General features: G+C 42.8%; 1 protein-coding gene across 2 annotated transcripts; it reads left to right on the top strand.

Moving 5' to 3' along the window:
• Positions 1-12,980: 12,980 nt before the first annotated feature.
• Positions 12,981-59,728, top strand: ssb (small RNA binding exonuclease protection factor La). Of its 2 annotated transcripts, XM_060920101.1 has the most exons (12): positions 12,981-13,069; positions 21,082-21,140; positions 21,234-21,337; positions 29,393-29,567; positions 31,891-31,998; positions 37,290-37,393; positions 37,902-37,973; positions 41,750-41,792; positions 42,033-42,170; positions 47,292-47,484; positions 47,774-47,902; positions 56,802-59,728. In XM_060920101.1, the coding sequence occupies exons 2-12, from the start codon at positions 21,084-21,086 to the stop codon at positions 56,894-56,896; spliced, it is 1,218 nt and encodes a 405-aa protein (XP_060776084.1). In that variant the 5' UTR covers positions 12,981-13,069; positions 21,082-21,083; the 3' UTR covers positions 56,897-59,728. The 2 variants fall into 2 exon arrangements, with proteins under 2 accessions (XP_060776084.1, XP_060776085.1); XM_060920102.1 differs by lacking the exon at positions 56,802-59,728 and having other exon boundaries at positions 47,730-47,801.
• The last annotated feature ends 12,361 nt before the right edge of the window (positions 59,729-72,089 follow it).

The raw sequence follows: 72,089 nt of genomic DNA, 5'->3' as shown, positions 1-72,089 counted from the left end.
GGAAGATATCGCAAAAAAAATGATTTTGATCTTTTTGGTGACCTTGACCAGATGACCCTCAAAATGTTGGAGGTTCTATTTGAGACCACTGCCCATCTATCCTGAAAGTTTCATTAAGATTGATCCAGCTGTTTCCCGTAATGTTGCTAACAAAAATACAAAGAAACAAACAAAGAAACCCCACCAAAAGAACAATACTTCGTCCCCTGGTGGACTCTGTCTCGGGTGAGGTAATCAACTTCATTTACTCTTTACTGAAATTGACTTTGACTCAGTGTGTATATATATATATATATATATATATATATATATATATACACACACACACACACACACACACACAGTGGTGCTTGAAAGTTTGTGAACTCTTTAGAATTTTCTATATTTCTGCATAAATGTGACCTAAAACATCATCAGATTTTCACACAAGTCCTAAAAGTGGATAAAGAGAACCCAGTTAAACAAAGAACAGGGATCTATCAAAGTCTGATTTTCACAACACATGTTTGTGAAAGTGTATCATGGCACGAACAAAGGAGATTTCTGAGGACCTCAGAAAAAGCGTTGTTGATGCTTATCAGGCTGGAAAAGGTTACAAAACCATCTCTAAAGAGTTTGGACTCCACCAATCCACAGTCAGACAGATTGTGTACAAATGGAGGGAAATTCAAGACCATTGTTACCCTCCCCAGGAGTTGTCGACCAACAAAGGACCCTGATGATTAAGCGACGGATGGACAGAGTTTCATTCATCCTTTTGGGCCTCAAGTAATCCACTGCAGTTTTGTTTGGAATGGGATATTGAGGTATTTCACCTGACGTCACAGGGTCACGTGACGCCCCGGTGTCCACCATTTTGGACGGCAAGCTAGCTAATGTCAACAACAGTAGCTAGTATGTTACTGTAGAAATATTTACGTTTAGTCATTTGGATGACTGTTAAAACCTTTCAGTCTCAAGTTTTTCCTTTACTGGATTTACTAGTTTACTGAGCTAGCGCGCGATGGCTCCCGGCTTGGCCGGCGAGCGCGCGATGGCTCCCGGCTTGGCCGGCGAGCGCGCGATGGCTCCCGGCTTGGCCGGCGAGCGCGCGATGGCTCCCGGCTTGGCCGGCGAGCGCGCGATGGCTCCCGGCTTGGCCGGAGAGCGCGCGATGGCTCCCGGCTTGGCCGGCGAGCGCGCGATGGCTCCCGGCTTGGCCGGCGAGCGCGCGATGGCTCCCGGCTTGGCCGGCGAGCGCGCGATGGCTCCCGGCTTGGCCGGCGAGCGCGCGATGGCTCCCGGCTTGGCCGGCGAGCGCGCGATGGCTCCCGGCTTGGCAGGAGAGCGCGCGATGGCTCCCGGCTTGGCCGGAGAGCGCGCGATGGCTCCCGGCTTGGCCGAGCGCGCTAGCTCAGTAAACTAGTAAATCCAGTAAAGGAAAAACTTGAGACTGAAAGGTTTTAACAGTCATCCAAATGACTGAACGTAAACATTGCTACAGTAACATACCAGCTATGATGTTGTTGACATTAGCTAGTGCTAACAGCTAGTTGCTAATGCACTGCTACAACTACACCGACCCTAATAATACAGTTCTTGGTCATTGCCTGGTAACAGCAAATTTATAACGGGCCATGTCTCAACAGACTAAGAAGTTATTTCAATGACATTAAATAACATTTTGTTTATCCTGAGGACCGAAAGTAAATGAAAATGTGAACAAACTTTAGCTGTAATCAGATGGCGACCACCGGCTCCAGGGACGACCCATTGATGTAGGCATGTTACCCAGCCTGACACAAAATATTTGTAGGCATCCAAACTCGTATACGCTTTCAGATCAATACCTGTGTATGGCGATGGGTTTTTAACGACATAGGTATACAGATCATGTGGGCCGAAGTCAGGTAAAGACGAGGGCTTCGTGTACTTCCGTACGTCAGTGAACAATCCTGGTGGAAGCAGGTAAACGTCGTTCTCTAAGCCTGCTAAACTCAATTTTTGCAAATACCTCTCCCTCTGCTCGCCCTGTAAATGCCCTACGTCGCTGGATAGTGAAGGTGTTTTCTGCATCTCGCTCCTTTTTCTTTTATGTTTTTCGTTTGTCGCCTTCCTCGCATTCAAACTGATTCGAGCCGTGCCGTCCAAAATGGCAGCATCACATGACTTGGTCACGTGAGTGAAATACCTCAATATACACACACACGTCTCCAAGAGCAAGGCGTGTAATAGTCGGAGAGGTCACAAAGGACCCCAGGGTAACTTCTAAGCAACTGAAGGCCTCTCTCACATTGACTAATGTTAATGTTCATGAGTCCACCATCAGGAGAACACTGAACAACAATGGTGAGCATGGCAGGGTTGCAAGGAGAAAGCCACTGCTCTCCAAAAAGAACATTGCTGCTCGTCTGCAGTTTGCTAAAGATCACATGGACAAGCCAGACGGCTATTGGAAAAATGTTTTGTGGACAGATGAGACCAAAATAGAACTTTTTGGTTTAAATGAGAAGCGTTATGTTTGGAGAAAGGAAAACACTGCATTCCAGCATAAGAACCTTATCCCATCTGTGAAACATGGTGGTGGTAGTATCATGGTTTGGGCCTGTTTTGCTGCATCTGGGCCAGGACGGCTTGCCATCATTGATGGAACAATGAATTCTGAATTATACCAGCGAATTCTAAAGGAAAATGTCAGGACATCTGTCCATGAACTGAGGCCCTGTCCACACGGCAACCGATTCAGGTGAATCCGATACAATTGTTTATCGTTTCGGCCTGGCGTCCATACGGCACCGGCATTTTGGGTGCCCCAAAATGCAATCTTTTGAGAACGGGTCCCAGAGTGGAAAGATCTGGCAACGGCGCCGTTGCGAAGTCGTCTGGATGAGTAGAACGGATTTGTTTACGATGACGTCACAACCACATGACTGTCAGTGCTTCATGCCGGGTAGAAGTGTAACAAACTCGATGCGAGTTGTCAACAAATCCTATAACTTGGTTCATGAAACACGCTTACAAAATATTTTCACTGTGAATATTTATTATGTAATGGTGCAAAGTGAGAGAGAGAGAATAGCCCTTAGGGCAGAGTCAATCCCGCCAGCAAAAATAGGGGAAAAAAAAGGAGCGATCTCACCTTTTCAGATGTTGGTTTAAGTCCTACAATACATTCCTCAAAAAGGGCGTAGAAGAACAAATTAATCCATCAACGTGTAGCATTCAATTTATTCCGGACCATTAAAGATGCCGCCTTCCGCGTAGAATCATACGTCATCCTCGCCGCCATATTGGATGGGTCAAAGCGGAGAATAAAGATGCCTCATTCATGTGCTGCGTTTAACTGTACCAACAGGTTTACCGTCTAAATGAGATCACATGGGATTACCTTTCACAGGTGAGACTGGAAAAATACTTTTCATTGTATTTGGTCATTATAATGTAATTTTACGAGCAGATTTTTCTGACTTTGTGGCTAATATGAAGTCTCGTGCATAATAGTTTATGCGCATGCGTCCTTACTTCTTCTATTGTTCTGGTGTCTCCGAAGGGACCGTCTTACAGCGCCCCTAGATGTGTGGCATGTGTATTGCATCGTTTTCAGCAAGCGTTGCGTTGCCATATGAACCTGATATTTTACTTATCGTTGCCCATGTGGACGCGATATTTTTTTAAATAACATCTCGTTGCCATTGTCGTGTGGATGTAGCCTGAGGCCAAGTTTACGTTAGACCGTATCTGTCTCGTTTTCTTCGCGGATGCACTGTCCGTTTACATTAAAACGCCTGGAAACGCCGGGAAACAGGAATCCGCCAGGGTCCACATATTCAATCCAGATCGTGTCTGGTCCGGTGCTGTGTAAACATTGAGAATACGCGGATACGCTGTGCTGAACTCTAGCTGGCGTTGTCATTGGACAACGTCACTGTGACATCCACCTTCCTGATTCGCTGGCGTTGGTCATGTGATGCGACTGCTGAAAAACGGCGCGGATTTCCGCCTTGTATCACCTTTCATTAAAGAGTATAAAAGTATGAAAATACTGCAAATACTGATGCAAATACTGCCCATTGTGTAGTTATGATTGTCTTTAGGCTTGCCATCCTTCCACTTGCAAGTGGTAAGTGACGCGCATGCCCGACATGCACTGAGATCACACACACAGCGGCTCAGTCCCAAATCACTGCTCGTGCGCTCCACTTGCGCGCTCTGTGAGCTGCGCAGGGCCGGAGTGCGCACCCTCCAGAGGGCACTCGCTGTTCAGGGCGGAGTGATTTGGAGCGCAGGATGCCTGCGGAGCCGAGCATATCCGTGTATTGGCGTTGCTGTGTGCACACTAATCGTTTTAAAAACGTTAATCTGATGATCCGCTGATACGGTCTAATGTAAACCCCACCTGAATCTCAAGAGAAGGTGGGTCATGCAGCAAGACAACGACCCTAAGCACACAAGTCGTTCAACCAAAGAATGGTTAAAGAAGAATAAAGTTAATGTTTTGGAATGGCCAAGTCAAAGTCCTGACCTTAGTCCAATGGAAATGTTGTGGAAGGACCTGAAGCGAGCAGTTCATGTGAGGAAACCCACCAACATCCCAGAGTTGAAGCTGTTCTGTACAGAGGAATGGGCTAAAATTCCTCCAAGCCGGTGTGCAGGACTGATCAACAGTTACCAGAAATGTTTAGTTGTAGTTATTGCTGCACAAGGGGGTCACACCAGATACTGAAAGCAAAGGTTCACATACTTTTGCCACTCACAGATATGGAATATTGGATCATTTTCCTCAATAAATAAATGACCAAGTATAATATTTTTGTCGCATTTGTTTAACTGGGTTCTCTTTATCTACTTTTAGGACTTGTGTGAAAATCTGATGATGTTTTAGGTCATATTTATGCAGAAATATAGAAAATTCTAAAGGGCTCACAAACTTTCAAGCACCACTCTGTGTGTGTGTGTGTGTTTACATTTACTGGATATGGACCAACCTGCGATATCGTTCCTTCTGCGATCAGTGTATGATCTCCTACCATCACCAGTTAACCTCAAGCCGTGGGGTTATTCTCATTCTGATGTTTGCCTTTGTTGTGGTGTGGAACGAGGCACACTGAGTCATGTGCTGTTGACGTGTAAACACCTTTTACGTCTCTACACTTGGTGCCACAACCAGGTGTTGGAGGTGTTAGTGGACATAGCGAAAAGACAATGCAAATACAGTGGTGCTTGAAAGTTTGTGAACCCTTTATAATTTTCTATATTTCTGCATAAATATAACCTAAAACAACATCAGATTTTCACACAAGTCCTAAAAGTAGATAAAGAGAACCCAGTTAAACAAATGAGACAAAAATATTATACTGTACTTGGTCATTTATTTATTGAGGAAAATGATCCAATATTACATATCTGTGAGTGGCAAAAGTATGTGAACCTCTAGGATTAGCAGTTAATTTGAAGGTGAAATTAGAGTCAGGTGTTTTCAATCAATGGGATGACAATCAGGTGTGAGTGGGCACCCTGTTTTATTTAAAGAACAGGGATCTATCAAAGTCTGATCTTCACAACACGTTTGTGGAAGTGTATCATGGCACGAACAAAGAAGATTTCTGAGGACCTTAGAAAAAGTGTTGTTGATGGTCATCAGGCTGGAAAAGGTTACAAAACCATCTCTAAAGAGTTTGGACTGCACCAATCCACAGTCAGACAGATTGTGTACAAATGGAGGAAATTCGAGACCATTGTTACCCTCCCCAGGAGTGGTCGACCAACAAAGATCACCTCAAGAGCAAGGTGTGTAATAGTTGGCGAGGTGACAAAGGACCCCAGGGTAACTTCTAAGCAACTGAAGGCCTCTCTCACATTGGTTAATGTTTATGAGTCCACCATCAGGAAAACACTGAACAACAATGGTGTGCATGGCAGGGTTGCAAGGAGAAAGCCACTGCTCTCCAAAAAGAACATTGCTGCTCGTCTGCAGTTTGCTAAAAATCACGTGGACAAGCCAGAAGGCTATTGGAAAAATGCTTTGTGGATGGATGAGACCAAAATAGAACTTTTTGGTTTAAATGAGAAGCGTTATGTTTGGAGAAAGGAAAACACTGCATTCCAGCATAAGAACCTTATCCCATCTGTGAAACACGGTGGTGGTATTATCATGGTTTGGGCCTGTTTTGCTGCATCTGGGCCAGGACAACTTGCCATCATTGATGGAACAATGAATTTTGAATTATACCAGCGAATTCTAAAGGAAAATGTCAGGACATCTGTCCATGAACTGAATCTCAAGAGAAGGTGGGTCATGCAGCAAGACAACGACCCTAAGCACACAAGTCGTTCTACCAAAGAATGGTTAAAGAAGAATAAAGTTAATGTTCTGGAATGGCCAAGTCAAAGTCCTGACCTTAATCCAATGGAAATGTTGTGGAAGGACCTGAAGCGAGCAGTTCATGTGAGGAACTCCACCAACATCCCAGAGTTGAAGCTGTTCTGTACGGAGGAATGGGCTAAAATTCCTCCAAGCCGGTGTGCAGGACTGATCAACAGTTACCAGAAATGTTTAGTTGTAGTTATTGCTGCACAAGGGGGTCACACCAGATACTGAAAGCAAAGGTTCACATACTTTTGCCACTCACAGATATGTAATATTGGATCATTTCCCTCAATAAATAAATGACCAAGTATAATATTTTGTCTCATTTGTTTAACTGGGTTCTCTTTATCTACTTTTAGGACTTGTGTGAAAATCTGATGATGTTTTAGGTCATATTTATGCAGAAATATAGAAAATTCTAAAGGGTTCACAAACTTTCAAGCACCACTGTATCTCATCTCATCTCATTATCTCTAGCTGCTTTATCTTGTTCTACAGGGTCGCAGGCAAGCTGGAGCCTATTCCAGCTGACTACGGGTGAAAGGCGGGGTACACCCTGGACAAGTCGCCAGGTCATCACAGGGCTGACACATAGACACAGACAACCATTCACACTCACACCTACGGTCAATTTAGAGTCACCAGTTAACCTAACCTGCATGTCTTTGGACTGTGGGGGAAACCGGAGCACCCGGAGGAAACCCACGCAGACGTGGGGAGAACATGCAAACTCCACACAGAAAGGCCCTCGCCGGCCACGGGGCTCGAACCCGGACCTTCTTGCTGTGAGGCGACAGAGCTAACCACTACACCACCGTGCCACCCAATGTGTGTGTATATATATATATATATATATAAACACATTACTGTATGTGTGATTACATATACATAAAAACACCACACTGTCTCTGAGATGATGGTGATATTCGAATGAACGTTGAACCTTTGGAAGCTGATCTGTTTGACCAGATGGAATGGTGAGAGAGCTGGACAGATTAAAGGACTAAAGCTCTGCTGCATCGCTCTCTTTCTCTCAAGGTAGAAATCAAGTCAGGGTTAAATCCCACCACACCGTTACCAGCAGGTCTTAAAACAGCATTGTATCATGTCTGCTGTACGTATACTTCTCTCAGGGCTTCACAATTAATTTTATCCTGTTTGTAATAAAATGTTCATAATTAAAGGAATGAACTCATCTTGTCCTTGTCACTGAAGGAGCTGTGCTCATGACAACATGTCTCGAACAATCTTAAATATCGTTTCAATGTGTTTTTTTTTTACTTATATCACATCAGAAGGTGTTGAGGTTGATTAATTTTCTCAAACAGCAGCTCTGACAGAAGAGCAGCTACAAATCACAGGTTTAAATGGCTTTAACACATTATTGTTTCTCTCGTAACATTTACACAGGGATGTGTATGAGTAATGCTTCACATTAAAAAGATTTAAAGTGTGTAATAGTTGATACGGTCATGTTTTCTGAAAGGAGGTGTTTAGTAATCGTTAATGGAAGGAGTCTGCAGTGTCAGCGCTTCGTCACAGTCAGATTTGAAGCTGGAACATGAAGTTTTCTGGCATGTTCAGGACAGACGAGTTTACACTCAATAAACTGATGCTAACGCTGTCAGGATGCTAACGTTACTGGATGATGCGTGTTTCGAGATTGTGTGAAATTTAATATGAGTTTTATGATCATCATTAATAAGAGAATGCATTTGATGATTAAATATCATAATCTAAGAAATAATACATCTATAACAGCATTTGTGCTTGGAATTAACAACATAAATTATGGTCTTCTATATGTACTTAAATTTGTTGCATTTTTTTTTTAAGATTGTCAATTACAGTGGTGCTTGAAAGTTTGTGAACCCTTTAAAATTTTCTATATTTCTGCATAAATATGACCTAAAACATCATCAGATTTTCACACAAGTCCTAAAAGTAGATAAAGAGAACCCAGTTAAACAAATGAGACAAAAATATTATACTTGGTCATTTATTTATTGAAGAAAATTATCCAATATTACAGATCTGTGAGTGGCAAAAGTATGTGAACCTCTAGGCTTAGCAGTTAATTTGAAGGTGAAATTAGAGTCAGGTGTTTTCAATCAGTGGGATGACAATCAGGTGTGAGTGGGCACCCTGTTTTATTTAAAGAACAGGGATCTATCAAAGTCTGATCTTCACAACACACGTTTGCGGAAGTGTATCATGGCACGAACGAAGGAGATTTCTGAGGACCTCAGAAAAAGCGTTGTTGATGCTCATCAGGCTGGAAAAGTTTACAAAACCATCTCTAAAGAGTTTGGACTCCACCAATCCACAGTCAGACAGATTGTGTACAAATGGAGGAAATTCAAGACCATTGTTACCCTCCCCAGGAGTGGTCAACCAACAAAGATCACTCCAAGAGCAAGGCGTGTAATAGTCGGTGAGGTCACAAAGGACCCCAGGGTAACTTCTAAGCAACTGAAGGCCTCTCTCACATTGGCTAATGTTAATGAGTCCACCATCAGGAGAACACTGAACAACAATGGTGTGCATGGCAGGGTTGCAAGGAGAAAGCCACTGCTCTCCAAAAAGAACATTGCTGCTCGTCTGCAGTTTGCTAAAGATCACGTGGACAAGCCAGAAGGCTATTGGAAAAATGTTTTGTGGACGGATGAGACCAAAATAGAACTTTTTGGTTTAAATGAGAAGCGTTATGTTTGGAGAAAGGAAAACACTGCATTCCAACATAAGAACCTTATCCCATCTGTGAAACATGGTGGTGGTAGTATCATGGTTTGGGCCTGTTTTGCTGCATCTGGGCCAGGACGGCTTGCCATCATTGATGGAACAATGAATTCTGAATTATACCAGCGAATTCTAAAGGAAAATGTCAGGACATCTGTCCATGAACTGAATCTCAAGAGAAGGTGGGTCATGCAGCAAGACAACGACCTTAAGCACACAAGTCGTTCTACCAAAGAATGGTTAAAGAAGAATAAAGTGAATGTTTTGGAATGGCCAAGTCAAAGTCCTGACCTTAATCCAATGGAAATGTTGTGGAAGGACCTGAAGCGAGCAGTTCATGTGAGGAAACCCACCAACATCCCAGAGTTGAAGCTGTTCTGTACGGAGGAATGGGCTAAAATTCCTCCAAGCTGGTGTGCAGGACTGATCAACAGTTACCGCAAACGTTTAGTTGCAGTTATTGCTGCACAAGGGGGTCACACCAGATACTGAAAGCAAAGGTTCACATACTTTTGCCACTCACAGATATGTAATATTGGATCATTTTCCTCAATAAATAAATGACCAAGTATAATATTTTTGTCTCATTTGTTTACCTGGACTCTCTTTATCTACTTTTAGGACTTGTGTGAAAATCTGATGATGTTTTAGGTCATATTTATGTAGAAATATAGAAAATTCTAAAAGGTTCACAAACTTTCAAGCACCACTGTATAATAAATAATTTTGAAGTGTTTGTGGTTATAAGTTGCACGTCATATTTTTCTGCAATACAATTCAACACCAACAGTAGTAGTAATAATAATAATAATAATAATAATAATAATAATAATAATAATGTGATAATGCATGCATTGCTATGTAATACATGTTAATATTAAAGGAATTATTTACTCAATATGCAGATTAAAGTTAGGATCTTTTTCATACAGTCTGGTCCATAAATATTTGGAGAGCGACACAATTTTTGTCATTCTGCCTCTGTAGCCCCAAAATCACCACAGTGGATTTAAAACAAAGCCATCAAGAGGTGATTGAGGTGTAGATTTTTAGCTTGAATTCAAGTTTTTTTAACACACAAAATAAAAAATAACCCTTTAGGAATTACAGCCATTTTTTAACATAGTCCTGCCATTTTCACAGGCTCCAAAGTAATCAGATAATTGACTGATAAACAGTTTAGTGACCAAGTTTGGCTTGTTTGATAAATGAAGGAGATAAAGGTCTGGAGTTGATTCCAAGTGTTGAATTTACATTTGGCGGATGTTCATGGTGGTGTAGTGGTTTGCACTCTCGCCTCACAGCAAGAAGGTCCGGGTTCGAGCCCAGTGGCCAACAGGGGCCTTTCTGTGAGGAGTTTGCATGTTCTCCCCGTGTCTGCATGGGTTTCTTCTGGGTGCTCCGGTTTCCCCCACAGTCTAAAGACATGCAGTTAGCTTAACTGGCTACTTTAAATTACACCATAGGTGTGAATGTGTGTGTCATCCCATGTCACCCCTCTGCTTGCCAACCTGCTCTGGCTACCTATCACAGCTTGTATCAGATTGGTGCTAAATCACCAGACTGTCAAGGGGTTAGGGCCAGAATACCTCCAGAATCTGATCCACCACTACATGCCAGCCAAATCCCTATGCTCCACTACTACTGGTTGCCTGGCCCCTCCTCCTCGCCACTCCTGCCCAGCCTGCTCAAAACTGCTGCCTGTCCTGGTTCCCCATTGGTGGAATGCCCTTCCCATTGAGATCAGAACTGCCGATTTCCTGACCACCTTCAAGCGCAGACTGAAGACTAATGTCTTCAGGCTGCACCTCTCCCCTGCTTCCCTGCCCACTGTGTAACTGTGTTTCAGTCTAGACCAACCCAGGCTGTGTACTGTCTAGCCTGGGGTTAGCTGTTTGAGTTGTCTATTTAGTTGTGCTTTTTATGGTTGGCTTGTTTTCCTGTTGGTACTTCAACAGAATATTACACTAAGTATTGTTGTTGCTTGTTCAGTTGGCGCTAGAACTTTCTTGTCTAGAAGTTCAGCACTTTGTGTACCTGACTTTGCACTTGTCGTACATCGCTCTGGATAAGAACGTCTGCTAAATGCCATGTAATGTCATGTCATGTAATATAATGTAATGTGTGAGTGCGCAGAAAGGAACTGGCCACCCTACTGCTGGTCAAGTCAAGCAAACATGATTCGCCTCAAGCCTGGATTGGGTTCAGCAGTGATGACGACGACAACATGTTCATGAGACGAGCGGTGTCGATGCAAGTGAAGCAGGCCCTCAGCCACATTAAAGTGCATATCCTGGACCAATTTCGTTTTTTTAATATGAAAGTATGTCCCTTTACACACTCATCCAGAAGGGTAATTTTGCACAAGGCCATCTGTCTACAGCAGAAAAAAATAAAATTAAAAAAACGTGTCTGGAAAAATCCCAAGGGAGTCTGGAGCCAGATTCGTGACGTTACCTGCGGAAGCGCCAGCAGGCTGCGAGAGCTTGCACAGTTTCAGTGCACAGCCTGTGTAGACCAAGTTTAGCAACTAGCGATTTTGCATATGGAATTGTCACCTTTGGATGAAGAATATAATGAGATGTCAGAATTATTTCTTACCCTGGCAACAGTCAACTTATGAATTGCCGATTTTCTTGGTCTTTTTCTCGGCTCTGCTTGGTTGGTCCTTGGCTTTTTCCGGGTGCCTTGCACGAAGTGCTCCCATTTCTCTCTCATTGTCCGGTCTTTTGGGAAACGATGAGTACTAATCCCATAGTAACTAACATCTTCTGCGTGCTTCGACAGCGCATTGATACTGAGCTCCGTATCAATGCGCTGCCAAAGCGCGCAGAAGGTGTTAGTACGCCTGTCATTATAGTGCGGACTTTCCATAGCATAGAAAATCGCTACGTTTCAATTTGTGTAACTGAACTTGTTTCATATCACTGGTCATATAAACCTATGTAAACAGGAAAAACGCGGAAGAGTTTGGTCGCATCTAACTACAGCCCCAAAAAATACCATTGGCCATACTGAGCCTAGCTACATTGCTAACAGGAGTGACAGTGCGTCTGACTGCGTCTGACTGACTGGGAGGTCACGCAAAGCTCGGAGAGGTACGGAGCAGCTTGTCTCAATTCAGATAAGAGCATATTTCATTATGGAAGTACGGTGGACTGTTCCTTTAAAGTGGTCATTGACTTCAAAGGATTTGCATCCAAGTGTTAAAAATAATTCTTATATTCATAATTATGTTCATTTATGGGCAGCACGGTGGTGTAGTGGTTAACACTGTCACCTCACAGCAAGAAGGTTCTGGGTTCGAGCCCAGTGGCTGGCGAGGGCCTTTCTGTGCGGAGTTTGCATGTTCTCCCCGTGTCTGCGTGGGTTTCCTCCGGGTGCTCCGGTTTAACTGGTTAACTGGTGACTCTAATTGACCGTAGGTGTGAATGTGAGTGTGAATAGTTGTTTGTGTCAGCCCTGCGATGGCCTGGCGACTTGTCCAGGGTGTACCCCGCCTCTTGCCCATAGTCAGCTGGGATAGGCTCCAGCCTGCCTGCAACCCTGCACAGGATAAGTGGCTACAGATAATGGATGGATGGATGGATGGATGGATGTTCATTTATCCAATTACTTATGAGCCTGTTAATTCAGGAGGACCTGTGTATTCAAAAATGGCTGTATTTCCTAAAGAGTTACTGTAAATACGATTTGTTAATCCCTTTGAATCAAATCACATATTGATGGCTTCGTTTTAAATTCACTGTGATGGTGTATTGAGGTAAAAGTGGAGGAAAATTGTGTCGTTGTCTAAATACTTATGGACCTGACTGTATTGTCGGCCATTTTTGTAGTCTTTATGAGCCTTCGAACTCAGTTTCCCATGACCGTTTGGTGAATGACGTACGTAGCGCGCATGCGCTCTTGAGAAAAGCGTGTGTCAAACGTGAGTGAAACAGAGCTGCAGTTTATCCAAACGCAGATAGACAGTCAGGCACAGAAGTAAGTATTTTAATGCTGAAATTTATTTTTAAATATATAAATACACACATATTGTTTATATTTAGTCTCACGTCCATGATTAATTTGGTGTAAATAAGGCGTGTGTACAGCATGATGATTGATTTTATACCATGTGGCGTAGATTAACCTGGCTAACATTCAGTTTAAATCAACAGATTCTAATTTCTATATCTAGGTTTTATATAATCTTCCATTAATTTGAAAAAGCTTTACTTTAAATACACAATTTCTGCTCTGCTCCATGTGTAACACGGAGCGCTAACCGAGCTAAACGTCCGCATGGCAACACAAAAACCCCGGAAGTGCGCATTTTAAGGTTTTTCCGCTGCAAAAGCGTAAACCCTGTAAGATTTTATACGGATGTGAAGTTTTAATTGTAAAGAGTTTCATGGTTTTTTCGGACTTTTCTCCACCGTTTGGAGTTGCTGAATGGCTTGGGATCCAAATCTCGTCACCGGTGTTGAGTTATCGCGAGACCTCGTGCATCTCGTCATTTTTCAAAATGGCGGACATTTAGTGTCGTGCATGCGCGCGACTTTCTTTACAACTTGTATGTATGTTGATTTGTAAAAAAAAATTGAAAGGGTATTTCTTTAATATTTATATATTTTATTATATTAAGATGACTACAAAATGCATTGTGGTATTTTTTTCTATAATTAACCCCCCCACAAGTTTATTATCTGTGGAAAGTTTTATAATTATGTCCATACATTGGGAAGAAATAAAACCAAATTCTACACAAAAAGGGGAAAAAGTATTTCCTTCTTACTCTATTCTTTTAAAACAGCTGGTGGAAATCACCTTTCACTCTCTTGGGTGTAATATATTAAATAGAAATCACTAGCTGTGACCAGTCTTTTGTGCTTCTTAATCAATTCTGTGAGGTAACCTGTCTTGAAGTGAAAATAAATTATGTAGCTGCTTAAAGCTAGACTACCTTTCAGATTTTTTCAAGTGTAAGTCATAAAAAGAATTTTCCCTGACACCTGGTTATTTTTGTTTAGTGACTGAAAGCTACCAAATTCAAATTAGACTTTCAATTTTATTCGTTTAAAAAAAAACCAGAACAATTAATTAATTTAGGGCCATGTGGCCCTAAATTCTCCGCTCCTTTTTCCTGCTTCACCACGACCCAATTCAAGATACTGTGTCATGGTGGGCTTTCCCCGTTCACGCAAGGCATTGTGGGATACAAATTTGAAACAGGAGAGAAAAATGAAGGGCGTGAGCGTGCGAATGAAACGTGAAAGACCGACTACAGTAACGGAAAGAAAGCGAGAAGAAGTGCTATTTATCAGCCGGGAGGTCCGTATCATGAAATACCGTGACCGGGGTCTTGAAAGTACTGACTGAGGCCCTCTGGGCCAAGGTCATGGTATTTCACCGTATGGACCGACCTTAAGCTGGTAAATAATATAATATATTTATTTTTTTCTTTACCAAATTCTAACAGAAAACGAGAGCACCTGAAAGGGAAAACCGAGCCGCCATTTTGAATCCTCATTCACGGCTGTAATGCAAATGGTTCCTCCTTGGTATACAAGTGCACTTCCATGGCAGGAAAAAAAAAAACTCCATTTTGCCACCTATGTAGTCTCCTATTTATACAAATAGGAGTCATTCAGGATTCAGCCATGTTTTTGCTCGGTGTTAGCAAATTACAGGTTTTTAGCTTTCTCCTGAAATGTTTTTTTTATTTCTTCTTCCTCAGGGTAGTAAAACTCGTTTTCGCTGTGAACACTGTCGTTATCACTATCCATGCTGTAAAATTAATGCAATTCTTCTGAGAAATGCTGGCAAAAATTTATAAGATTTTTGATGTAAATAAATCTTATAAAAAAAAAAGATAAATGTTGACAAAAAATGCTTCTGTGTTTGTTGTTGTGAACGAGCGAGTCACCAGAGGTCCGTAACCGGGGTCTGTATCGTGGGATACGGACCCGCTCGCCAGCCAATCAGAGCGCAAGATTTGGGCCGCGAAAAAATAAGACGTTATGTTATATACGAAGGAAAGGAAACGCAGGTCCAAGCTAATAAATATCAGTTCTCAGTGAGCACCTAGGTGTGATCAGCTGTTTGTTTAGTGACAACAATGGAACTGTTAGTGCACGGTCAAAGGTAAACCTGTAGATGGCAGTAATGTGACACTGTGGATGCCAGCTGCTGTAAAACCTGCGCATGCGCACACGGACTTCCTCTGTCTGCTTGACTGCACGAAGCGAGCAATTTCATGCACATTATTTGCTCGGGAATGCCCTCAAATTAAATAACTTCCCAGCCACAGAATGGCCTGATATTTTGAGATATTTCAGAAATAAACATGTATCACAATGACTAAATTTCAGAGGGAACTAAATTCCACTGATTTTATGAAATCGAAAGGCCGACTAGCTTTAAATGTTACCACAGTTAGCACACGGTTAATTAGTTTGTGTTGTGGAGTTGAGAATTGGATTATAAATGTAATCTCACAAAGTGTTATAATAGTAATGATAATTTGTGGTGTTTAAAAAAAAAAACCTCCAAATGTAGTCGTACTCTGTCCACCAATCTCGAGGACCTTTTGCTGCTTTGGTGAATTTTCTCCAGCAGAGGTGGTGGCAGGAAGTTTTGGATTGTTGGGGGGTGACATGCCAAAGGCGTGCCAAATCGAGGGGTTCCGGGAGCATGCTTCCTCTGGGAAATTTTGGAATTTTTAACCCTCTAAAACGCTATTTCCTGCATTTTGAGAGGCAAATTTTGGTGGCGTAAAGCCAAGTTTAATGTTTCTATTAGAGGACATTTATTTTTTTTTTCCTATATGAAACAGAACCAATTATACTATAATGTAATTACCTCTACTTCGTATCGTTGAGAGGAAAATGCCCTCTGACCATGGGTTTGGTACTTCCTACTGTGTTTACGTGTGAGTAAATACACACAGCGTTCAAATGTACCCAGTGCTCTATGTTAACTTTTGAAACCACTTGTCCTGTCGGGCAAGTTGAAAGGAAATTTACTCGTCCGAATGTGAAGTTGACTTGTCCGAAGAAATATTTGAGAAAAAAAAAAACCCAGAAATAAACTATTTGTAACCCAACAATCTTTACTGTATTTGTTTCCGAATTCACAACATATGCATAATATCTATGAATCAAAAGTAATCAATACTTGATATACTGAGGCAAAAGTTCAAAAATATAGTAAAACAGACTGATTGATACCATAATTCACCAATTATTCTGCTGAAGTTCAGAAGCAATATATTCCAATAGAGTAGAAATTATGAACATAGTTATTTTGTTCTTAAAATTTTATGAGATCCAGAAACACTAACCGTTTATATATATATATATATATATATATATATATATATATATATATATATATATATATATATATATATATATCGAAATCTGCTATCACAACTAGAGATTAATGAAATACAACAACGATGCTACGGCAAGGGGGAGCCAGGAAGACAGGTCAGCGGGGAGATGTCATCATCCCCACAACCAGAGATTGGGTACCAAGCCCCAACAGCTAACAGCCTCAACACAAGAGCTACTGACCTGAGAAGGAAGATCGTGAAGGACCTTCATACAGAACTCAATGGAAATGTGGAAGACAACCCTAGAGGCCAACTCAAAACCCACTGCCCAAGTCAACATAAAGTGCGGCATATACCAAGGAGATGCGCTATCACCACTGCTGTTCTGCATAGGCCTGAACCCCCTCAGTCAGATCATCACGAAGAGCGGCTACGGGTACCGATTCCGTAGTGGGGCAACAATCAGCCACCTGCTCTACATGGATGACATCAAGCTGTATGCCAGGAATGAGCGAGAAATAGACTCGCTGATCCACACCACCCGGATCTACAGTGATGACATAGGGATGTCATTCGGATTGGACAAGTGTGGCCGGATGGTCTCAAAGAGAGGCAAGATGATCCGGACTGAAGGGATTGACCTACCAGAGGGCAACATAGGTGATATCCAAGACAGCTACAAGTACCTTGGCATCCCACAGGCTAATGGAAACCATGAAGAGGCCACAAGGAAGTCAACCACAGCCAAATACCTCCAGAGAGTTAGGCAGGTCCTGAAAAGTCAGCTGAATGGTAAAAACAAGGTCCGAGCCATCAACATGTACGCACTACCAGTCATCAGATACCCCGCTGGTATCATAAACTGGCCAAAGGAGGAGATAGAAGCCACAGATATCAAGACTAGAAAGCTTCTCACCATGCATGGAGGGTTCCACCCCAAGTCCAGCACCCTGAGACTATACACTAAGCGGAAAGAGGGAGGCCGAGGGCTAGTGAGCGTCAAGACCACGGTCCAGGATGAAACATCGAAAATCCAAGAATACATCAGAAAGATGGCCCCAAAGGATGAACTGCTAAGTGAATGTCTCAGGCAGCAGAACCCTGATGAGAGTGCAGAGGAGGAGGAGGAACAGACAACCTGGAGAGACAAACCCCTACATGGCATGTACCACCGTCAGATAGAGGAAGTGGCTGATATCAAGAAATCCTACCAGTGGCTGGATAATGCAGGACTGACAGACAGCACAGAGGCACTAATCATGGCAGCACAAGAACAGGCCATAAGCACAAGAGCCATAGAGGCCAGGATCTACCAGAGTAGATCAGACCCAAGATGCAGACTGTGCAAAGAAGCCCCTGAAACAGTCCAGCACATAGTAGCAGGGTGTAAGATGCTAGCTGGATCAGCGTACATGGAGAGGCACAACCAAGTGGCTGGGATAGTATACAGGAACATCTGCAACCAGTATGGAATAGAAATACCCAAGTCCCAATGGGCCATACCACAGAAGGTGGCTGAGAACAACAGGGCCAAGGTTCTGTGGGACTTCAGCTTCCAGACTGACAAACAGATCCTGGCTAACCAACCGGACATAGTGGTGGTGGACAAAGAGCAGAAGAGGGTGGTGGTGATAGATGTGGCGATCCCAGCTGACGCCAACATCAGGAAGAAGGAACATGAGAAACTTGAGAAGTATCAAGGGTTGAAAGAGCAGCTGGAACGGATGTGGAAGGTCAAGGGTTGCGTGGTCCCCGTGGTAGTGGGGGCACTTGGGGCAGTAACCCCCAAACTGGGAGAGTGGCTCCAGCAAATCCCAGGAACAACATCTGAAGCCTCAGTCCAGAAGAGCGCAGTCCTAGGAACATCGAAGATACTGCGCAGAACCCTCAAACTCCCAGGCCTCTGGTAGAGGACCCGAGCTTGAGGATGACATGGATACCACCCCCCCCGCCGGGGGTGAGAAGGAGATATTAGATAATTTATATATACACACACACACTCACCGGCCACTTTATTAGGTACACCATGCTAGTAATGGGTTGGACCCCCTTTTGCCTTCAGAACTGCCTCAATTCTTCGTGGCATAGATTCAACAAGGTGCTGGAAGCATTCCTCAGAGAGTTTGGTCCATATTGACATGATGGCATCACACAGTTGGCGCAGATTTGTCGGCTGCACATCCATGATGCGAATCTCCCGTTCCACCACATCCCAAAGATGCTCTATTGGATTGAGATCTGGTGACTGTGGAGGCCATTTGAGTACAGTGAACTCATTGTCATGTTCAAGAAACCAGTCTGAGATGATTCCAGCTTTATGACATGGCGCATTATCCTGCTGAAAGTAGCCATCAGAAGTTGGGTACATTGTGGTCATAAAGGGATGGACATGGTCAGCAACAATACTCAGGTAGGCTGTGGCGTTGCAACGATGCTCAATTGGTACCAAGGGGCCCAAAGAGTGCCAAGAAAATATTCCCCACACCATTACACCACCACCACCACCAGCCTGAACCGTTGATACAAGGCAGGATGGATCCATGCTTTCATGTTGTTGACGCCAAATTCTGACCCTACCATTTGAATGTCGCAGCAGAAATCGAGACTCATCAGACCAGGCAACGTTTTTCCAATCTTCTATTGTCCAATTTCGATGAGCTTGTGCAAATTGTAGCCTCAGTTTCCTGTTCTTAGCTGAAAGGAGTGGCACCCGGCGTGGTCTTCTGCTGCTGTAGCCCATCTGCCTCAAAGTTCGACGTACTGTGCGTTCAGAGATGCTCTTCTGCCTACCTTGGTTGTAACGGGTGGTTATTTGAGTCACTGTTGCCTTTCTATCAGCTCGAACCAGTCTGGCCATTCTCCTCTGGCATCAACAAGGCATTTCCGCCCACAGAACTGCCGCTCACTGGATATTTTTTCTTTTTCGGACCATTCTCTGTAAACCCTAGAGATGGTTGTGCGTGAAAATCCCAGTAGATCAGCAGTTTCTGAAATACTCAGACCAGCCCTTCTGGCACCAACAACCATGCCACGTTCAAAGTCACTCAAATCACCTTTCTTCCCCATACTGATGCTCGGTTTGAACTGCAGGAGACTGTCTTGACCATGTCTACATGCCTAAATGCACTGAGTTGCCGCCATGTGATTGGCTGATTAGAAATTAAGTGTTAACGAGCAGTTGGACAGGTGTACCTAATAAAGTGGCCGGTGAGTGTGTGTGTGTATATATATATATATATATATATATATATATATATATATATATATATATATATATATATATATACACAGATCAGTACTCTGCAGTTCAGTAACAAAGATCACAAAAACTAACATGATCATAAAATTTATGACTTGATGAGATATCACTAGTTTGGACAAGAGAAACAAACAACAACAACTGATAACAAAAATCTATTCACTGCAGAAAAAAATTGGACTCCATCAATCATTAATTTATTTATGAGAAATTGAAAACCAGAAAATTAAAATTATATATATTTTCATTTTTAAGTTATTAGCTTTGAATATATATCCTCCACTGATTAATTGTTGTTGTCTAATTATTCAGTGTGGCTCCTGTATGGTATTTAATGGTCAAAAAAAATAATAATTTCAAATAATCCATAATTATATCTAAATTATAGAGCCCTATGTTTCAAATCCCTAAACTCCCATTACTAATTAGTTAATTAATACAGCCGGTAACCTAATTAGCAGCCATTTGACAGCTTGGTATTTCATAGATAACTTTCCCCACTCCTACCTCACGCCCCGTCAATCCACACGCATGCAGGCGCACATTCCCCGCCACACACGCTCGGCTATATAACGAACACCATCAACAACGATCCAAAGATTTGGAAATGACCACACACTCAACGTAAATATGCAGTTGAATAATGATCCCGCCAACAGAAATGTTAACAAATCCACGTGTGTGACACGATTAAACCCAATCATAAACGACCGTTTACTTTTCAGCTCAAATACACGAAGCGGTATTGGCCGGTTTCGCAAGTGGAATATTGCGCATGCGCACATCGCTCTTTCCGAATAGAAACATCCGGCGATTCATCAAAACAATATGTCGAGTGAGATGCTTCGGAAATCATGTGAATAAACTGATACATTTGATATGTAACCCGGATACCGGCGTATTTTGGCACTTGTCTGATTGGGCAAGTAACTGAGACAATGAACTTGTCTGACATAAAGTTATCACTTGTCCCGGACAAGCGTTAATGTCGAGCCCTGGTACCTTGCTTCATTGAAGAAACCAAAGTAGCGCATTCTGTCGTCATTGAAAGATATCTTTATGTACATGTAGCAGTGTACAGTTAGGTCATTGTTGGGTCTTTGAAGACCGAAGGTATGTCAACACCCTTTTCAAGGTGCAGGAAGCTCTTTCAGATGTTGTGGATGCCGCCGGGATGAAGGGACACAGCAGGATTTAATAATGGCACGCAGTGGGCTGTTTATTCACACTACTCTCCCCTTTTCTTCCTTGTAAATAGTCAAAGGACTCCCATCGTAACTTGGGGGGGAGGGGGGGGCAGTCGCCACCGCCGCCACTACTGTCCAGATCAACACTTTTCTCTCTTATTTGTATCACTGGAGTTCTTGCTTAAAATATGACCTGATTTAAATATTAATCCTTTTTTTCCCCTCGTGTTAGCGATGGCTGAAGAACAAGAAATGTCTCCACTGGAAAAGAAGGTGGCTGAACAGATAGAGGTGAGGTGTACACACGCACACACCACTGATTCTGGCTCGTTTATAATCAGTGGAGTTTGAAATGTGAATACAGGCGTTATGTTTTCTTTTCAGTATTATTTCGGAGACCACAATCTCCCTCGAGACAAGTTTCTAAAGGAGCAGATACAGCTGGATGATGGCTGGGTTACTCTGGAGACGATGCTCAAGTTTAACAGGTACGAGATTCAGAACCGTGCAGAAAATTACACTAGATGGACAAAAAAGCAGTTGTGATTATATTTAAATAATATCGGCTGGCGTTGAGTGGTATATCCGATATATTCCATTCAGCTAGCATGATATTGAACAAGTCGAAGACGAGTAGTTGAATGGAATGTATCTGAGAGACCACGAAAGCCATTATTATTATTATACATACGCACTGTCTGTTGGTATGTTTTTCTCTTGTAAACAGAGGGGAACTGGCAGGGCCTTCAGTTACCCCTTTTCCACCAAATCAGTTCCAGGGCTGGTTCGGGGCCAGTGCTGGTGCTGGTTCACAACTCGTTCAACTTGCGAGCCAGCTGAGAACCAGTTTGCTTTTCCATAGCTCGCGGTGCTAAGGGAAGCCACGTCAGTTATGTCGCTGTATACGTCAGTTACGTCGCTACGTTTGTATAAACCTTGGCGCAAATATCAAAGCAAAAGCAACACGGAAGAAGCAGCAACAGCAGTAACAATAATAATAATAATGGATGACTTCGCGTTTGTACAGCTGCGGCTTCTCATCGCTTAAAAATGGCGATCTTTCGCGGTCTTGTTATTGTTGTTGGTCTTAACAACTCGCCCCCCCCCCCCCCCCCCCCCCCCCCCCGCTGACGTAAGCGGTTCTTTCCTCTGGCCCAGCAGAGAGTTGGTGCTAGCCTGGAACCGGTTTTTCTGGCCCCAGAGCCAGTTCTTTGTCAGTGGAAACAGAAAACCCGGTTCCAAAGTAAGCACTGGCCCTGAACCAGCCTGGAACTGCTTTGGTGGAAAAGGGGCAAGAGAAGGCCCGAACATATCAACATTCTTGAACGCCAGCATGAGCTTAACCATGAGTCAGTGCTGTCAACGTAGCACTGAAGTCACCTTCCAGCTGGTGTAGCGTTCATCAGTAGTGTTAACAAATGCTGCTAAAGCAGTCAAGCCAGTGCTGTCGAGAGCAAGTAGCACAGCCTAACAACCATAGACATATAAACATAGACGCCGCATTGAGCTGGTGGCCCCGTTGGTGGGATACGTCAGAGTGTCCGCCATATTTGATGTGGCAAATCTTCCCCGTAAACCAATGCAAGTAAATGGACTGAACTTCATAAAGCCCCTTTCTACAATAATATTTAACTCGATGCCTTTTATTCACCCATTAAGACACACACGTATATATTTGGGAAACAAACAGGCATCAAAACAACATATATAACTTTTAATGTGATGGTTATAAATAGTGTGCGAAATACCCTGTACACTGCAAACTAGCGACAGATCCGCGATAGATAGCTCAGGTAAGCTAATCAGTCAGCATACCGTAGCAAGCTACCAAAACCTGAGGCCACAATAACCAACCTACAAGACTGAATATGATAAATGATGGAAATAGTGGAAAAACTGGAAATGGTGAATGAAAATAAAAATGTACTGTTTTATTTATTGAGTCACCACACAGACCTACTCTCGTTGAATAAAGTGAGCTGAATGACCGCCAAACTGAGTTTGGCCAGGTTCTAACGCCATACCAAAACAAAATACATCACTGATTCCTTCACATTCAGAAAGGTTAAAAACAGGGCTCGAAATTAACTTTTTTTCTTTGTGTCCCCCAGTGGTCCCGAATTCTGTGTTGTATTGTCCCGAATGGAAGCAATAGTGTCCCCATTTTTTTCCTCTCTGAAATAACCAGTGGTTAATATTATCATATGAAGTTACTATTATATTTGTAACTATGCGATTTTGAACCCTTTATATCATTTTTACAATAAGTCACAAGACACAAGCGACACATGTCCTATACATCATCTACTTCAAAATTACAGTTATTGCATTTTCGGTTTATTAAACTTTGGCGATCTCACTGTATGAATAGATACCGGTTTATTTAAAGGGGCCAACTAGCTCATTCAGAAAATGTTTCAACTCCCTACATCTGCAGTACACTTTAGTTGAAAATAAGACCCCTTTTATGTTCATTTCATCTACTTATACCTTGAATATCTGTTGGCACTTATAAGGCCAACTTATAATTTTCACCATTACCATTATCCATTTTTATGAACTTTCCGTTATCCATTACCGTTATCCATTTTTATGAACTTTCCGTTATCCATTTTTATGAACTTTCGCTGCCGAAACGTGGGTGCAAATGTTAGCAACATCAGCATAGTGGCAGGTCCGAGCCTAGTTGTGCTGCTGACTGACTAAACTTTCTGAACTAGAAAGACACCAAGAAAACTCACTTATTCTGTTGAACGGTATCTTCTGTCAATATCATCCACATCATTCCTGTTGTATTTTATAACGTGTCTAACAGTGTTCATTCAGTTCATTCAGTTGCTAGCGTTGCCTGCAGACCAGGCGATGACACTTTGGATCCTGAAGGTCCCGGAGACGTTATGTCTGGGCTTTCAGTTTCTTCCCCGCGGTCGGTCCGCTTCAACCACTTTAAGCATTTTTGTTCTGGCAAGAGTCGGTGCAGCGTGTGCGGTAGCAATTCCATTCCAAGTCCATATAATGCGGACTCCGGCCGAAGATTCTAGAACAGAATGCGCTGCTCTGTAGCCTACGGATGCAGGTGCATCGAAAGTGTAGCTACTATGTATTTTTCGCTGTTAACGTTTTAAAATTAAAATCGACAAATTAGGTGAATGTCTACGTATGTGTTACGGCTTTGTAAATAATATTAATGTAGAACTTTTTTTCTAGATCTATTTTTTTTTTCCATTGTCCCGGGATTGTCCCAGATATGATAATTTTGTGTCCCGATGACATTTTTTATGGTCCCCGGGACGTCGGGACACCGTTAGTTTCGAGCGCTGGTTAAAAACATTCATCATACGTTCAAAAACATTCATCATAGTGTGGCACTGTATTATCTAATTCTCACTGCTTATAACTCTACACCTCCCCGGTGGAGATAAGCTGGGAAACTGAAGACTGAAGGAACAGCTCCCCCTCTGATCCTGACTGTCTGACCTGTTCTGTCAGAATCCTCTGTTCTGAAGTGTTCACTGCAGAGCGTGGATGACGGAGTAGCAGAAAAACCCTTCCTGCCGCACAGCTGTCTCCCACTGCTTTTTCATGGCTTTATTTTTGGGAAACCTACATAGTATGTGAAAAGTTAGCTAAGCAACTAACAACAATCGGCGTAGTTACGAAGGAAATACTTCGTTGTTTGGAGACAGGTTTCACCGAGCGGCTATTATGCGCGAGGCTTCATATTAGCCACAAAGTCAGAAAAATCTGTTCGTAAAATTACGTTATAATGACCAAATACAATGAAAAGTATTTTTCCAGTCTCACCTGTGAAAGGTAATCCCATGTGATCTCGTTTGGACGGTAAACCTGTTGGTACAGTTAAACGCAGCACATGAATGAGGCATCTTTATTCTCGGCTACTGTCTAGACGCTATTACCAGAGACGGTTGAAGAATCTCCACTTTGCCACATCCAATATGGCGGCGAGGATGACGTATGATTCTACGCAGAAGGCGGCGTCTGTGTTTATATGTCTATGCTAACAACTGAGAAACTAAGATTTCTGTTTCCAGACTCCTCTTCTACACTGCACGCTCGCTACAGTAGTTTTCACTCAGACTTCAGTATTAACAATTAATTAATTAATTGTTGCTTTTTTGGTGTCTGACTAAGTTTTGGCTGAGCTCAAGTCCCCACTCTGATAATAACGGTTCACCACTGCTGAAGAATATCTAATGAAGTTTTGGGAGCCTTTCGGGTGTTCAACGCGTCTTTCTCTTTCCCGGCAAACACAGAAATGCTTCTGCGCATGCGCAGCAGAAAACTTTCTCATTGGATAGTCACTTCAGCTCCAACGTGTGCCGTCATGTTGTCTTGACAACCATGCAATATCGTAAACCGTATTCAACGCTCATTCTCCATTGTGTAGAGTGGCGTCATACATGTAGGATAAGCGATATGCAACAATATCGCATGCTTTCAAACCAAATGAATGAAACCTGCTAGAAGGGAATAGAACACGTTTTTATTCCATCAAAAAAAGTGTCCTGTATGGATAATAATTCCTGATGGTTCACTCCGATGATGTCACTCCTAGTGTTTTCCTGCTGATTAGACGTGTGTTGTCAAAATGGTGAACGGATTCAGAATTAAAACTCTTTTGATTTACCTTTTTTTTTTTTTTGGTGGATGTCCATATAGTATACAGAACATTACATGATGGCGAAGTTTATCTTCTCGTGTTGAAAAATATCACTTGTTTGCTGCGCTCACTCGTGAAATATACATTCGCCACTCAAAGATAAACTTCAAGTCTTCGCACAACCGTGTAATATCCTCTGTGTCAGTCCACCAGATTTTCTTACCCGATGCTCAGATTATGGATTTTGAGTTCTACCTGCTGTATTACACTACCAAGCCTTAGTATGAAGGAGATGCACACCAAAGTGAAATTGGACCAGGGGAAGTTACTGTAAATCTGACAGGAAGTCATGTGCACACAACCCAAAATGGTCCGTTTTCCAGGCAGAAAACCTTCAAAATGTCCATGATGTTTCAGCGAGGTCTAAAGTGTATTTTTGGACCAGGATGACACTACACACTTTTACTCTGGACTTACAAAACAGCTATAGATAATTTAATTTGATGCCTCAGGCCATTATTAAAAAATGTTCTGTTTCCGGTCCACCTGCCGGGTGAGTGCGGTTGAATTTTATTTATTTATTTTTTTAACGCCGGTTTTTCGACGTTTTTTTTCAGGTTCGTAAATCTAAAATCGAACTTGACATTTCCGCATTCCCAGGGCTTTCCACGAATGGCCCTTTTCCACTACCCTTTTTCAGCTCACTTCAGCCCGACACGGCTCGCGTTTCGACTACCTCAGAGCAGCACGACTCAGCTCGCTTCAGCCTTACTCAGCACCCAAAACTCGTACGGTTTTGGAGTAGGGCTGAAGTGAGCCAAACCGAGCCGAGTGGGGCTAGGGGCGTGAGGAGACACTCCCCTGTGCACTGATTGGTGAGGAGGAGTGTCCTCACATGCCCACACACGCCCCGCGAGCACGCTGGGATCTGTAAACCCGGAAGAAGAAGAATTACGAATTACGAGAATTTCTGAAGCCTTATGCGCCTCGCCTCATCTATACGCTCTTGCCAGTATCTGTTGGCGTTGTCGGTGACAACAAGCCACAGCACCAAGACCAGCAACACTAACGACTCCATGTCCTCCATGTTTATTGTTTACTATCCGGGTCGTGAGACTACCGCTTAAAAGATCACTGATGTCACTGTTTGCGCCGCCTAACGACATCACGTGACGTCCACCCACTTTCGCTAACTCCACCCAATGTGTTCACCCACTTCCAGCCAGCACGGTTCAGCGCGGTTGTAGTCGAAATGCAACTCCAACAGCCCCACTCAGCTCAACTCAGCACGGCACGGCTCAGCCCAACTCAGCCGCGTTGGTAGCGGAAAAGCGGCATAAGGCTCATACTAGCCAGCCATGACAAATAAGTAGCCAGCCGGGGGGAGTAAACACAAAATAAACTCCTGTGCACGCAGTTCCCAGGATTAAATGTATTTTCCACAGACCATTTATTTATTCACTTTACTCAAATACAAAGTAAAATGGCAGTAAATCATCTTTCTTTTCTTGCGTATTGCATCATGAGGCGTTCCTGGCTTGTAAATCTCTTATTTTCGGTGCATGACACATTCACGCAGCTGAGCATGCTATGAATTAACAACAACAACGGTCTGCAGTGGCGGCTACACAATTACACACTCAGCGAACATTTCTCCATTTGTGTATGAAAATACACTCCAACCACTCAGTTTGGTTTCATTTACAACCAATGGTGTCTTTTGATGCCAGCATGTAATTGAACGAGAGAAGACTGGTTTACCGGAGACAAAATAAGTGTTCTCTCTGCTTCCGTTCCCTCTGATGTTGCCTCCGACACACTACTGCGTCCACCGAGTGCGCGCGCACGCACACCGCATGTCGGGGCTGCGGATGAGTTACTCTCCCTTGAGCAACGAAGTCGGCGGGGAATTTGTGCTTATTATTGGTACAAACAGCGCGAATCACAACTTAAATGAGTGCGGTTCAGTTTGACATTATTGTCAGTCTGTTAGATAAACATTTAATTTTATTAAAATCGAAAATTAATATTTAGAGCCTGTGGGCTACAAAGATAATAGTCATTAAAGTAGCCGGCTGGACTTAATTGTGTAGTCGGCTGTATGGCCGGCAGCTGGCGCTTGTGGAAAGCCCTGCATTCCGCGCAGAATATTGAACTGAATCAGCTCTGCACATGCGCCGTGCGGCACAAAAAAGTGGCAGCCACCATGAAGGAAGGAGATCCAGAGTTTTCAAACATTTGCTTAAGTGTAAAATCGCAAAATGGTATTCTAGCGAACAACAAAATAGTAAAGATTCAGAAAAACAAATCATTCAGTGATCATTTTAATAGTGTAATTTCATCCGAACTAGGACTAACGGTCGATTTAGAACTACAAAAAGTCCGTGTGTCGGACATTTTAAGTACCTTTGGAAAAGTTTTGCAAATGTTGCAGTCAGCATTTAAAATGCTAACTTAGTTTTTGTACAAGTTTCAGTTGATTAAACGGTTATATTTTATTAAATGTGTCTGCTTTTGTAATAAAGTACTGAAAGAAACGCAAACACAGCATTGCGATTTCTTATCCTTATATAAAAAATAAAAAAAAAATCCCTCCCTCCCGACTGAATTTTTTTTGCTCATCCGGTGGACAGGAAACGGATTTTTTAAGGATGGCCTCATTGATTTATTAACACCATGCCAAACTGATTTTTGGCTCTGTCCCAATGATGTCCGAATATTCGTCGCCGATATTCTGTTTCTAACACGGGACCAACTTTTTAACCTGGACAACGTGTTTCCAACAAAGCTAGAACTGTTGTTGGTCCAAGATGGTCATAAAATATGTGTTTATTCTTTCTAACCTCTGAACATGCAGTGTTAAACATGGAGACCTAGTCTGGCTAACGCGACTTCAAAGCTCTGCGAGCATTTGGTCTGGCAAAGCTATTAAGCCCAACCGTTTCCCAGAGCCCGTGGTTGACCCGCCTCCCTGAAATGCCTCAGTTTGCTACTGGTCGAAGCCAGGAAAGGCTGTGACGAAGCTTAAACCAATCACATCACTCTTTCCTCTGATGTATGTGACGCGACGGGGCTAACTGGTAGATTAAACCATAGACATCCTATTATTAAACTCTTACCGAAGCCGGTCGGGAGCAAGGCGAAAACGTCCTTCCTTTCAATAAATACCTCCAGGGCTGCTCTTTGCTCCGTTTTCAATGAGAACTTCCCGTTGAATGCTTTCAATACAGCATTCGTGAATGAAGCACTTCCGGCATAGATTCTGTAAACAATCTATGGCTTCCGGTCGCAGTTCTACTACGTCAGTGCCTTGAACACGCCTCTACCCAGGGCCGTTGGAGATGCTCAAAGTTGATTGGCTCCCGATTTTTCGGGAGCTTGGAAAAGCTGTAGATGGCTTGCCTTGCCAGACTAAGTTCGCAACAGGTCCTCGTGTTGCGTCACACTTAGGATGGGCGGGCCCAGGCTAATGGAGACCAGGACTCCGAACCAATCAGGACATGGACAATGAATGGACGCTGTCATTCGTTTCCAGTTCACACGATCAACTCGCTTTCACTCCAAATCAAAACGTCATTTGCTGATTTTTATGGCAGAAGGAAGATCTGTATTTGTCCCAGTCATGGATGATGTTAAATGTATCCTCTAGGGGGTGCTATTGAGGTGATTTATTTGTTGATAGTTACTGGATCAGCCAGTGAAAACAGTGCAAAATATCGCACGCTTTTCAACGCTGTTTCTACGCATTCTGTAAACGGAGCCTCTGGTACTAAATTCCCATGGCACGATACGTATATTTATTATCTTGAGAATTTACGTCCTGTCCTAATGTTTAGTTTAAAGAGTAGGCAGAGTTCTTTGCCTCCTATTCAGCTTACGGAGTCCCTGGCAACGTCATTTTCACATGTGTTTGTCTCCACAGGCTAAAAAGTTTGACCTTGGACGCTGCAGTTATTGTCGAGTCTCTTCAGAAATCAAAAACGGGGCTGTTGGAGGTCAGCGAGGATCGAACCAAGATCAGACGGAGCCCGAGCAAACCTCTGCCCGAGTACAACGAAGAGTACAAAGATGCCCTCAAACACAAATCTGTATACATGGTGAGTGACTTGTGATACCATGGCCATACCTCCTACACTGGGACTGATGGACTGACCCCTCCCCCCCAAATCTTATGCCATGCAAATGTATTTGACACATCTGTGTTGGTGTTTGAAGAACTATTGAGTTAATATTTCACTGTTTACATGGCCTTTAGTTATCGTCAGTTCTATCACTAGATTTCTGTCCACTGCTTTTCGGCCACCGAGATTTACCCGGGTCATGGCACCAATATAACAAATGTATTGAACATTGAAACATTATCACGGATGCAAACGGCACGCCTTTTGGCAGATGCCGCCTTTTTCACGGCTGTCTGGGGGACTTGTGTGAATCGTGCAGATCCGATGAGGTTTTTTTGGGGGGGGGCATTGGAGTGTCTGATTATAATTTCATCAAAGTAAATTCTGTATTAAAATTACTAAATAAGCGAATGCCGTTACAGCCCATGAAACATAGGAAGTATAAGTAGGGATCGACCGATATATTTTTTTCAGGGCCGATACCGATTATTATGGAATTGGGATGCCGATAACCGATAAACTAAAACATTTAAAATTAATGTAAAAATTCACATGAAATTAAACATAGCACACACTGACACAGACCTTCATATCCATGAAATGTATGTTTAATTATAAAATTGAACATGAAATTTTGTGCAGGGAGATGCCAGCAGCATTTGTACAATAAAGTCAAACATTTATTTCTCATTTTATTCTAACTAAGCACCATATCACACCTGGCTTGTTTAAATGTTCAAATAGCGCTTTATAAAGTTCCCTAACATATACAAGTGCAATGCGCTTTTTGAGCACGAGTCACGTCATGAAGTTTACTCATCACCATAACAAATAGCCAGTAGGCTTGCGCTAGCCTACAGAACACAAACACTACGTTTTATTTCGTCTTCCCTTGACCGCCTCTCTGTATGGCTGTCATTCTACTGTTCGAGTAGAGCTACTGACACATTCACAACGTTTCCAGACGGGGATTTAAAAATGACTGCAGCCTACGTTATGCTGGGGACTGCTTACTATGGACAACATTACATGTAGTTTCAGCGAGACCAGTTGGTTGTAGGCTAATTCAAGTGCTTCCTTCCGTAAGCCAAGTTTGCCTGGCTACACAGATGCAAATGGACAATTTTAACGAGTAGTAGATGAAGAATGTAAACATATAATGATGTTGTGCTTTTGCAACTTGTGCGTTTGTGACTTATTGCGGCAAAAGCAGCGTGTCCTTACCTTGAAGTGGGATCTGCTTCTGCCTGAGTGCCCGTACGGCCACCTTGAAACGGTTCACAGCGGTTAGCTACGCGTGTTGATTGGCTGTATCCCTTGTGCCGCTTCTGCCCGAGTGCCCGTACGGCCACCTTGAAACAGTTCACAGCGTTTAGCTACACGTGTCGATTGGCTATATCTCTTGTGCCAAACAAATCAGATGTTGTGGTGGGCGGGACCGTGTTCTTGAACTCAGAGAGGCGAGTGCAGGAAAGGACGTGCAGTGACGGTCGCGTTAGGAACGAAATGGCTGCAAAAAGGCATGTTATCAGTGGAAATTATGGCCGATACCGATAACCCTAAAAATGCAGAATATCGGCCAGGCCGATTATCAGTCGACCCCTAAGTACAAGTATGAGAAGAAAACAGCAAATCAGAAAGCTGCGCACGTAAAACCAATTACGTAACTTGCGTTGGACTGATGGAAATCCTTGCGCATGCAGTGAAGTGCAGCCAGCAGCAGATAATGGCGCGCAGCCAATTGGCTTTACGTGTGCAGCTTTCTGATTTACTGTTTTCTTCTCATACTTATACTTCCTATGTTTCATGGACTGTAATGGCATTTGCTCATTTAGTAATTTTATTACAGAATTTACTTTGATGAAATTATAATCGGACACTCCAATGCCCCCCCCCCCCCCCCCCCCAAAAAAAAAGTCATCGGATCTGCACGATTCACACAAGTCCCCCAGACAGCCGTGAAAAAGGCGCGCCGTTTGCATCCATGCATTATAAATGTTGTACATCTTAAAAAAAAAAATTTGTATAAGGTGTTGGTGTTACTGCTGAAACAAAGGCAAGCCACTGTTAATACTGTTTAATTTTGGCATTGAAAGTACGGTATTCTAGTGAAGTTGGCATTACCAGTACACACCCTGGATAAGAGATTTAACCAGACGCACTCGCTGATGCAGTCTAATCCCCCCCAGTTCTGCTAAATACAAGCATGAATTAGAAAACGTACCACTTTTTATCATCGGTTTGTACTCTACACACACTGTCCTGGGGTTTACACTAACGGAGAATCATTATCCCACAGAAAGGCTTTCCTTTGAACACGACGCTGGATGAAATTAAAGACTGGCTCGCTGATAAAGGACACGTGGAGAACATTCACATGAGGAAAGGTCCACAGAAAACTTTCAAAGTAAGACTACTGCATGTTTTTTTTGTTATTGTTTTTCCCCCCTTTCTCTTCCCCCCTCCCTTATGAAAAACCTCGAGTAATGTGACTACCCGTATCATTATTCCACACTGCAGTGGTAGTGTTATTGTGACTCCGTGTAGAACGGGGTGTTGTACAACCCCCAATTGCAAAAAAGTTGGGACAGGGGCGTTTCCCACTGTGTTCCATCAAGTTCAAGTCAACTTTATTGTCAATAATGCCATATGTGCAGGACATACAGAGAATTGAAATTGCGTTTCCGTCTTATCCGCGGTGCAAACAGTAATAAACGTGAAATATATATAAAATTTTACACACAAGCTAAAGCTATCCAAGAAAAGACAGTGGCAATCCAGAAAGTATAAATGTGGCAGTGTGAACAGAATTAACGGTATAAATTTAAATGTGACGAATGACAATATAAACAGAATGAACAATGTAAACGGAACAGCAGTCTGACAGTATAGTAGGGCAATATAGCACATTATAAACAGAATTATCAGTATAAATATGGCAGTATGAGCAGAATTTACAGTGCAAGTATAAATATGACCGTATAAACAGTATAGCAGTGAAGTCTATCAAAGATAAAAGATGTACAACCCCAATTCCAAAAAAGCTGGGACAAAGTACAAATTGTAAATAAAAACGGAATGCAATGATGTGGAAGTTTCAAAATTCCTTATTTTATTCAGAATAGAATATAGATGACATATCAAATGTTTAAACTGAGAAAATGTATCATTTAAAGAGAAAAATTAGGTGATTTTAAATTTCATGACGATAACACATCTCAAAGTTGGGACAAGGCCATGTTTACCACTGTGAGACATCCCCTTTTCTCTTTACAACAGTCTGTAAACGTCTGGGGACTGAGGAGACAAGTTGCTCAAGTTTAGGGATAGGAATGTTAACCCATTCTTGTCTAATGTAGGATTCTAGTTGCTCAACTGTCTTAGGTCTTTTTTGTCGTATCTTCCGTTTTATGATGCGCCAAATGTTTTCTATGGGTGAAAGATCTGGACTGCAGGCTGGCCAGTTCAGTACCCGGACCCTTCTTCTACGCAGCCATGATGCTGTAATTGATGCAGTATGTGGTTTGGCATTGTCATGTTGGAAAATGCAAGGTCTTCCCTGAAAGAGACGTCGTCTGGATGGGAGCATATGTTGCTCTAGAACCTGGATATACCTTTCAGCATTGATGGTGTCTTTCCAGATGTGTAAGCTGCCCATGCCACACGCACTAATGCAACCCCATACCATCAGAGATGCAGGCTTCTGAACTGAGTGCTGATGATAACTTGGGTCGTCCTTCTCCTCTTTAGCCCGAATGACACGGCGTCCCTGATTTCCATAAAGAACTTCAAATTTTGATTCGTCTGACCACAGAACAGTTTTCCACTTTGCCACAGTCCATTTTAAATGAGCCTTGGCCCAGAGAAGACGTCTGCGCTTCTGGATCATGTTTAGATATGGCTTCTTTGAACTATAGAGTTTTAGCTGGCAACGGCGGATGGCACGGTGAATTGTGTTCACAGATAATGTTCTCTGGAAATATTCCTGAGCCCATTTTGTGATTTCCAATACAGAAGCATGCCTGTACGTGATGCAGTGCCGTCTAAGGGCCCGAAGATCACGGGCACCCAGTATGGTTTTCCGGCCTTGACCCTTACGCACAGAGATTCTTCCAGATTCTCTGAATCTTTTGATGATATTATGCACTGTAGATGATATGTTCAAAGTCTTGCAATTTTACACTGTCGAACTCCTTTCTGATATTGCTCCACTATTTGTCGGTGCAGAATTAGGGGGATTGGTGATCCTCTTCCCATCTTTACTTCTGAGAGCTGCTGCCACTCCAAGATGCTCTTTTTATACCCAGTCATGTTAATGACCTATTGCCAGTTGACCTAATGAGTTGCAATTTGGTCCTCCAGCTGTTCCTTTTTTTGTACCTTTAACTTTTCCAGCCTCTTATTGCCCCTGTCCCAACTTTTTTGAGATGTGTTGCTGTCATGAAACTTCAAATGAGCCAATATTTGGCATGAAATTTCAAAATGTCTCACTTTCGACATTTGATATGTTGTCTATGTTCTATTGTGAATACAATGTCAGCTTTTGAGATTTGTAAATTCCGTTTTTATTTACAATTTGTACTTTGTCCCAACTTTTTTGGAATCGGGGTTGTATAAAGTGTAAACAGTGTTGTAAACGGTTTTTATATAGTGCAATTGAATTTCGTTAAAGTGGCTGGTGACATTTGGTTTGTATATTAAGGGGAGGGGGTACTGGCCTGGGAGGGAGTTCAGCATCCTGACGGCTTGGTGGATGAAGCTGTCTCTCAGTCTGCTGGTTCTTGCCTGGAGGCTTCTCATTCTCCTCCCAGAAGGCAGGAGGCTGAAGAAGTGGTGGCTGGGATGGGTGGAGTCGCCCGCAATGCTGAGTGCTCTGCGGGCCAGGCGTGTCTTGTAAATATCCTGAAGGGAGGGTAGGGGGACACCAATGATCTTCTCAGCTGCTCTCACTATGCGCTGCAGGGGTCTTCCGGCAGGATGCAGTACAGCCGCCATACCACACAGTGATGCAGCTGGTCAGGATGCTCTCGGTGGTTCCGCAGTAGAAGGTGTGCATGATGGGGATTAGTGTTCTAGCTCTTTTCAGTCTGCGGAGGAAGTAGAGGCGCTGCTGAGTTTTCCTGGCCAGCGATGCGGTGTTGCTGCTCCAGGAGAGATCCTCGGTGAGGTACACACCCAGGAACTTGGTGCTGCTCACTCTCTCCACAGCGGCACCGTTGATGGTCAGTGGAGGATGCTGGGTGGAGGCTCTCCGGAAGTCGACAACCATCTCCTTCGTCGTCTTCACATTGAGAGCTTGTCTCTGCACCACGTGGCCAGTTGGCTCACCTCGTCCCTGTAGTACGACTCATCATTGTTGTTAATGAGTCCCACCACAGTCGTGTCATCCTCAAACTTGATGAGGAGGTTGCTGTTGTGTGTTGGTGTGCAGTTGTGGGTCAGCAGGGTGAAGAGAAGGGGGCTGGGCACACATCCTTGGGGGGGGCCCCTGTGTTCAGTATGATGGTGCTGGATGTGTTGCTGCCGACCCAGACTGCCTGTGGTCTTCTGGTCAGGAAGTCCAGCAACCAGTTGCAGAGGGAGGTGTTAAGTCCTAGACAGTCCAGTTTCTGTATCAGCTGCTGGGGGATGATCGTGTTAAATGCTGAACTAAAGTCTAAGAACAGCATCCGCATGTAAGAGTCCTTAGTGTCCGGGTGAGTGAGAGCTGAGTGGAGAGCGGTGGAGATTGCATCATCAGTGGACCGATTGGCCTGATATGCAAATTGGTACGGGTCCATGGAGGGAGGGAGGATGGATTTGATGTGCTGCATGACTAACCGCTCAAAGCACTTCATAATGATGGGGGTCAGTGCCACAGGGCAGTAGTCATCGAAGCAGGATGGAGAGGCCTTCTTTGGAACAGGGATGATGGTGGTGTTCTTGAAGCAGGTGGGGACAACAGCTTGGCTCAGGGAGGTGTTTAAGATGTCTGTGAGGACATCTGTGAGTTCCTCTGCACAGTCCTTTAGCACACGACCTGGAATGTTGTCAGGTCCTACAGCTTTGCGGGTGTTGATCCTGGAGAGTGATCTCCTCACACTGGCTGGAGACAGGGACAGCACCTGGTCATCCGGAAGGGGTGGTGTCTTCTGTGCAGGCATGCTGTTGTCAGCTTCAAACCGTCCAAAGAAGTTGTTTAGACTATTCAGCAGGGTGAGGTCCTTGTCACCTGTACTTTTAACAACACTCTGTAAACGTTTGGGAACTGAGGAAACCAGTTGCTGTAGTTTTGAAAGAGAAGTGTTGTCCCATTCTTGCCTGATATACAATTTCATTTGCTCAACAGTTTGGGGTCTCCTTTGTCATATTTTGCACTTCATGATGCGGTAAATGTTTTAAATAGGAGACAGGTCTGGACTGCAGCAGGCCAGTTTAGCACCTGCACTCTTATTAAAACTGCATGGCTCTGTAGTATGTGCAGAAAGCAGTTTGGCATTGTCTTACTGAAAGAAGGAAGGCCTTCCCTGAAAAAGATTTTGTCTGGATGGCAGCATATTGCTCTGAAACGTGTATATATTATTCAGCATTAATGAAGCCTTCCCAGATGTACAAGCTACCCATGTCAATCTGGAACTGGTAACATTCGGGTCTTATTGTTGTCGATGCTACCGTTTTGTTGCCATAAGAGCATACTGAGTGAGTAATTTATTTGCCTGGCATTTCAATAAGACATGAACAAAAAGTGGTCCAAGGATCCGAAGGACAACCGGTGAACTGGTGATGGGGCCATGGGTGTCCAAGGCTCATTGATTTGCACGGGGCACGAAGGCTAGCCTATGTGGTCCAATCCAGAAGAACAGAAGAGCTCCTGTAGTACAAACTGCTGACATCTTTGTTTTCAGCAGTTTGTCCTACAGTAGCTCTTCTGTGGGATTGGACCATATGGGCTAGCCTTCGTGCCCCATGCGAATCAATGAGTCTTTGACACCCATGACCCTGTCGCTGGTTCACCAGTTGTCCTTTTAGATCCTTGGACCACTTTTGTTCGGTACTAACCACTGCATACCGGGAACACCCCATAAGATGTGTCATTTTGGAGATGCTCAGACCCAGTCATCTCGCCATCACAATTTGGCCCTCCTCAAAGTCGCTCAGATCTTTACATTTGCTTATTTTTCCTGCTTCCAACACATCAACTTCAAGAACTGACTGTTCTCTTGCTGACTAATACTAATCTATCCCACCGCTTGACAGGTGACACTGTAATGAGATAATCAATGTTATTTACTTCTTCACTTGTCACTGGTTTCAATGTTATGGCTGAGCCTAACATTCCTTGAAAAGTACGTTTTAATCAAATCCCCATTTTTAATTTTTATTCCTTATTTGTCCTGATGAATTACAACAAAATCAAATGCTTAAGCTACACATTTAGAATAAATAGCTTGAAGTGATAAAGATGTATGTATTGCTCTGTCTCTATATTGTGTGTCGATGCAGAGGGATTTGACTTTGAATGGAAAATTGTTCCCAGAGCCAGAAGTACAGTTTCTAATATTCATCCGCAGTAGTTGTGACTTTAATGCAGAGCATTAGGAAACTCATGCATGTGACTGATTTGTTTCAGCTTTTTGAAAGTGAAACGTTGAGTGATTTCTGACTTTGGTGGAGAAAGTGTGGGTTTTTTTTTAAAATGTATTTTAATTCTCTTTGCAGGGCTCCATCTTTGCAGTCTTGGAGTCGGAGGACGCAGCAAAGGCCTTCGTCGCAAGAGACGATGTCAAACAGTTCAAAGGAAATGACATGATTGTTCTGGTCAAGTATGTCCTGATTGTGTTGCTTTGTGCCTCAGTGCATGCAGTGTGAGGACACATGGCTTAGTCAGCGGTTCTTTGTGCTGTCACTATGACAGGATGTTTACTTAACGCCGAAAAGCGAGCTGTACTGGTGCTGTGACCCGGATAAATCTCCGTGACCTGAAAGCAAAACATGTACAGTCTCAATACATTGGTTTTATCCAAATCTCTATTCAGAGTCCTTCAGATAAATCTGAACCATCTTTCTTTAGTCATGTTAATTCAGCTAATTAATGTAATTGGCTAAGCTTAGCTAAGATGGTTTACGAGGCACATTGAGTACATCAGGCTTATTTCTGAATAACCGTTTGTCTTTTATTTGTTGCATACAGATTTATCTGATGGCTTTAATTCTGTATTCTGGAGAAATAGTTTCGATATCCTTCTCTGTTTTTAATTATGCGTTCATTACTGAATGAGCGTGTGTCTTTAGCAGAGGGGGGTGTTTAACCTTTGACCTCTTTTTGCCTAGAGATGACTACTTTGCGAAGAAAGCAGAGGAGAGGAAGCAGGGTCGCGCTGAAGCCAAGGCCAAAGCCAGGAGGTGAGACTCCACAACACAACACAACACTGTATATTAGGAACACGTTAGAGAGCTGGATTCATCTCCTGCTGTCGTTCAGTAGCCGTCGCGGTAGATATAATAATTAGTTCAATTTATATAGCGCCATTCTCACGCCCAAGGTCGTGTTACAATTAGGGAAGGGGGGGGAGAGTACACCAAAAGAGGGTCAGGATGTAATTCCAATGGCGTAGCTACCCACAGTCCCACTAAACGGAGATCCCAGACGTCCGCTATTTAGCGGAATTCCGCTATTTTCTAGCGAAAGTGTTTTTTTTTTTTTTTAATCTCTTGTATATCCATTAAAAATATGTTTAAGTAAAATGACCAGCAGAATACGTTCTGATTTGGTTTGCTTGTTTAGCGATGTTTTCGTCGGCTTCGTTTGTTCTTGTTGACATTCGGGAGCAGGGCTGTGCACAGGATTATAGAGGGGCAGGGGCTCAAAGTCAGAAAAAGGGCAGCAAGTGCATGATTTTTTTTTTTTCCCGGTCCTTTCCAAAAGTGTTCTCTCTCTCTCTGTCTGCACGCGCGCTCGCTCTCTCTGTCCTCTCTCTCTTTTTCTCTCTCTCTCTCTCTCTCTGTCCGCGCGCCCTCTCTCTCTCTCTCTCTCTGGCCGCGCTCGAGCCGAGCAGCAATGGACAGAGAAGCGGCAGCTCGGCGCGCACAACCACCCCGGATTACAAGAACATTGGGAGATTGCCGTGGAGTTTTTGTACCGCCGTTGTTTTAAACTTCTAACAGGACTGTATTATTTATTATTAGGATTATTATTATTATTTTAAAAGGGCAACATTTAATTCGAGGCAAAAAGGGCAGGGGCTCAAGCACCCCTAAAGCCCTATGTGTGCACGTGAATGTATATATCTAATATTACTGAATCATTGATTTCTGCTCATATTCATGATTTTTTGAAAAATGAATGTGGCTTATATTAGACTAGTTTTGACATTAACTTGAAACAAAAAAATAAACAAATGAGATGACCTATGGATACTATTGTTATAACAAAATCAGTGGAATATTTAGGCAAGTATATTCTTCAAAGCTACATTTTCATCTAATTTTTTTTTTGCCACTTATGTCATTGATTACAAAATGTGGCATCAAATAGATACACATTATGGTTAAATTCTGTTGCTTTTCTATGTTAAATCTATGTAAAAAATGTGTTCTATAGCATCTTTAAATGTTAAAATCTCAACAGCTTCAGGGGGCTTGCAGCCCCCTTGACCCCTGCTGATAGTTTCTTCTCATCTCATTATCTCTAGCCGCTTTATCCTTCTACAGGGTCGCAGGCAAGCTGGAGCCTATCCCAGCTGACTACGGGCGAAAGGCGGGGTACACCCTGGACAAGTCGCCAGGTCATCACAGGGCTGACACATAGACACAGACAACCATTCACACCTACGGTCAATTTAGAGTCACCAGTTAACCTAACCTGCATGTCTTTGGACTGTGGGGGAAACCGGAGCACCCGGAGGAAACCCACGCGGACACGGGGAGAACATGCAAACTCCACACAGAAAGGCCCTCGCCGGCCACGGGGCTCGAACCCGGACCTTCTTGCTGTGAGGCGACAGCGCTAACCACTAGCCTACACCACCGTGCCGCCCGGTGATAGTTTCTTACATTCCTCTATTTTTTTCAATTACTGCTGGGATCCCTGCACTAAAAGGCGCATGAAGATAAATCACACAGCTGCCAGGCAACGCCACCCAGAACGCCATGCCATGGATCCACAAAGCAGGCACAGAAGCACCGTCGCACAGAGCGCTGGACAATCCTGATGCTAAAAAGAGCAACGAGCTCACTGCGGTCCATAGCGAGGCGCACAGGCATCACTCATAGCAGACCAAAACCTCAAGGAAACCGACGTCCGGAGCTACGCCACAACCAAAATGCACATAGCGTACTCTTAACCAGAAAGAGAAACCTTTGTCACATGCACGCTTCAAGCACAGTGAGATTCATTCTCTGCATTTAACCCATCTGAAGCAGTGAACACACGTGCGTGCACACCCAGAGCAGTGGGCAGCCACACCAGAGCACCCGGGGAGCAGTCAGGGGTCAGGTACCTTGCTCAAGGGCACTTGAGCCCAAGGCCGCCCCACGTTAACCTAACTGCATGTCTTTGGACTGTGGGGGAAACCGGAGCACCCGGAGGAAACCCATGCAGACAACATGCAAACTCCACACAGAAAGGCCCCCGTCAGCCGCTGGCTCGAACCCAGAACCTTCTTGCTGTGGTTAGCGCTGTCGCCTCACTACACCACCATGCCGCCCAAAATGACTCCCCAGTATCTAGGTGGATGATATCTATCGTAATCGCATCATCAGTCACAGAAGGGACTTGATTGCTTTGAAGCAGAGGCCAGACTGTAAAAGTGACGCTGTGGGCGAGCCAGATCACTGAAGGGGAAAGGGCAAGTTAATTTAAGCTGTGACTTCACAAGCCCTGGTCTTGAGTAAATAGAATTAAAGAAGACTGGACTCTGATCTCTTTTCTCAGTAAACCGCCTCGGTTCCATCGGAGTGCTGTGGTCACGTGGTTTGAAACGGATAAACGAACACCAACACGCCTCGTGTTTGTATGGATTATCTGTATTCATGAAATACGAAGTTTGGGAGAGAGCTCGAAATGGTACATCATTACACAACTTATAGCTGCAGTAACAATTCAACTGATAGTAGTCCATCATTTCATTCTTTTCCGAGCGATTTCACTGGCTGCACTAGTAGAGCTATTAGCGACTGCTACTATTAGCTTGAGTGGACATGTGACAAAAATAAAGGTGGCGGCTTCTTAATTTACCCACAAATGTATTTTTTCCACTTGAAAAGTGTTCAGCAAACCAGCTACTGGATTTGGGACACGACAACATCCTGAACTATTTAGTATTTTTGGATTTCTAAATACACCGGAGATGCTGAAGGTAGACAAAAGTCCAGATGCCTACTGATATTTCGAGGCAGGTTTCGTGTCAATGTTATGTGAAATTCCCGATTAAAGAAATACCTTACTTTAGCTGAAACGTGGACTTCTAATAGTAATAAACAAGCCAGGGCCTAGATCTAGCATATTTATGGTGTTTAGCCTCTTCTACATTATCAGTACATAACAAACATGCTGCTAGGCTCACCAAGCATTAGATCTAATAAAATACATCACATCTAAAGCCCACATCCAAGATCTCCATTTTTAACGCTGCACAGAGCTTTCAGTGCTAACCTGATTTTATAAAATGTTCTCCACACACACGGGCATGTTTTTTTTTTTTTTTTCCCCTGTTTAACTCCAGCTCGCCATTTTTCTCGTCTTTCTGGGTTCACCGGGAAGCGGTGAAAAGTTAAACCAGGCTGATCTCCACGTCTGTTATTACATCCAAAAGCGCTACAGGTCTCTGGCATTGTTCTTTTCAATGGAACTTCTACAAGTTTATCTGAATTGGGCTTGTGCCAGTCGCTGGCAAACACACAGCCTGGCTGGATAAACAAATCCACAGGTCATGTGAAATGCTTCAATAAAGGACATTATTGGCTTTTTGGGGAGAGGGGCGGGACATGTGCATACAAGCGCCGTTTTTGGTGTTCCAGGCTTTTCCCATAGAAAGTGGTTTGTCTCCTCTGTTATAACATCTCTGACCATGTGATCTAGCCACGCCCGTTTCACGGTCCCATGCTGAATGTGGTTACTTGTGTGGAATTTTAACGTCCCTTGTTTCTCTGAAAGAAATGATCAATTTTTTGATTTTCAGTGAAAAAGAGGAGAAGCAGAAGCAGGCTGAGAAGGAGGAGATGGTGAGTTTATTACTCAAAAGCGCGCACACGATGTAAAGTTTATGCCCAAGTCTCCCCATTGCTTCACTGTTGCTGTAATCATAAACACTGTCCTGTGCTCGTCCCAGGACTCGGTTTACGGTCTGCACAGAACAATCCTGTCTGTCTTTACACTTCTCCTGTCATGATTTGTTGTAAATGAGGCTGATAAACTGCCGACGTGTCAGAACGGCTCCCTCTTTAATGACTTTGTGTTTCCAGAAATCTCTGGAAGAGCAGAGAGGCTGTGTGCTGAAGTTTTCCGGTGAGCTGGATAACGTTTCTCGAGAGGATTTCCACGGTATCTTTGCCGAGCACGCTCAGATCAAATGGATCGACTTCGCCAGAGGAGCTACAGAGGTGTGGCCTGCAGTGCACTGTGGGAAAGATTTTTAGTTAGAACTGTGATTTATAGGGGTTACAGTGTTTTCCGTCAAGTCCAAATACAAAAAATGGTCAAATTGCAGCGTAACAAAGGTGTCGTTCCCCCATCGTTTGCACAGGGTCCAGCATTTTCTTCCCACAGTTATGGTCTCCAGGTGTTCATGCCAAACTAACGCGAACTTTCACAATTGGTAATGTAATAAGAATAAACGTCGTTAGATCGTTTCAAGTTGTTACATCACACAAGCCGAGTACTGTTGCTTTGTGAGTTACATTTGGAGTGAAGTGCATTAGAAGTTGCTTTTAGTCATACACGGCCCATTTCTATAATTTGCGAGTACGTTTCGGGTGTTGACTCTGTTGGTCATTCATGGATGCAAACGGCGCGCCTTTTGGCGGATGCCGCCTTTTTCACGGCTGTCTGGGGGACTTGTGTGAATCGTGCAGATCCGGTGAGTTTTTTTTTGGGGGGGGGGGGCATTGGAGTGTCTGATTATAATTTCATCAAAGTACATTCTGTATTAAAATTACTAAATAAGCAAATGCCGTTACAGTCCATGAAACATAGGAAGTATAAGTATGAGAAGAAAACAGTAAATCAGAAAGCTGCGCATGTAAAACCAATTACGTAACTTGCGTAATTGCGTAACAATTGGCTGCGTGCCATTATCTGCTGCTGGCTGCAGTTCACTGCACGCGCAAGGATTTCCATCAGTCCAACAAGTTACATAATTGGCTTTACGTGTGCAGCTTTCTGATTTACTGTTTTCTTATACTTCCTATGTTTCGTGGACTGTAACGGCATTTGCTTATTTAGTAATTTTAATACAGAATTTACTTTGATGAAATTGTAATCAGACACTCCAACCCCCCCCCCCCCCCCCCAAAAAAAAAACCTCATCAGATCTACGCGATTCACACAAGTCCCCCAGACAGCCGTGAAAAAGGTGGCATCCGCCAAAAGGCGCGCCGTTTGCATCCATGGTCATTGTCAGCTCCGTTGTCGTTAAACTGGGCAATCGGTTAACAGAATGGACGATGATGGAGTTGACGTTTTTCCACCATTTTGTGTCTTAACTCCATATGCTAACCTCAAACTAGCTACCACACGGCATGTATTTAACAAAACAAACAAAAAAAAAAAAACAGAATTGTATGGATTTTAATGATATCGTTTTTAAAAAAGAAAATGAGTGAGAGATTCACTCTATCACAATAGTTTATACTGGTTTATCTCTGTCCGTATCGCCGTCTGTCCGAAACACCTTTTTTCTCAGCAACCACAAATCATAGGTACTTGCAGTGTTTTCCCCAGAAAAAAATTAAGCCCTAAATTCTGGCATGATGATAAACAGACGATTGAGCGCCAATGGTGCGACGCGAAACTAGGGGGGTCCGGGGGCACGGCCCCCCTGGAAAATGTTTTGAAAATAGATGCTCTCAGGTGCATTTTCAGAGTCTCAGAGGTTTTCGTTACATGATTATAGGATCGATTTTACCAGCATTTCAATTATTTCTGACCTAAATAGTATTAATGTAAACACATTTGAAATTTCACCTTAAACTTCAGCATGCCAGTTAAACTGTTTTGTTCTAGATTACTGAGGTATATGATGGATTGAAAATCTACGGGGATCCCTTAATTATCTCTGATCAAGGAGTGTTGTAACAAAAATCTACATGAAACTACAGTATGAACAGTGGTTTGCGCCATCTTATGCAATCCAATGAATCATCATGACCTCCTGTTGATCACAAAGGGATCTGAACCTAAGACCTGCCACCTTAAAATAAGTTGCTGTATTACTCTAACTGTAATGATTTAGAATGTTTCTGATGCAATTACTGTAATATATGTATAACGAAGATACACTGAAAAGAAAAGTAAGGCAGCTGCATATTATAAAGTTTAAATTTTGGCACTGGGGCGGCACGGTGGTGTAGTGGTTAGCGCTGTCGCCTCACAGCAAGAAGGTCCGGGTTCGAGTCCCATGGCCGGCGAGTGCCTTTCTGTGTGGAGTTTGCATGTTCTCCCCGTGTCCGCGTGGGTTTCCTCCGGGTGCTCCGGTTTCCCCCACAGTCCAAAGACATGCAGGTTAGGTTAACTGGTGACTCTAAATTGACCGTAGGTGTGAATGTGAGTGTGAATGGTTGTCTGTGTCTATGTGTCAGCCCTGTGATGACCTGGCGACTTGTCCAGGGTGTACCCCGCCTTTCGCCCGTAGTCAGCTGGGATAGGCTCCAGCTTGCCTGCGACCTTGTAGAACAGGATAAAGCGGCTAGAGATAATGAGATGAGAAATTTTGGCACTTGATTAAATGGACTAGATTAAGATTAAAACACGTATTTAAAGGAAAAGAAAACTTAATTCATACACTACCGTTCAAAAGTTTGGGGTCACCTAGACAATTTTGTGTTTTCCATGAAGTCACACTTTTTTATTTACCACCATAAGTTGTAAAACGAATAGAAAATATAGTCAAGACATTTTTCTGGCCATTTTGAGCATTTAATCGACCCCACAAATGTGATGCTCCAGAAACTCAATCTGCTCAAAGGAAGGTCAGTTTTATAGCTTCTCTAAAGAGCTCAACTGTTTTCAGCTGTGCTAACATGATTGTACAAGGGTTTTCTAATCATCCATTAGCCTTCTGAGGCAATGAGCAAACACATTGTACCATTAGAACACTGGAGTGAGAGTTGCTGGAAATGGGCCTCTATACACCTATGGAGATATTGCACCAAAAACCAGACATTTGCAGCTAGAATAGTCATTTACCACATTAGCAATGTATAGAGTGGATTTCTGATTAGTTTAAAGTGATCTTCATTGAAAAGAACAGTGCTTTTCTTTCAAAAATAAGGACATTTCAAAGTGACCCCAAACTTTTGAACGGTAGTGTATATTTAAGTTTGCAGAAAGATTGTGCTTATAAACCCATGCATGAGTGATAATAGATGAGGTCAAACTTTTGTGATTAAAATCAGTCGGCTTTGTCCGTCTGGTGCGGGACAACATCAGCAGCCAGTGAGATCGCTTATAATGAATCGGAAAATTCCGGGATGTCTGACGGTTTCTTTCGATATTTTTATTGGACGGTTTGAACACATGATCTTGACACTGCCAACAGATTAGTTTGTTTACATCGTACCACGCGGACATATTACTTTGACAGAATCAACACAAACATTGGAAAAAAAGACGGCTTGTTGAACACAAATATCAATCAGTATGTAAATGGTTCTGTTATTTGCTCTCCTATGTATCTAGTTACTTGTGGGTAGGAAATTTAACGTATCAGTATAAATCTAAGCGTATCGGATTTTAACTCAAGCGACTAAGCGAATCGGGCCCAATACGCTAAAACGCTTTGGGGAAAACCATGACTTGGTACCAAATTTCAGCTTGGGGTTCTATACCGTGTATACCGTTTTCAGGTCTGTCGCATATCAACTTCCTCTTTACCGACAATGTATTTACGAAATGTATAGCGTGGATTTACAAAATTTTCATAACACTTTTCTCAGCAACTACAAATCACAACTGCGTGATATTTGGTACCGAGCTTCAGCTTGGGGTTCGATATCATGTGTACCGTTTTCAGGTCTGTCGCACATCGACTTCCTGTTTACCGACTGAATGTATTTATGAAACATATAGGGTGGATTTTGATGCGATTTCAAAATGACAGTTTCCCAGGATGCTGTTTGAAACCCCTGCGGAGAGACACGGCTCTTTACTTATTTGTTTCAGGGTTAATTATTTGTTGAAGTCAACATTCATAATAAGTGTCCTATTCCTTCGATCACTTACTTTCTGATATAAGTGGGAGCGGGAGGATACGTAAGTATAGCCTGGGCCCGCCCATCCTAAGTGTGACGCAACACGAGGGCCTGTTGCGAGCTTAGTCTGGCCAGGCAGGCTATCTACAGCATTTCCAAGCTCCCGAAAAATCGGGAACCAATCAACTTTGATCATCTCCAACGGCCCTGGGTAGAGGCGTGTTCAAGGCAGTGACGTAGTAGAACTGCGACCGGAAGCCATAGATTGTTTACAGCGGTAGATGCTGTATTGAAAGCATTCAACGGGAAGTTCTCATTGAAAACGGAGCAAAGAGCAGCCCTGGAGGTATTTATTGAAAGGAAGGACGTTTTCGCCTTGCTCCCGACCGGCTTCGGTAAGAGTTTAATCTACCAGTTACTCAAGCAGTTTCCGTCGCGTCACATACGTCAGAGGAAAGAGTGATGTGATTAGTTTAAGCTTTGTCACAGCCTTTTCTGGCTTCGACCAGTAGCAAACTGAGGCATTTCAGGGAGGCGGGTCAACCACGGGCTCTGGGAAACGGTTTGGCTTAATAACTTTGCCAGACCAAATGCTCGCAGAGCTTTGAAGTCGCGTTAGCCAGGCTAATGTAAGTGAGCAGTAGCTCACAGTTGATCTTGTTAATCTACTGTTGGTGTAAAATCCTCAACATTTTGTTCAAATTAACGAGAGAAGAAACGTAACATACCTCACTGCCTTTCGGAAGTTTCCTGCCAGAGGACGTGACATCACTCGGTGCAGGGGTCATGCGTATTGTTAAAAGTCTTTTGTGGATTTTATGCGGTCTGATAACAGAGTTGACAAGAACGTGACAATATAAATTGTATATCTTTTTTAATTACTGAAATTTCACATAATACAGAAAATAGACTTTATAACAGTGAATAAGCACCATCTAACAATCTGTTTTTTGGAATCACTTCCTGTTTATTCCAGTTGAATGGACGAATCAGGAGTTGAAGACGGCCAGTGATGGGGGGGGAAGGGTGGGAGTCATTTAGTTAATGTTTCCTGGATAAATTGGGTCTAAAATGTAGATCAAGCATCGCTATTGGTGAAAGTTTGTCATAATTTGCATTATTGTTCAAAACTGGTTCAATAAAGATTTCTTTTGTGGAAAATAACACGAGGTTTATCTCGGATGCGAAATGCACCCTGAGTTCTAGACTGATCCAGAGATAGATAGATAGATAGATAGATAGATAGATAGATAGATAGATAGATAGATAGATATACACACGCGCACGCACTCATTTTGCTCTCCCTGTACTCAGGGCACCATCCTGTTCCGCTCAGATGCGAAGGCGGCCCTGCAGAAGGCTCAGGAAGCAGCCGGGGGCTCCGAGCTGAAGATTAAAGATAAAGTGGTGCAGTGGGAGGTGCTTGAGGGAGACGTCGAGCTGGAGACTCTAAAGAAGATCATCGAGAACCAGCAGGAATCACTCAACAAACGCAAAGGAGGAAAAGGTTTCAGGCTGAACGCCAAGCTCACACCATACAATGTTTATCATTTGGTTATTAATTATAATTTTTTTTTTTTTGTATAAACAAACGAAATCAGTTTGAGAATCTTTCATATGCAGTTAACCCAAAAATACGTTCATGGGAAACACTGATGCACCTTTAAAGTGACGTAATGCTGAAAAGCAACAGGTGCTAGACACTGATTGGACAGCCAAAGAAATAAGGCGGGGCTTATTTGTCTCTTTCAGCTGGAGTAGAAATGACGTGTTGATATCAAACTCGGTCTCTGCAGGAGGGCACAGGGGTCGCGGCAGAGGGCGGGGTGGCCGTAAGGACCGAGGAGGACGAGAGCAGACGCAGTTCCAGGGCAAGAAGACTAAATTCGACAGTGATGACGAAGGCGGTGACGGCGGAGACGCAGGTAAGAAGGAAGCGGGCTCAGAGTCTCCAAACAGAAGTATGTCAAGAATAAACCACTTGGTTGTAGCAGGGTTCTCCACGAGGGGTTTTAGAGGTGCGGGCCGCCCCCCTTTCTGTGATTCCCGCCCCCGTTTAATTTCTGCCGCCCCTTTACAAAAGGAAGAGACGTCCCTTTGTTTTCTTTGTGACGGATAGCCTTTCTCTGTTGGAGTACTGACAACGCGACAACACCCGAGTGTGAAACTCATTTACCAGCAATTAGTTTAGTCAGTCTGACGATTATAGTCTAAGAAAAGCGTTTCACACTTCGGCGTTTTTGACACATTGTTCTTGCGCCGGGCGATAACACACCTTTTATAATAACGTGTGCATCGACACAAAGTTCGAGATAACTGATTGTTATTGTCGGCAGAGAAATAAAGGATAAAAACAAAAAGTTCAAAGTTGGTGCGGCAAGCGTGATATTGCCTATAAAACCGTGAGGATATAACCTGGCTGTCAGTGATACTGTAGCTCGAAGTGCGTACACTCTGTCGAAATGTCTCTCGAGCGATTCGGTTTTACGTGCAAGCGTTCCACTGTCGACATCGAAAACATCGATCCAAAACGGCGTAAGATCTCTGGTCAGGCTACTACTAGCGATGCCACAAGCGAAGTTCCTAAGCTGAGTGACAACAAGAAGCATCGTAGATCCGGATGGTATCCGCAGTGGAGTGAAAAGTACAAATGGCTTTACTATGAAGAGGGTGAAGGTAAGATTTGATCTTTTTAAACAGACTAGTTTAACAATTTCCAGATTACAATTTTGTTTCTTGTTTCTCCATGACTACAACTTCGGCGATCATAACGCGTTTTCCCCGTGATGATTCTACTACGAAAACTATCATTGGTCATTTCGATCATGTGATTGTGGCTGACAAATCACACGTACCGTACTAAATATAACTCTCCCCTCTCAAAGATGGCTGATTACTGCAGTATCGTTATGGAGCACTTGCGTGTGACGTCACAGCCGATCCAGATTGTGACAGACGCCATCTTGTCGGTCAAACGCCATATTCCGCCGCCTTCTACTTCTGCTTTTACTTCTACCTTTTCTTCTGGAAAACCCTACTATATACAATTCTACTACAACGGCTGCGGCTACAAGCTCTCCCTACCTGTGCACGGTTTTTATGTTTTTTGTGTGTATTTTTGCGTGTTGTTCGTCTGTACCGGACTTCAATATCCACTACAACCGTATGGACTTACTGGACATTGGTTTCCAGCAGAAAATGATGGTTTGTAGCGATTTCCATCGCATGCACAACATTCCGGACGAGATAGCGAGACCAGCGGGGTCTCCGTGGATTGTTATCGGAAGCAAAGCGAAGGAGGCGGCGTCGGGAGCGGAAGCAAAAGCGAGGCTGCAGGCAGAGCCGGCCTGTTGACTAAGCTCAGAAAACAGCTACTGAAATCTCCACTGCTAAGCCTCTACCTCTCCAACGCCAGATCCATGTAAACAAGACGGACGATTTGGAATTACAGCTGGAATTACCTTATTCTATTCTATAATCGGTTGGTCAGTGCTATACTCAATACTTAAGTGACTTACTCATCCAATGAGGATTATTTTCTTGTTTACAAGATGCCACATCTGAGTCGCTGACACATCCTGAATTTCTGTAGAGATAACTGTCCAGAGATTTATAAGCACGCAGTGCTTCACCACTGAACAGTGAGGGAAAGTTAATGAGGTAATTATACACGTCCGGGTATTCCGCTGGCAGTTCAAAATCTGGTCGTGAAAACTCCGTCCGGAAAGCCATAAGGGTCACTAATCTGTAGATCGTTTATTTTAGACATGTATCTAATTATCTGTTCATTAGAAAAATGAGCCGTGTAGTCCGTCGGTTGAAATTGATCCATTCTGTACACGAGTGCAGCAGTATTCAGCGGTGTTTTTGACCGACAAGATGGCAGTTGTGTACTTTCCGGTCACGTGACTGCAAGATCTCTATAGATAGCACCGTTCTTGTTTGGCTGAATATGATGTGTAAGTGTGTAATGTTTGATGTATGATGTGTTTTGTACCAGTCCAACTGATTCCTCTATTCTAAATGATTACTATTTGAGAGTGTTTTATGCAAATGACACATGTAAGTGTATGCAAATTTGTTTCAAGGTCATCCTATTGACCCCCACCCCCCTATATTTTCAATCCGTGGAGAACCCTGTTATAGGATAGGATTTAACAAAGCTTAATGTTTCCACACCAGAGTTGATTATTTTCCTGGAATAGAATTTTTTTTTTTCTTCTTTCTAGTTATCCCACAAAAATTTATAAGAGCTTGTTAAAGAACAGCTACGGTGGTGTTTTTTTTTCCTTTTAATAAATCTCTCAAACACAGTTTAGGTCGTCCACCATTGAAGTCTGCAAGTGACTCGAGGTTGTATTCAGTCACATGACTTGCTTGCGAGTGAGTGAAGTGGTGGTCAGACAAACCGATTTGGCTGCTGTTATGCAAAGAGCTAGTGAACCGGTCTGTGAATACTTTCACGGTTTTGAGATCAACGCAAGGTCTAGATACCTTCAGAAAGTTGCTCTCTGCGGTGGGATGGAGCCTTATACGCGAGTAAAGGAATTGGAAAATTTATCCATCCGTTGAGTTCCCCCGACATCTCAAACTACCTGGTGCTGCAGACGTCGTTCTGCACGGGGACGCAGATGAAAACCTGGAAGAGCATGGAGGAGTGCGGCTTTTTATATGTGGCTGGGTTAAAGATCTGGGGGTCAGGACGCCAGGCTTGTAGTTAGAGCTGGGAATCGATCCAGATTTCGTGGATCAATTTGATTCCGATTCATAAGGTCACGATCCGATTCGATATCGATCTACTTGGATATTGCTGGATTGTCACTTTAAAGTAAACTGTCCCTATTGACAGGAGCAGCCCCATATGTGTTTGTGCATGTAATTTAACACCAAATGCCTTCTCCAGTGCAGTTTGATTCGCCGCAGGTTTAGCTGAAACTGTGTCGGCGTGGTGCCTGGATAAGTGGTTGCGGAGATTGGTTCAGGGATGTGATTTTTCCGCGAATTCGCGGAATTCCGCTTTTTTCACCTCAAAATTAAAAAAAAAAAAAAAAAATTCCGATTTTTCGCTCAAAAATCCGCATTCATATCCTATTCGTTCCGACTTTCAGTAATTCCGTCATTGAGATGAAACGAGGTACGTGATTGGCCCATCGCTCTGTAACAACCAATGAACGCGCTTGTTAAATAGCTGTACGTAAGCTCGCTTCAAACAAAGAGTTGAAAGATGGCAGCCTCCGTGATCGAGCGTAAAGATGCACCTGATCATCAGTTTGGTGTGTGTTTTTAAAGTAAATAAACATGGGGAAGAATAAAAAACAACCCAGCTCATTTCTTTCCCCATAATAAGCCTGTGAGTGGTGATGGTGTCACTGCACGTGCGACGGAGTGAAGAAGGTTGCCGTGGCAACGGGGCCTCGCGCCATCTGTTGCTTCCTGGATGCGCATGCGCACGCTATGAAAGCTGTGGTGAAAAGGTTAGCATCGGAGGCTAAACCTTCTGAGGAGAAAAGAAGGGGCAGTTTTTATTTGTTTGTTTTAGTTACGTCCGAAGAAACAGCAGTTTAAATCACGACTCTAGTTGACAAATCAAAATGGTTACTCAGTGAAAACAAAACAAAAGCTAGGGAGAGGGGGAGTGGTGGGAGTTTAACCCGAAAAGTGAGTCCCCAGGGTAACCCCAGAACCCAGGGTAACATAAATCACCACCATGTTTCACAGATGGGATAAGGTTCTTATGCTGGAATGCAGTGTTTTCCTTTCTCCAAACATAACGCTTCTCATTTAAAACAAAAAGTTCTATTTTGGTCTCATCCGTCCACAAAACATTTTTCCAATAGCCTTCTGGCTTGTCCACATGATCTTTAGCAAACTGCAGACGAGCAGCAATGTTCTTTTTGGAGAGCAGTGGCTTTCTCCTTGCAACCCTGCCATGCACACCATTGTTGTTCAGTGGACTCATGAACATTAACATTAGCCAATGTGAGAGAGGCCTTCAGTTGCTTAGAAGTTACCCTGGGGTCAGGGTAACCCCAGAACCCAGGAGCTTCGGGGGGCTTCGCCCTCCCTTGTCCCCCCAGCAGGGCACTGCCCTGGACTAGCTGGGGACCTGTGGCCCCCAGACCCCCGGCTAAAATTTTCAGATAATTTCACCAGCCCCAAATCACATCCCTGTTGGTTGTATTGCCACTATATCTTACCTCTATGTGGCACAGTTTGCACACTGCTTTTGTTCTATCGACTTCGTCTCTGTCCTCGTAATGTTTGAATCCAAAGTAATGCCATACATCAGCTTTCAGGCCAGGCAGTGATTTTAGCTGTGCAGCTTCAGCCATCTCGCGTTCTTAAGTTTTGGTTTCGTTTGCCAGCACCCGCTTTTTATAGCGGTCCTTGTGCGGTTGAGAAAATAGTGCCTATAGCCACCTGGAAGAGATCGATCCACACATTTTTGAATCGATCTTGTATTTTTTGAACGTGAATTGATATCGGATCGTGGATCGATCTTTTGAACCCAGCCCTACTTGTAGTACGCGAGTCCAATTTGAGCCCTGATTTTAAACTGCACATTCTGGACCAATTTTGTGTTGGTTTTTTTTTTAATATGAAAGTATGCCCCTTTATACACTCGTGCAAAATTACCCTTCTGGACAAGGCCGTCTGTCTACAGCAGAAAAGAATAAAATAACAAAACGTGCCTGGAAAAATCCCAAGGGAGTCTGGAGCCAGATTTGTGACGTCGCCAGCAGGCTGCGAGAGCTTTGCACGGTTTCAGTGCACAGCCTGTGTAGACCAAGCGCTCCCATTTCTCTCTCATTGTCCGGTCTTTTGGAAAACGACGAGTACTAATCCCATCAAGATTGGTGTTGCTGCACCGTCCTACGATACATCTGTTAACCATTTTAATAATTACACGATAACGTTGAAGAAATTTGCAGAAAACCAGCAGGTCGTTTTCTCATAAACAAACCAGCGCTGGCGTAGGATTCAGAAGGAGGCGTCCCGCACGCGACGTCACGAAAATCAATGTTTGCCGGGAAATCCAAATGCAAAGTTTTTTCAGAGGCGGACCAATTCGCCTCAAATGGCTCGATTTCAACTGAAAATTTCTGGTATTGCGCAAGGTAAAAAAAAAAATTGCAGAGAATGCAGAATGTTACAGATATTTGACCAAAGTTTAATATAAAATAGGAGAATTACATTGATCATGCTCCTGAATTTACCCGTGATATGCACTTTAAGGACTCGTGACTGGACTTGGACTTGAGCACTGATGACTCGGACTCATAAATTGGAGACGAGGACTCTTTTGTAACATGCCATCATAATTTGGCATAAGATATTTATATCTACGTTAATTTTTGTGCCAGTGTGTCGCACCTGTGTGCATCAGATCGACTCTTGGGCTGTAAATGGTGTCACCTAAAGGCAGCAACAGCCACTGTCAAATGGTGCAGTTGGAGTCTTGTTCTTGGACTCAACTTGAAATTTTCTTTAATGACTTGGACTTGAACGCTAGGGACTCGAGACTGGACTCGGACTCGAGGTTTAGTGACTCGACTATAACACTGCAGGACACTACAAGATGAATCTTGTATCGTTTTTGCCCGGGTAGGGAGGAATTTCTGGGCTTTTTGTACACTTCTTTGCGGTGTTTGCTAGGATGCTGCAAGTTTTAGTATCGGGTGTGTTTTAAAAAAAAAAAATACCCAGCCACTCGATTCTCAGTCCTCCCTGCTCTTCTGTTCCAGGTAAATCATTCGCAAAGATCCACAGAAACCCCTTTAAACTCCTGGGGGTAGGTCAGACAGGACGAAGAAGTTATCGCGGCTCACTGTAACTGCACGGCCGTGGAACCAGTTTCATGCTGTTAATTCATGAACTCTGCTTTTGTGTTTACGTGGTTCGTCTGGCTTATCATATCTCTGTGTCGGAGCCCGATCTACATCATCGTCCTTGTAAAAATTGCTAGGACGTCCTGATAAAGTGAAAACCATAAATAAAGTGGTGACCTACGATCAAACGTTCTACAACAAGTCCTTTGCAAATCCAAACGAAAAATCAGAGGAATTTACAAACCTTTCACGAAGTGGTCACTGCGAACTTGAGCGTTCTTCGACTTTGTTTCCTTTCCATCACAGTGAAAGGTTCAAGAGCCATCTTTCTTGTTGTCTTTTAGTAAAATCCTTTGCTCGGTCACTTCACAAGGAACCCGGAAGAAACTTATCAGTTTGACGGTTTGATTGATTCGAGTAGTGTGAAACAAAGCAAGCGTAGGGCGTTTTAACGACTGTCAAGGCGTCCCAGTGCAGAGATGGACAAAGTCCCCAACTTCATTACTGAAGTCAAAGTACAGATCCCGCTGGTCAAATGTGACTCCGATACAAGTGCAAGTTGTCCAGTCAAATTTTTACTGAAGTTTACTGAAGTACTTGCTTTTAAGAATACGCAAGTATTAAAAGTACATTTTCTGTCAGCGCGTCGTTGTATTATTGCCACAACGCTTACAAAACCGAATGCCTCTGAAGCAACCGACTGGATTTACTGACTAGCTTATAGAACCTGTAGCGCTGAAGCTCCACCTGACATGCTAGCAAACTCTTTTCAAACTTGAAATCATATTGTGTAGCTAATGTTACTAGAAAAGAAAGATTTCTACATTCTGTTTATTTGGCAAGATTATGCTAAAACATATTTCTGAAAGGACTTCAGATAAGTTAACGTTATTCATGTTAGTGTGACTCTGTTTTTACATGCTAACTAACGGTGTCCAAGTTAACTAGCTGTGTGTAAACGTTAGCTGTGGATAAGGCTACGGCAACTTGGCGGGCAAATCCATAGAAAGTCATTTGACTAACCAGACTGCATAGCTATTGCAATATTGGTGGGACATGGCGATTCATTTCCGCCAGTTCGTTCATGTCGGTCAGTTCAGCAAAGAAATTCGTTCGTTCAGTTCGTTCACTCGTTCATTTTGATGACGTCACACCAAAGCGGCACAACAATGGCTGTCGTCCGAAGTTTAGTTCATCTTGAGTGAACGAGAGGCGGCAGAGGTGCCATCCACAATAGATTTTCATACATTACAATGTGCTTGAGAAAAAGATGGAAGAAAAACATTATCCTAGCATTATCTGAAAAAGACTACATAAACAAAGCTCTGAAAGTTAATTAAATGTAGATGAGAATAAAGCTGTTTTTATATTTATTTTAGTAGAGCCATGGTCTGCCGGCTATGCAGTTGTTCTCTCAAACCCATTGAGCAAAAAAAAAAAAATTGCTTATTTAACAGCAGCACTCATTTCAGAGAATAAACAACTTTACAAGTCATCGTATTCAGCGAACGGCAGGCTGGCTGCTGGCTGTTCGCTCGTTCGCTGTGAACTGAAATGTATTGCTGAGTGAGAGCTCTAAATTGTAAACTAAAGACCTGGCATGTGTCAACGCTCTGATAATAGGGCTCAGATAGCCCTTAAAGAAGTAAAGTGGCGCTGCTCTGCACAGATCAAAATGCAAGTTGGACGCCCTTCTGCTACTGAACAGATCCTGCTGATTCGCCAAAGACTGAGATTCAGCGACCGCCCTGCTGCCAGCGAGCAGAGACTGCTGATTCACGAACGACGGAGAACGAGAGGCAGCGCGAACTAGTTCTAGTCGTTCACCTCGAAGACTTGTTCAAAAAGAACGGTTCGTTCGTGAACGACACACCACTATATTGCAACGTTATCGCTAGCGCTAAAAGCACAGACAATTCACTGCAAGCGTTCTCTTGGAATAAAACGTTTATATCCCTCGATATGCTTCCGCAGGTTGGACGGCGAGTTTTTGTAGGCCGTGATGTGGTTCGTTTTTGGCAAACGTTTAAAACAAAACGAATCTTTAATCCTTTCAGAAGACCGAAACATGGGTTCTAGGTAAAGCCATGAGTGCGTGCGTTCTCCAGAAGAACCGCCTCCTTCCATTCTGCCATCAACTGAGCAATCGTGTTAAATAACGCTGCTGAGAAATCACTGATCTTGATTTTATCCAGTCTATGGACGTGACGTGACCCTAGTGATTACTGATAGACTGCCTCAGTGTCGCCTGCGAAAAAACCATCACGCTTTAGAAAAGAAAAGAAAAAAAACATCCGCTTTCAGAGCTGCTTCATAGGAACGAGGACCTTGATAGAAATGTAGTGGAGCGAAAAGTACGATATTTCTTTCAAATATAGTGAAGTTAAAGTTATGTCCCCCCCCCCCCCCCCCCCCAAAAAAAAAAAAACCCTCCTCAAGTAAAGTACAGATACTGAAAAAGTGTACTTAAGTACAGTACTCAAGTAAGTATACTTCGTTACTGTCCACCTCTGCCCCAGTGACAGTAACGCTGTGTGAACAGTGAGCTCAGCTGACCACCACTTCATGTCTTGCATATCTAATGAGGTGGATGTGATGTCATATGCAACCAGAAGGAAAAACGTTAGAACTAGTGCATTGAGGTAAACCTGTAGCTGCTGCATTGGCAGATAATGAAACACCTTCTGGTTGCTGATGGTGGATTTTCTTCAACCAGTGGTATGAACACGATCGCTGGTCTTTTAGTGCTTCGGGTCCCTTGTCCACCACACACACACACACACACACACACGCGCGCTTGTGATACAATGCGATTTTTAAAAATTATTATTATTATCGTAAGACACCTATTTTCAGCAAAGTGCTGTGTGATCATTTCTGCATTCGCGTGATCGAATAATGTGTTAAAGTCCATACATCTGCAACTGATTATTCTGTCTTTAACTCTTTGGAGAACTTACTGCTCCCTCCCCCTCCCCAAATCTCAATCTTACAGAACCCCCGGCACCGAAGAAGCGAGCCCTCGAGTCCAACGGCACAGACGCTGACGCTCCGGCCTCCAAGCAGGCGAAAGAGGAGAACGGCTCTTAAACACAGAGCTGCGACGCAACTTCCTCTGTGTGTCCTGTAAATATTCCCCACAGTTACAATCCGATATCTGAAAAAAATGTCCACCGTTCCTGCTCACCTGCAGCTTCCTGTCTTTACGCAGAACTCGTACTGGACCGAGCTGTCGGCTGAACAGCGTTATTTTGGGTTTAACATTTCTCAAGGCGCAATACTGCGAAATGTGCTTTGATATTGAATGAATGAAGTTTGAAAAGGGAAACTGGCACAAGTCACTGGTCCAGGATTTCAGTCAGCCAATCGCAAACGTGATCACATGACCTCGTGAACATTTCACCAGCTTAAAAATAAAGCAAAGGAATTTCAGCGAATAATATTAAGTCAGTAAAAACGTGTCTTCGACATAAATTTAGGAAGGGGTTCCTCCCTTTATATAACTTCGGTCATCAGGGACCGAATGGAATGTGTGTTCAACAAACCAGTTCAGTCGGAAATAACTAAACTGTCACTTGCGTGACAATGGTCATGTGCTTGAAACAAAACAATCTACAGGAAATATTTAATCGAAGGGGAAAAGGGCGTAAATGAATGTTACGAGGAGAAACCTTACATGTGGTTCACACACACAAACTTCGGATACATTATAATAGTTTGGTGAAGGTTGCTGGTTCTGTTGAGGGAATGTTAGCCTTAATGCTAATTATCAGTTTATCATCAATTCACTTGCTATTTATGTTCAAGACCACATCAAGAATGGCTGGCTGTCAGGGGCTTGTGCTATTTTTTTATTATTATTATTATTCCTCTCCTCCCCCCTCAGACGTCATGAACTAGCTCTGTATAAGCATAAAGCCCGAACGTTATAACTTCCTGTCCGTGTCTCATCGTAGTACGTCTGCAGGTGTTGGTTTTTTTTTCTTTTAAACTATTATTATTTTGTACGGAAGCCGCGAGAGGCCCTTCATATAATCCTTTTTTTTTTTATTCACCTTGTTATCCCGAGATAACGACATAATTCAGGATCTCGAGAAAACAACGCAACTAATTCGAGATCTCGAGAAAACAAAACCGTTATTCTGAGAACGACATAATTAATTCAGGAGCTCAAGTAAACAACACAACTAATTCGAGATCTCGAGAAAACAAAACCGTTATTCCGAGATAACGACGTAATTAATTCAGGATCTCGAGAAAACAACACAACTAATTTGAGATCTCGAGAAAACAAAACCGTTATTCCGAGATAACGACATAATTAATTCAGGATCTCGAGAAAACAACACAACTAATTCGAGATCTCGAGAAAACAAAACCGTTATTCCGAGAACAACATAATTAATTCAGGAGCTCGAGTAAACAACACAACTAATTCGAGATCTCGAGAAAACAGAACCGTTATTCCGAGATAACGACGTAATTAATTCAGGATCTCGAGAAAACAACACAACTAATTCGAGATCTCGAGAAAACAAAACCGTTATTCCGAGATAACGACATAATTAATTCAGGATCTCGAGTAAACAACACAACTAATTCGAGATTTCGAGAAAACAAAACCGTTATTTTGAGATCTCGAGAAAGCAAAACAATTATTTCATGATCTCGAGTAAACAGCTGAGAAATGGTTCATTCAGGTGCACCAAGAGACTTGTGATATGCTGACTTTGGGGCTATTTCTCATTCTGTATAGACGCAACTTTGGTCATTAGAATGTCTGGAATAATCGATCACCTAATAAGGCAATATTTTGATCAGGGGTTGACACAGGGAGAGATTGCATTAAGTCTTTTAATAAGGGATCATTTCAAAATTAGTCCGCGGCACCTCCGCAGAAGACTGGCCCGGCTTCGTCTCTACCGACAGAGATGCAGTGATCCAGCTGAGATCATGAAATAATTTTGTTTTCTCGAGATCTCGAATTAGTTGTGTTGTTTTCTTGAGATCCTGAATTAATTATGTCGTTATCTCGGGATAACAAGGTGAATAAAAAAAAGATTATATGAAGGGCCTCTCGCGGCTTCCGTAATTTTGAGTGGTGTTTTAGATTTATTTATTTATTTTCCTATGCATTTCTAATTAAACCAAAGGTAGTTAATGTGATCAGGTTTGCGATTGGCCGACGTATTAAGCCCCGCCCTTGTTGACCCTCAGCAAAATCAGGGCGACGAGGCGTGGGTTTGGATTTCATTGTCATCAACTTCATCACTGTTCATAATCTCACATGAATGCGTTTAGAAAACGGCCACCATTTCCTGTTGCTGATCTCCCAAAGCTTCCCGTTTGCCCATAATGAGGCAGACGACTGAGTGGAACAGTGTCCCAGTCAAACTTAGTTTTGTAATACGTCATGTAAGCAATGATCAGGATGGATGGATGGTTCATGTTCCTCAAGAAGGGAAGCATTCGGACCTTCATGGACTCTGCTGACTGACCTCAGGACAGGTTTCGGGTCGATGTTCTGTTCCCTTCAGCTGTGACTCGATATAGAAACGCGTGTCCTGACTCTTCCTTGGATTTCAGTCTCGGTTTTGCTGGATATATTTTCTCATCATTATGATCACAGAAATCAGAATCTGTTGTTAAAATCGTGTCTAAAGCCGAACATTATCTTATTATAAGGTTTTTATTTTCCTTTTGTTAAGCAGACCAGAATGAATAATTTCTTTTTAATGTCATTTTGTTCTGACGAGCATTGAGCTATGACGTGCCATTTTTAATTCACTTTTTTTTCCTTTATACTAACCCTGAAGATTTCACCAAGAGGCACTCTGACATTCTTTACTACTTTATTTTTCATGTATGATGTGTTTCTCATTTCATATTTTGAATTTGAATAAAAATAGGGAAAAAATAAAAGGTTGTCATTTTGTTTCATTAAAGTTGCATACGGTAAAATCTGATCATGGACACATTCCACCATTCATCAAATTCATCTTTGTCACTTAGTTATGGTTAAACTTGTGTCTGGTTGGAATGTGTAAAAATCCGAGCATAATATATTTACATTCTGAACGATCCTGATGCTTAATTTGCAGTTAAATATCTTTAGAAACTCAATAGCACTTAGAAAAATAATGTATAGTGAGTAGAGTAAGTGTGGGGTTTGCATGTTCTCCCTGTGTCTCCATGGGTTTCCTCCGGGTGCTCTGGTTTCCCCCACAGTCCAAAGACATGGTTAGGTTAACATGGGGCAGCCATGGGCTGAGGTTGGGCTGAAGTGCCCTTGAGCAAGGCACCTAACCCCCAACTGCTCCCTGGGTGCTGTAGCATATCTCCCCACTGCTTTGGGAAGAAGAAAACTCCCAACCTTCATTGAATTGGACTCCAAGAAGAAGAAAAACTCCCAACCTTCAGTGATTGGACTCCAAGAAGAAAACAACTCCCGATCTTCATTGATTTGGACTCCAAGAAGAAAACTCCCAACCTTCATTGATTTGGACTCGAAGAAGAAGAAAACTCCCAACCTTCACTGATTTGGACTCCAAGAAGAAGAAAAACTCCCAACCTTCAGTGATTGGACTCCAAGAAGAAGAAGAAAACAACCCCCAACCTTCATTGATTTGGACTCCAGGAAGAAGAAGAAAACTCCCAACCTTCAGTGATTTGGACTCGAAGAAGAAGAAAACTCCCAACCTTCACTGATTTGGACTCCAAGAAGAAGAAGAAAACAACCCCCAACCTTCATTGATTTGGACTCCAGGAAGAAGAAGAAAACTCCCAACCTTCAGTGATTGGATTCCAAGAAGAAGAAGAAAACAACTCCCAACCTTCAGTGATTGGATTCCAAGAAGAAGAAGAAAACAACTCCCAACCTTCATTGATTTGGACTCCAAGAAGAAGAAGAAAACAACTCCCAACTTTCATTGATTTGGACTCCAAGAAGAAGAAAAACTCCCAACCTTCAGTGATTGGACTCCAAGAAGAAGAAGAAAACAACTCCCAACCTTCATTGATTTGGACTCCAAGAAGAAGACGACGACTTTGTCACATGCACACTCAAGCACAGTGAAATTCGACCTCTGCATTTCAGCGCCCGGGGAGCAGTTAGGGGTTAGGTACCCTGCTCAAGGGCACTTCAGCCCAAGGCCATCCTGTGTTAACCTAACCGCATGTCTTTGGACTGTGGGGGAAACTGGAGCACCCGGAGGAAACCCGGGGGAGAACATACAAACTCCACACAGAAAGGTCCCCCATCAGTCACTAGGCTCGAACCCAGAACCTTTTTACTGTGAGGCGACAGTGCTAACCACTACACCACCGTGCGTGTTTATGGGTTCGATGCAGAGGTTAAATTTCACTGTGCGCTTGAGTGTTTGTGTGGCGAGGCTTTTTGGTTTAGCTATAAAAATTAAAGATGGCACAATACTATGCTTTCTTCTTTTATATTGCTGGTATAGACATTAAAACCTTGAGTATTAGCTGATGCTTGATATTTTGTCCTTTAAAAACTACCAAGCTTTAAAATGTTTCTTACTAAAGCACTTAAATACACAGCTCAAACACATTTTGAACATATTTTGTAATTGCTTATCCAGAAACAACTAAATTGTGAGTAATGCATCATGCGCAGAAGAAGCAGTTTCAGCTCCTATGTGTTACGTGTTTATTTTCAATGATGTGAAATTGAGGTCATACTGAACATTTTGGATTATTGATTATTGAAAGTAAATGATTAATTTATTGGAATGTCTTTTAATGCCCTCATGTTAGCATGAATGAAGGTTAACTACATTTTTTTTTTTTCTATGCTCAAAAATAAACCAAAAAATCCCACACATCTCAACCCTGTTACTCATTGAAGAGCAAAATACAGAAAAGAAATTTTTAATTTTTTAAAAAGAAAACAGTGGTACATATAGTGGGACCGCCATATCCACAGGGGACATGTTCCAAAATCGAAGAGGGGTTGGGGGGGTGTGTCTAAAATGACTGACAGGAGGAAAATCCAAATACCAACAAACATTCTGTACCAGAAGGCAGGTTCTGAAATGGGTGTTATTTTTTAAAATAATTTCTACATAATCTTTATCATTTGTAGGAGTAAGAAATAAAGGTGCAGTTGTGAGTATTTTTTAAGAGGAGGAAACTTTTTAAATGTGTTTGGGACCAAAAAAAAAAGTTCGGAAGTCAATTTCCCAACATGGTTCTACATCGTTTCTAATAAAATGCAGCAGAGGTTTTGAATTGTTCACTTCATACACTCACCGGCCACTTTAATAGGAACTTGTTCTTGATTCTAAGATCCCTGTTCTTGGCTGCAGGAGTGGAACCCAACGTGTTCTTCTGTTTTCTGTTGTATGCTGAGATGCTTTTCTGCTCAGCACGGTTGTAAAGAGTGATTGATTATATGAGTTGCTATATCCTTCCTGGCAAAATACACTACCGTTCAAAAGTTTGGGGTCACTTTTGAAATGTCCTTATTTTTGAAAGAAAAGCACTGTTCTTTTCAATGAAGATCACTTTAAACTAATCGGAAATCCACTCTATGCATTGCTAATGTGCTAAATGACTATTCTAGCTGCAAATGTCTGGTTTTTGGTGCAATATCTCCATAGGTGTATAGAGGCCCATTTCCAGCAACTCTCACTCCAGTGTTCTAATGGTACAATGTGTTTGCTCATTGCCTCAGAAGGCTAATGGATGATTAGAAAACCCTTGTACAATCATGTTAGCACAGCTGAAAACAGTTGAGCTCTTTAGAGAAGCTATAAAACTGACCTTCCTTTGAGCAGATTGAGTTTCTGGAGCATCACATTTGTGGGGTCGATTAAATGCTCAAAATGGCCAGAAAAATGTCTTGACTATATTTTCTATTCATTTTACAACTTAGGGTGGTAAATAAAAGTGTGACTTTTCATGGAAAACACAAAATTGTCTGGGTGACCCCAAACTTTTGAACGGTAGTGTAGCTTGAACCCAGTGGCGGTTCTAGACCAAAATTACTAGGGGGGGCCGAGGTGGGGCCAGTGTTTTTTCAGGGGGGCACATATAAGGAAAAAACATAGCAATATTTAAGTGTTCAAAATGTTTAGTTTAGTTTATTTAAAACCAAAACAAAATACATTGAGCATAAATACAATGAGATAAACATTGTCTCAATAGCCTAAACATAAAATAAATTGTGCTCAATAAATCTTAAAACCATGTCTCTCTTTTTTGTAAAATAAGATTTCTGTTTTTGCATACAATGAACCTTTTATCTGTCCAATGACACTTTTTAAATTCACAGCATGAATGAATTTTCTTTTTCACAGCATGAGACTTGAATGTACAATCACTATCTTTATCTAAATCACACTGTCATCATCTCACTCTTTATGTACAGCAGGGGGGAAAATAGAAAGAAAAAATAAATTCACATACAGTGGTTTCAGAATCACCCTATAGCATTCACAGCAGGCTGAAACACTACAACAACAAGATTCTGCGATTGTGACTCCTTGAGAAACGATCTACAAATGCATCAAGGTTCAAAGCCTTGGACCTTCTGGATTCAATGCTGAGCACACTAAGATTGCTTAGACGCTCCTCACTAATGTTGGATCGGAGGTAGGTCTTCACCAGTTTCAAAGTGGAGAAACGCCGCTCACAAGAGGCAGATCTCACTGGGAGTGCCACAGCTATTTTGCATAGTCTAAAGAACTCAAAAAACACTTCTTTATATGGCTCAGTGAAACGTGTCAACGCTACTGTATCTGATGGCTTTTCAATCAAAAAACTTCGGACGTGACAGCTGTTATCACTCACATCCGAAGTTTACAATTCGCGCTGCTGCGGGTCTCTCTGCTGCAGGTAACAGTGTGCGTGTAGCGCTTTAAGGAGTCCGTGTAGAACACTCCGTCATGTCAGTTCCGATCTTCGAGCCAGTGCACGTCGAAATTAATAAATCTTATTATCTGTTCAGCACAGGGACCACAACAGGGGCCAGGAGCAATTTTACAGGGGCACTGGCCCCCGTTTAAAACCGCCTATGCTTGAACCAGTCTGGCCATTTTCCCCTCAACAAGGCGTTTGTTTCCACCTACAGAACTGTCGCTCACTCATTCGATGTTTTTTTGTTTTTTGCACCATTCTGTGTAAACTCTAGAGACTGTTGTGTGTGAAAACCCCAGGAGATCAGCAGCTTCTGAAACACTCAAACCAATGCATGGGTGTTCCTAAAAGTGACTGGTGAGTGTAGTGTTGAGGTGTATGTATGTGTATCTGTGAAGATACTCAGTCATCCAGGTACAAAGTAATCTGTGGTTGGTAGAAGAGAGCAACGGGACTTGCTTGAAGAATCTTGAAGACGTTTCGCCTCTCATCTGAAGGGCTTCCTCAGTTCTGTCTGACTAATAGGGAGTATCCAGTATTTATCCTCTCATGGATCATCATAGAATCCAAATCAGAATGCTGATGGCTGCATTGTAGGTGGCTGATAGATGTCTTTTAGGTGGGGTTTACATTAGACCGTATCAGCGGATCATCAGATTAACATTTTTAAAACGATTAGCGTGCACACAGCAACGCCAATACACGGATACGCTCGGCTCCGCAGGCATCCTGCGCTCCAAATCACTCCGCCCTGAACAGCGAGTGCCCTCTGGAGGGTGCGCACTCCGGCCCTGCGCAGCTCACAGAGCGTGCGAGTGAAGCGCACGAGCAGTGATTCGGGACTGAGCCGCTGTGTGTGTGATCCCAGCGCAGATCACTTACCACTTGCAAGTGGAAGGATGGCAAGCCTAAAGACAATCATAACTACACAATGGGCAGTATTTGCATCAGTATTTGCAGTATTTTCATACTTTTATACTCTTTAATGAAAGGTGATACAAGGCGGAAGTCCGCACCGTTTTTCAGCAGTCGCGTCACATGACCAACGCCAGCGAATCAGGAAGGTGGATGTCACAGTGACGTTGTCCAATGACGACGCCAGCTAGAGCTCAGCACAGCGTATCCGCGTATTCTCAATGTTTACACAGCACCGGAGCTGACACGATCTGGATTGAATACGTGGACGCTGGCGGATTCCCGTTTCCCGGCGTTTCCAGGCGTTTTAATGTAAACGGACAGTGCATCCGCGAAGAAAACGAGACAGATACGGTCTAATGTAAAGTTGGCCATAGACACCCACCTCTGTTCAGTGATGGTCGTTCCAGGTTGACAAAAATGAACGATCCTTTCTGGCTAAGATGTCTGCCAGTTTTCTGGAAGTCCTCTCATACTCCCGCACCAGTCGAAGGGATCTCATCCCAAAGTGCGTAGAAACATATCTGTGAAGAATCTCAGTCATCCAGGCACATAGTAATCTGTGGTTGGTAGAAGAGAGCAACTGGACTCCCTATTAGTCAGACAGAACTGAGGATGCCTTTCAGATGAGAGGCGAAACGTCTTCAAGATTCTTCAAGCAAGTCCAGTTGCTCTCTTCTACCAACCACAGATTGTGTGTACATTTTCATTTGGACCACTAGATGGCGATGTTGCTCCACATGTCTTTGTTGATACAGTCTGTTTTATACACTGTGACTCCTGGTGTATCATGCAGCATGCAATAATTATGATTTATTATCCTGTACTGCTGTCACGTGACCATCTGTCAGACAAATTCACTCAATTATATGATACTGCTTCACTTTCACTTGTGGAAACCAAAAAAAAAAAAAAGTGTAATCCTGTATTTTAACATGAAGCAATTTAGATTTTTTTAAATGTACATCACAATTGTGCATGGGTTTAAAAAAAAAAAAGGGGGTGTGTATATATGTATAAAATGGACAAGTGATTTATTTATTAATTTTTATATTAATATTTATTAATTATTTTATACTTTTTTTTTTCTTAAAGCGCAAAGCCCATGCAACAAAGAACGTCTCAAATAAATTGAGGTGAAAGAAAAATGTATTATAAAAGAAATAAATTATATCATAAATGTAAAAAAAAAAAATTCAGAACTATTCTTTAAACATTTATGATTTTATTTGTTCGTATTTAATTAATAAATATGTGCAAATCCAGATAAGTATTAAAATGTACAAACCTTAAACACATTTGTATTCATAGTTCCATATTTAGGATGAGTTGAATAATTTCTGTCGACGCCTCTGTTTGTATAAAATAACTGGTGTTTTTGTATTGTGATTTACTGAATATTAAGTGGGTTAATTAGAATATGCTAATTAGAAGAAGGCCAAATAAAGGATAATATAAAGTAAAAGAATGAAAGAACAGGATAGAGAAAGTGGAATGTGTACTGTACGTCATTCTGCTGGTAGACTAGAGGTTCTAAGATTTCATTACTTGTTCGCTACGTTAGTTTGCTAAAAGTAAAGACACCCCCACCCCACCCTACCTCAACTCTTCCCTGAAACATGTCTTTGCTGATGGAGGACATTTGGGATTGCATTTATTCACTATTTATTGCTTGAATGTTTTTTTAAAAATACATTGGACATCTACAGGATTATGTTAACACAACAGAGAGAGGCTGATCATTCAGTTCATTCTTTACATGATGGCACATCTTACTCCAGACACTCCTCAGGATTGATCAAAACCTCTGAAGCATCTTGTCTTTTTTTTTAAACACCAAAGCATCTGATCCTAACACTGTTTTTATTTCATACTTGAAGTTGTACAGTATATATTGTGATATTTGGCCTCCTTTTTTTTTTTTGTCTTTTGCATCCTTGATCTGTGCCATTTCCAGTTTCTTTCTCGTTCTCAAAGCGAGTTCATGTCACAACTGTAAATCTAAATATGGCCAAACCAAGTGAGTAAAAAAAAAAAAAAAAAGAGATAAAATCTATATTTAAAAGGTAAACTCAGAATTGAGCATACTAATATAGAAGCAAGCAATGGATGTAGATCTTTAGGAGTGTGTGTGTTGAATGGAGAGAGAGAGAGGGAGAGAGGAAAGCTAATGTCCTCTGTTGTAGGTCATCACTCTGAATGTGATCTGTTTTTCAAGAAGCTCGCCAGTTTTCTTCAGGCTGACGTCACGACTCCATCTTTTCCCTCCCTGCTCCGAGCGACGATTCATCCGTGGAAGTGGTGGAAGCACACGTCCCAACTCCGTGTAAATACAATACATCTTGCATCATCACCATATTTATAGCAAACACAGAAATGAAGCTTCCATCAGCAACACTCATTCCTGGTGTTCATTTTTCATGTTTTCAGGATCCCAGATGCATTCCGCATCATGCTCATCCTTTATTTGGCAACTTTCTTCCTTCAGGGTTTACATGGTGGCCTGTTAAGACAGAACATCAAACCTAGAGCATATTTTGAGCATGTCTATAGGGCGGTTCTACAGGACCTATAATACGATACAGGAATCCTGATCGCTTGACACCAGATGTTAAATTTAATATGGATAAATGTGCATTTAAAAAGATGTGTGTTTGAGGGCAGTCGGTGGTTTGTAAAAAGAAGAACAACAACAACAACTTTATCACATGTTCACTTAAACACCGTGAAATTCATCCTCTGCATTTAACCCATCTGAAGCAGTGGGCAGCGATATACAATGCCCAGGGAGCAGTTGGCGGTTCGGTGCCTTGCTCAAGGGCACTTCAGTCCAGAGCCGCCACATCAGGGCTTTACATTAGCACCCGCCAAATGCGGGTAAAGTTCAGCTTTGGCGGGTAATAACTTTAATCCCGCTAGCCACTTTGGCGGGTGGTTTATTCTGTGGAATGATAATATATTTTAATTGTAGTTTTCTCTGAAGGCATCTGATATAATAAACGCATTGCAATGTAATATTACGCGCCTACAACTCCCAGGAGCACCTGCATAAACATTCTGACATGTTAGAATTGTTTAGAACGTTCGTTAACGTCTCAGATAAAATCAGTGATACGGTAACCTGCGGTTAATGAACGAAGCAACAAAGTTGCTGACGACTGACAAGCGCACTATGTGGCGGGATATCGCTGGAGTTTCAAACCCTGCTGCTCAGGGAAAAAGGGGCAGAGATGATCAGGGCCGGAGCAGCATTTTAAAATCACAGAGGTCCGTGATGCGCAAAGCGCGCGCCGAAACATGTTCACCATATTTAAATGAGACGGGTGAATTACACATCACACAAGATCTATTCCTGAAATTACTTTTAATGGTGTTTGAACTGAATATCATCAGTTTTGAAAAAAAAAATCATGTATGTGGCAAGAGTAAGAATAATTTAAGCTTGTTTAATGGTCTGATCTGGCCCAAGCAATGAGGACAAAAGATACCCTAACCATGTAGCCTATGGAACTAAGGCCCTGTCCACACGGCAATGGATTCAGGTGAATCTGATAAAATTGTTTATCATTTCGGCCTGGTGTCCACACGGCACCGGTGTTTTGGGTGCCCCAAAACGAAATCTTTTGAGAACGGGTTTCAGAGTGAAAAAATCTGGCAACAGCGCTGTTGCGAAGTCGTCTGGATGAGTAGAATGGATTTGTTTATGATGACGTCACAACCACATGACTGTCAGTGCTTCACGCCGGGTAGAAGTGTAACGAACTCGATGCGAGTTGTCAACAAATCCTATAACTTGGTTCATGAAACGCGCTTACAAAATATTTTCACTGTGAATATTTGTGTCATGGTGCAAAGTGAGAGAGAGAGAATAGCCCTTAGGGCAGAGTCTTTAGTCCAAACACTGCGGAAGCAGTACCAAACCGCGCACCGCCCGTGCGCTTTCCAAAAACAAAAACAATCCCGCCAGCAAAAATAGGAAAAAAAAATGGAGCGATCTCACCTCTTCAGATGTTGGTTTAAGTCCGACAATACATTCCTCAAAAAGGGCATAGAAGAACAAAGTAATCCATCAACGTGTAGCATTCAATTTATTCCGGACCATTAAAGAATTCTGGAGGATATCAGAATGTTGGCGTACCGGCTTCCATCTACCCCCATTCATTCCTCTTTCTGCGTCTTTCGTTTTACGCTACTGATTAATAATCAAAACTTTATGTGGCTAATGCTACAGAAGAAGGGGTTTATGCGCATGCGTCTACTTCTTCTATTGTTCTGGTGTCTCCGATGGGACCGTCTTACAGCGCACGTAGAGGTGTGGCATGTGTATTGCATCGTTTTCAGCAAGCGTTGTGTTGCCATATGTACCTGAAATTTTACTGATCCGTTGCCCATGTGGACGCGATATTTAAAAAAAAAAATCTCATTGCTGTTGTCGTGTGGATGTAGCCTAAGATGCATTAACAATCTGGCATCTGTTACACTTACACAAAAAAAAAAAAAATCAGTACACACCACCATGTTTTAGGCAAAGTTATCCAAGGCAAACATAAGTTGAAACTTTCCACTCTATTGCTTTGGCTTATCGAATGATTTATTTTTAAAATCACAAACAAGGCAGGCTATAACTGCACTGCTTCAAAAATGTAAATTGAACAGCTTGATGAAAGTGCGCTGATGGTTCCCATGGAAACCCCGTGTCTGCTGCACTGCGTTCCTCCACCGAGTCACGCGCTCATTCGCTTTTGTGTTCTTGGTCTCAGAGCCACGTGCACGAAACACACAGAAGACAGAATCAACACTAGTTGATAACTAATATTAATTTAACATAACATAATTAACAATGCACTTTTTACGGAGATGTTTTAATGTTCTTTATTTTTTTAACCAGTTGAATATTTAGCGTACAAATGTGTTTTCGGCTCTTAAAAATGACCGAGGTCCGGACCTCAGTGGCCTCATAGCTGGCTGCGGCCATGGAGATGAACAAGACGCTAATAGGAAGATAAGACAGTTCAATGACAAATGGAAGTTCGGGTGAGATTGGCTAGTTCATAGCAAAACCGAAAATACCATGTACTGCGAAGACTGTAGAAAGTCTGGCAAAGACAGGCACCAGTAATTTTAAACTCAAAACTATGAAGGACCACGAAAAGTCAAATGCACACATCGGTACTATAACATCAAAACCGGCAAAGACGGCTGGTTCACTACAGGACAGCATTGCTTTCAGTCCCTGGCTGTCATGAAGTCGGCTGAGCTGGAGAGGATGGAGCTGCTGTTTAGAAACGTTCACGCGATTGGAAAGAAGTTGATCCCGCCCCAGCTATCAATTTATGGCCTGCTGGAAGCCTCAGGTCACGAAGCCCATTTTTCATGGACCATTCAGACTCATCTGATGATGAATGCAATGAGGACATTTAATGTCTCTCTCTACACATGTTCACACACCACACACACACTATTAATAGATAATATACATAATAATACTTGATAATACACAATACTTGCATATCAAAACATCAAATGTTTTTCAATGATAAATGTTTTGAATTGGACTTTTTAAATATTAGAATCAGTTCAGCTGTACTGAATGTTATTTTTCATACTATATGATGTTTCATATTGTAAGGGGCTTGAATTTGAGTTCAATAAACAGAATATTCTGTTTATATTTTTGTCTGAACTGGTTGCATGTTTTCATATAGGGAGCTACCTTACCAGCACTGAATACTTGAGTGCTACTGTAGAGATACATTATACGCTGCCATTCATAATTAAATCTAGATCTTCCGAACTTTAACGTATCATGGTGAAGAAAAAACTGCGATTTCCTGGCAACAAAATTGTGGCTAGTGACTCGGGAAAACCACTAGCCACAGTGGCCGGTGAGCAAAAAAGTTAATGTAAAGCCCTGCGCCACATGTTAACCTAACCTACAGGACCAGAGCACCTGGAAGAAACCCACACAGACACGGGGAGAACATGCAAATTCCACACAGAAAGGCCCCCGTTGGCCACTGGGCTCAAACCCTGAACTTTCTTGCTGTGAGGCGACAGTGCTAACCACTACACCACCATGCTGCCCAGTAAATGCAAGCTCCTCAAAATGCTACTCACTAAGTTAGCTTGCTAGTTTCTAATAGTTTTGTCAGTGAGGAAAAGCAAGATAGAAAAGATTTTTCTTTGTTTCCATAGTAACCTTTCCACTATTGTGGGTCATCCACAGTCCAAAGACATGCTATAGTCCTGGGTATGAGTAGACCGCAACTGGTGGTGAGTCTCAGGTCCGGGAGGACTTGAGTATTGGGGAAAGTGGAGTTACCCTTTAATCACCATTGCTCCCAGGTCTGTTCTGAGCCGGAGTGGGAGCACCTGCCTGGGTTCCAGCTATGGGTTAAATAGTACATCACCAATAAGGTGCTGGGAGCAGGGTGCTTTTTGGTGTAATGTGACAGATGAACCCAACAGGGTCAATGGCACACCACCAGATGGCATGTGGAAGAGCCACTCAAATGGCCAATGGATGGCATCACTCGGCAAGTCAGTTGTCACTGTTGGGCAACTTCCATACCCGTCAGGTCTGTGGCACTTTTGTGCACCACTTGGCATCAGGTCTGGAGGTCCAGAGAGACAACACGATGGGGGCACGACATTGTTTTACCTTACTGTGCAAGGCACTTTGTTAGGAGAGGATCTCTGGTGTGGGCCTCATGGCCCATCTCTGTTTCTGTACATCCTAATCAAGCAGTCATCATTGCTAGTGATGGACAGCTGATAACGATGATCATGTGTCAGTTCTGATGGCATGATGGATGAATTGTATCTCACATCCCTTTTCCATCAACGCAAGCTAGATACTAGTTCTGGGCTGGTACTAGTGCTGGTATGGAGTTGGTTCAACTTGAGAACCTTCAAGGCGGCATGGTGGTGTAGTGGTTAGCACACAGCAAGAAGGTTCTAGGTTTGAGCCCAGCAGCTGATGAGGACCTTTCTGTGTGGAGTAACATGTTCTCCCCGTGTCTACGTGGGTTTCCTCCAGGTGCTCTGTTTTCCCCCACAGTCCAAAGATATGCAGGTTAAGTTAACATGGGGCAGCCTTGGGCTGAAGTGCCCTTGGGCAAGGCACCTAACCCCCAACTGCTCCCCAGGTGCTGTAGCATAGCTGCCCACTGCTCTGTGTGCGTTCACTGCTTCAGATGGGTTAAATGCAGAGGAGGAATTCCACTGTGCTTAACTGTGTACGTTTGATAAATAAAGCTGTTCTGTTCAAAGAACCGGTTTGCTTTTCCACAGACTAGAGAGCCACCACGGAGCTATGTCATTGTCATTGCATACATCTGCTTTCCCTGCTGTTAGTGCCAAGCACAACACCAACGACAATGGAAGACTACATCGTCTCTTCTTCTTCTTAGGAATGGTCAGACTTGATGCCACACTAACTTTTTTTTTTTTTTTTAAATCGCCTTCATAAAGTTTTAGCTGGTCTTCT

Source organism: Neoarius graeffei, chromosome 4 (assembly GCF_027579695.1).
Source record: "Neoarius graeffei isolate fNeoGra1 chromosome 4, fNeoGra1.pri, whole genome shotgun sequence".
NCBI lineage: Eukaryota > Metazoa > Chordata > Actinopteri > Siluriformes > Ariidae > Neoarius > Neoarius graeffei.
The sequence above is the reverse complement of the archived record's forward strand: the minus strand, read 5'-3'. Positions and strand labels throughout refer to the sequence as shown.

Bases quoted from the DNA above. Each gene is read 5' to 3' on its own strand.
- ssb (XM_060920101.1), top strand. From the start codon at position 21,084: ATGGCTGAAGAACAAGAAATGTCTCCACTGGAAAAGAAGGTGGCTGAA. The intron at 37,394-37,901 runs GTATGTCCTGAT...CTTTTTGCCTAG, and splicing joins GACATGATTGTTCTGGTCAA to AGATGACTACTTTGCGAAGA. The intron at 47,485-47,773 runs GTTTCAGGCTGA...CGGTCTCTGCAG, and splicing joins CAAACGCAAAGGAGGAAAAG to GAGGGCACAGGGGTCGCGGC.